This window comes from Pristiophorus japonicus, unplaced genomic scaffold, assembly GCF_044704955.1.
Source record: "Pristiophorus japonicus isolate sPriJap1 unplaced genomic scaffold, sPriJap1.hap1 HAP1_SCAFFOLD_446, whole genome shotgun sequence".
In the NCBI taxonomy this organism is placed as follows: domain Eukaryota; kingdom Metazoa; phylum Chordata; class Chondrichthyes; family Pristiophoridae; genus Pristiophorus; species Pristiophorus japonicus.
The window spans coordinates 266,954-339,042 of record NW_027254348.1 but is presented as its reverse complement, the minus strand read 5'-3'; the positions used below and the strand labels follow the sequence as shown (position 1 = coordinate 339,042).

Below are 72,089 nucleotides of genomic sequence, written 5' to 3'. Positions count from 1 at the left end.
CCTGGGGCAGGGTATCAAGATCAGTGCCTTCACCCTCCTGAGGTCACTGACCTATAACTTGTGGGATAGACCTGGGGCAGAGTATCAGGATCAGTGCCTTCACCCTCCTGAGGTCACTGACCTATAACTTGTGGGGACACGTGGGGCAGGGTATCAGAATCAGTGCCTTCACCCTCCTGAGGTCACTGACCTATAACTTGTAGGATAGACCTGGGGCAGGGTATCAGGATCAGTGTCTTCACCCTCCTGAGGTCACTGACCTATAACTTGTGGGGACACCTGGGGCAGGGTATCAGGATCAATGCCTTCACCCTCCTGAGGTCACTGACCTATAACTTGTGGGGAAACCTGGGGCAGGGTATCAGGATCAGTGTCTTCACCCTCCTGAGGTCACTGACCTATAACTTGTGGGATAGACCTGGGGCAGGGTATCAGGATCAGTGCCTTCACCCTCCTGAGGTCACTGACCTATAACTTGTGGGATAGACCTGGGGCAGTGTATCAGGATCAGTGCCTTCACCCTCCTGAGGTCACTGACCTATAACTTGTGGGGACACCTGGGGCAGGGTATCAGGATCAGTGCCTTCACCCTCCGGAGGTCACTGACCTATAACTTGTGGGGACACCTGGGGCAGGGTATCAGGATCAGTGCCTTCACCCTCCTGAGGTCGCTGACCTATAACTTGTGGGATAGACCTGGGGCAGGGTATCAGGATCAGTGTCTTCACCCTCCTGAGGTCACTGACCTATAACTTGTGGGATAGACCTGGGGCAGAGTATCAGGATCAGTGCCTTCACCCTCCTGAGGTCACTGACTTATAACTTGTGGGATAGACCTGGGGCATGGTATCAAGATCAGTGCCTTCACCCTCCTGAGGACACTGACCTATAACTTGTGGGATAGACCTGGGGCAGGGTATCAGGATCAGTGCCTTCACCCTCCTGAGGTCACTGACCTATAACTTGTGGGATAGACCTGAGGCAGGGTATCAGAATCAGTGCCTTCACCCTCCTGAGGTCACTGACCTATAACTTGTGGGGACACCTGGGGCAGGGTATCAGGATCAGTGCCTTCACCCTCCTGAGGTCACTGACCTATAACTTGTGGGATAGACCTGGGGCAGGGTATCAGGATCAGTGTCTTCACCCTCCTGAGGTCACTGACCTATAACTTGTGGGGACACCTGGGGCAGGGTATCAGGATCAGTGCCTTCACCCTCCTGAGGTCACTGACCTATGACTTGTGGGATAGACCTGGGGCAGGGTATCAGGATCAGTGCCTTCACCCTCCTGAGGTCACTGACCTATAACTTGTGGGATAGACCTGGGGCAGTGAATCAGGATCAGTGCCTTCACCCTCCTGAATTTGCTCGCTTGCTATTTTTGGGGACACTCTATTCCCGACATCTCGCAACAACATTTTGATCACAACCTTAATCGGTTCATTACATTGATTGCCATGCATACAATGTCTCTTTAAGTTCAGTTGGTTGCACGTCTCCTTTAAGAGAACCCTGCTGGCTTTACCCCAATCAGACCCTTTGTTAGACACCACGTGTTGGTCCCTCAGTGTTGCACCTCGTGGTCTGGCTGCAGACATCTGTTTTTCCAGCCTCGCTGCCCCTCGCTGCAGCAGGGACTCCATCTTGCCTCTGTCCTCGAGGTCGACTGCCTTGATCCTTCTCTCCCGCGCTTCTGCCACAAACGCTGGAAGAGTGCCTGTGAATTCGATCTTCCTCCCCAGGAGTCCTGCCACTGGAGCCGGGAAGGTACTTTTAGGTCGTTCCGGTCGGATCATTGCCACGCAGTCGATGAACGGTCTGTGCCTCAGGTGCTGCGCTGGTCTGTTCTCTGGTGCCTGGCCCAAGTGAAGGTGAGGTTTTACTCTGCCTCTGAGCACGGGGGGACATCGATTGCTGGAGTGAAGAGGTCTTCCCATTTCCACTGGATCTTCCCCATCCACCTTCTTCCGAGTAGTGTTGGACCATCACCTGCAACAATCCACAGAGGTAACTTGTGCACCACGCCATTATGGATTACACTTACATCCGCACTACCGAGGACTGGGATCAGCTCCTTGGTGTGGGTGTGCAACTTTTCCTGCACTGGAACCAGCTCGGGTCGTTTTTCATTCCATAGCCTCTCGAAGGCATCCTGGCTCATCACTGACTGGCTCGCTCCCGTGTCCACTTCCATGAAGACTGGAACGCCGTTTATCTCGACTTCCATCTTCACTGGAGGACAATCGGTGGTGCAGGTAAACACTCCATACACTTCTTTGGGCTGAGCTGCCTCTCTGGCCAAATCATCATACTCCCCGCTGGATTCAAAGTCATCTCCCGACTCCTCTGCTAGACGGTGAGTCGTATTTGTTTTACACATACGCTGGAGGTGTCCCTTCGTGTTACAGGCTTTGCATACATACTCAGCAAACTGACACTGGTGAGCCCTATGGTTTCCTCCACAACACCAGCATGGTGCTCCTCGATTAGCACCCCTCGGCGGACTCTGAGTTCTGGAACCCTGAGGTCTGTGCTCTCTGCCCTGGACAGAGCCACGTTCTACAGCCTTGCCTGTGAAAGGCACCATTCTGTGTACAGTACTTGTCGGGTTTGAGCCCACAGGATGAATAATTTGCTTGGTGCTACAGGTCGGGGTCATGAACACTGACTGATGCTGATGGCCTTCTGCAGGTTGATTGTGGTGTCAGCAGCTAATAGCCTGTGAAGGAGACCCTCGTGGCCAATTCCCATAACGAAGATGTCCCACAATGCTTCGCTGAGATGCGTGCCGAAATCACACAGTGCCGCAAGTCTCCTGAGGTCGACAATGTTATGAATGCAACATCTTGTAACCAGCGTTCTACCACCACCAGAGGGCGCATCTGTTGGAGTCCCAAGGTATCCCAGCATACCTTGGGAGCACTGCTTATAAGCCGGCCTCCCATGCTGTGCCGGCACTCTGGAGTCAGAATAAAGAGACTAAGGTCACACTTACTCAAGTCTACAGTACTCAGTCACATTGCTTTGAGACATAACAACTGGCGACGAGTAATAGATAACGAACCATCACATGAAAATGCAGAGAACTGTTGGTATCCTGGAGAAATTCTCAGAAGGTGATGATTAGGAAGCCTTCGTGGAGCGATACGACCAATACTTCGTGGCCAACGAGCTGGAAGGGAGTGTGAACACTGCCAAACGGAGGGCGATCCTCCTCACCGTCTGCGGGGCAACAACCTATGGCCTCATGAAGAATCTTCTAGCTCCAGTGAAACCAACAACCAAATCGTATGAAGAACTGTGTACACTGGTCCGGGAGCACCTAAATCTGAAGGAGAGCGTTCTGATGGCAAGGTATGGATTTTATACATGTCAACGGTCTGAAGGCCAGGAAGTGGTGAGCTATGTCACTGAACTAAGGCGCCTTACAGGACATTGCAAATTCAGTGTATTCCTGGAGCAAATGCTAAGAGACCTTTTTGTGCTTGGCATGGGTCATGAGGTTATCCTTCACAAACGATTGATTGTTGAAACACCGAACCTGAGCAAAGCCATAACAATAGCCCAGGCATTTATATCCACCAGCGATAACACCAAACTAATTTCACAGCATAAAGAGGTTTCAGCAAGTACTGTACACAAAGTAACGTCGTTTTCAGGCAGGAATGCATATGGCAGAATGTACACACCTGCAGCTGCACGACCTCAGGTGACCCAGAGTCTGCCATCAAGCGTTAATATGAGGCAGTTAACACCTTGTTGGTGCTGCGGAGGTGATCATCGAGACCATCAATGCTGCTTCAAACACTATGTGTGCAAAGGCTGTGGAACAATGGGACACCTCCAGCGAATGTGCAGACGAGCTGCAAACCCTGCAAACCACCACGTTGCAGAGGAAGACCGATCCATGGTGGATCAAACTGAACTAGAGACTCGAACCGAGGAGGCAGAGGTGTACGGGGTACACACCTTCACCACGAAATGTTCACCGATCATGTTAAAAGTTGAACTGAACGCAATTCCAGTATCCATGGAATTGGACACGGGTGTGAGTCAGTCTATCATGAGCAAAAAGGCCTTCGACAGGCTGTGGTGCAACAAGGCACACAGGACCAAGCTTGGCCCTATTCATACCAAGCTGAGAACTTACACTAAAGAGCTGATCCCTGTAATTGGCAGTGCAGCAGTAAAAGTCTCCTATGATGGAGCGGTGCACGAACTCCCATGATGGATTGTACCAGGAGATGGCCCCACACTGTTTGGCAGAAGCTGGCTGGGAAAAATCCACTGGAACTGGGACGACATCCGAGCGTTCTCGTCCGTCGACGATGCCTCATGTGCCCAGGTTCTGAGCAAGTTCCCATCGTTGTTTGAGCCAGGCATCGGAAGTTTCTCTCGGGCAAAGGTGCAGGTCCACTTGATTCCCGGCACACGACCCATCCACCACAAGGCACGGGCGGTGCCATACATGATGTGAGAGAAAGTGGAGTTCGAGCTGGACAGGTTGCAACGAGAGAGCATCATCGTGCCGGTTGAGTTCAACGAGTGGACCAGTCCGATTGTTCCGGTCAAGAGCGATGGCACGGGCAGAATTTGTGGGGACTATAAAGTAACGATTAATCATTTTTCGCTGCAGGACCAGTACCCACTACTCAAGGCAGACGACCTATTTGCAACACTGGCAGGAGGGAAGACATTCACCAAGTTGGACCTGACCTCGGCCTACATGACGCAGGAGCTGGTGGAATCTTCGAAAGGCCTCACCTGCAGCAACACACAAAGGTCTGTTCATCTACAATAGATGCCCATTTGGGATTCGATCAGCCGTGGCTATTTTTCAAAGGAACATGGAGAGTCTGCTAAAGTCGGTTCCACGTATCGTGGTTTTCCAGGACGACATATTGATCACAGGTTGGGACACCATCGAACACTTGCAGAACCTGGAAGAGGTTTTTAGTCGGCTAGATCGTGTGGGACTCAGGTTGAAATGCTCGAAGTGTGTTTTCCTGGCGCCAGAGGTCAAGTTCTTCGGGAGAAGAATCGCGGCAGACGGCATCAGACCCATGCCAAGACAGAGGCCATCAAAAACGCGCCGAGACCACAGAACGTGACAGAGCTGCTGTTGTTCCTGGGACTCCTCAATTATTTTGATAATTTCATACCCGGGTTAAGCACCTTGCTAGAACCTCTACATGTGTTGCTACGCAAGGGAGATGACTGGGTGTGGGGGAAATCACAAGAGACTGCTTTTGAGAAAACCAGAAATCTGTTATGTTCCAACAAACTGCTTGTTCTCTATAACCCATGTAAACATTTAGTGCTAGCTTGTGATGCGTCTTCGTAAGGGGTCAGGTGTGTGTTACAACAAGCTAACGAATCGGGGACATTGCAACCGGTCGCCTCTGCATCCAGGAGTTTGTCCAAGTCCGAAAGTGCCGACAGCATGATTGAAAAAGAAGCTCTGACATGTGTTTACAGGGTGATAAAATGCACCAGTATCTGTTTGGGCCTAAGTTTGAGTTAGAAACTGACCATAAGCCGCTCATATCGCTGGTCTCAGAGAGCAAAGGGATTAATACCAATGCCTCTGCTCACATCCAAAGATGGACGCTCACACTGTCTACATGTAACGATGTCACTCTCCACAGACCAGGCACAGAGAACTGCGCTGATGCCACCATTGCCCACCAGCGGGGTGGAAATGGCACAGCCTGCACACTTGCTCTTCGTGATGGATGCATTTGAAAACTGTAAAAAAAACTGTGTCCTCCATGGGAGCTGGTCCAGCGTGAAGAGATCAAGCCGTTCCAGTGGTGCAAACAGGAAATGTCCATACAGGCGGGCTGTCTTTTGTGGGGTAATCACGTGGTTTTGCCTAAGAAAGGCAGGAAAAGGTTCATACGTGACCTACACAGTACCCACCCAGGCATAGTAATGATGAAAGCTATAGCCAGATCCCATGTGTGGTGGCCTGGCATCGACTCTTGCATGGAGTTTTGTGTGCTCCAATGCAACACTTGCTCTCAACTGAGCAATGAACACAAGGGAGGCATCGCTAAGTTTGTGGTCATGGAACTCCAAACCACGGTCTAGGATCCACGGTGACTTCGCTGACCTGTTTCTAGGCAAAATGTTTCTGGTTGTTGTGGATGCTTATTCAAAATGGATAGTGTGTGTAATAATGTCTGTAAGCTCATCCACTGCCACCATCGAAAGCCTACGAGCCATGTTTGCCACGCACGGCCTGGCCTGATGTCCTTGTCAGCGACAATGGGCCGTGCTTCACCAGTGCTGAATTCAAGGAATTCATGACCCGCAACGGGATCAAACACATCACATCTGCCCCGTTCAAGCCCGCATCCAATGGCCAGGCAGAACGGGTAGTCCAAACCATTAAACAAAGCTTGAAATGTGTGTCGGAAGGCTCCCTGCAGACCAGCCTGTCCCGAGTCCTGCTCAGCTACCGCACAAGATCCCAGTCGCTCACCGAGGTTCCCCCAGCCGAACTGCTCATGCAAAGGGCGCTCAAAACAAGGCTCTCTCTCGTCCATCCTGATCTCCAGGATCATGTCGAGGGCAGGCGGTATCAACAAAGCATGTACCATGATCGCGCAAATTTGTCACGTGATACTGAAGTCAATGACTCTGTATTTGTATTCAACTATGGACATGGTCCCAAATGGCTTGCTGGCACTGTCGTAGCCAAAGAAGGGAGTAGGGTGTTCGATGTCAAACTTGTAAATGGACTAACTTGCAGAAAGCATTTGGACCGAACCAAACTGCGATTCACAGACAGCTACGAGCAACCTGAAGAGGACACCACCAACTTCGACCCTCCGATACACACACAAGTGGCAAGCGACATCACGGTTGACCATGAAGCTGAACTCATCATCCCCAGCAGCCCAGCGAAGACCAGCTGCACAGCAGCCCAGCGAAGGCCCAACCAACTCACCTGCACCTGTGTTTGTACCGAGATGATCGACTAGGGAGCGAAAGCCCCAGATCGTCTCACCCTGTAAATAAGTGAACTATTGACTTTGCGGGGGGACTAATGTTATGTATGCAACACTTTGTAACCAGCATTCTACCGCCACCAGAGGGCGCATCTGTTGGAGTCCCAAGGGATCCCAGCATCCCTTGGGAGCACTGTATATAAGCCGACCTCCCATGCTGTGCCGGCACTCTGTAGTCAGAATAAAGAGACTAAGGTCACACTTACTCAAGTCTACAGTACTCAGTCACATTGCTTTATTTGAGACATAACAGGCAGCATATTACCAATCTCCTAGCCCTCAGGTCTGCGGTGAGTGTAAAACCTGTGCCTGGCCGTGAGGATGCTCTGCTTTGGTTTTAGTTGTAAGTTAGTTCAGTCAGCTCATCGTATGTCTTATCCTTGGCCTTCATGGGTGCCAGCAAGTCCCTGATGAGGTGATAGACCTCGGGCCCACAACTGGTCAGCAGTATTGCCTTGTGCTTCTCCACCAATGCCAGGTCGTTTGCCACAAAATATTGCTCCAGTCTTTCTGTGTAGGAATCCCAATCATCACCCTCTGTAAAGTCTTTTAGTGTACCAAAGGTAACCATAATCGCATGAAAGTCCGTATTCTCGTCGCCAGTTGTTATGTGTGTAATGCACTTATGAAAGACTCCACGAGGCAACGTGTTGTACTCAAACTGTAGAGATCTTGGTCCTTTATTCATAATTCCAGAGTGAGGCACAAGCGTGATGGGCAGCCTTTTATACTGGGCCCTGCACACCTATGCAGATGGCCCTCAGATCTCCCACCACAGTGCCCTCTGGTGGACAGCCTCTGCCTCAGGGGCAGGAAACCCCGGCCTCCACCAGTTGCACCTTCTAGTGGTGCCAGCATAGTATATACACAGTGTAAACTTTACTGATAGTACACCAGTTAACAGGTCTCCATCTTATGTAACTATACAGCGACTACACAGAGAGTATATCTATAGTATGCATATATAACAGGTAACAAACCTATCGTGATGTCAGTGATCACGTGATGTACAGGGTAGGGTCAGGCTTGCCCTGTGATGTCACGGTTTGACCCGTCCAGTGAAAGGGCCTCACCTTGATGTAACTGTGTTTGGCCAGAATCCCCTGGGCTTTCGATTACAAAGACTAGATGCACTAGAATACAATAACAGCTTTACACTTGGTTATAACCCAGAGAAGAGGGTGCTCGGGCGATGGACAATGATAAACTTGGTTGCCTTCTCCGTGCCCACATCTCTGGGTGGAGGATGACTCTAACACTCCAATGTCCTTCTGAAACAGCGTTTATGTTTCTTGGGTTTGGAGTGCTGGATGCTCAGATCAACGGTGGTGCAGCAGTCATAAGAACATAAGACCATAAGAAATAGGAGCAGGAGTAGGCCATTTGGCCCCTCGAGCCTGCTCCACCATTTAATACGATCATTGCTGATTCGATCATGGACTCAGGTCCATTTCCCTGCCCGCTCCCCATAACCCCTTAATCCCTTATCAGTTAAGAAACTGTCTATCTCTGTCTTAAATCCATTCAATGTCCCAGCATCCAAAGACTCTGAGGCAGTGAATTCCACAGATTTACAACCCTCTGAGAGAAGAAATTCCTCCTCATCTCAGTTTAAAATGGGTGGCCCCTTATTCTAAGATTATGCCCCTAGTTCTAGCTGCAATAAACAAACCTTCTACAGCAACACCCTTCCGACTGTCAGCTGCTTAGCGATGATTCCATTGTTCACGCTCCCTTCACCAGGCCTTCTAGCCGGCCACATTCACCCCTAGAGAGATCAGCCAGTTAGTCACAGTCAGTACAGCTCCCTTTCCTTCACTGAAACTGCTTGTGCAGCCTCTCTGCCTCATGTTGTCCCTGTTTACAAACCTATCGTGATGTCAGTGATCACGTGATGCTCAGGGTAGGGTCAGGCTTGCCCTGTGATGTCACAGTTTGACCCGTCCAGTGAAAGGGCCTCACCTTGATGCAATGGCCTTGGGCCTTAGGATGGATGTGCTGGAATACAATAACAGCTTTGCACTTGGTTATGACCCAGAGAGTCGGGTGTGTGGGCAATGGGCAGTGATGGGATTGTTTGCCTTCTCCGTGCCCCCTTCTCTCAGTGGGGCCCAGTTACATGTGTGACTGTTGTTCACCCTGCAGACTGTCCCGAGCAATGCCCGGGAGATCTACCAATGATAAGTAGTTGTCTCCATTTACAGAACACGGAGTCAGCACCAAACTCAAGGGCTGGGAGGGTCTGGTCAGTGAGGGAGCTGAGAGTGGGACTCAGTAACCATCTGTGAGCAGGCTACAGGCTCCAGACTAACTACTAACAACCCCAAAGTAGATCGAATAACAACAAAATGAACTGTTCCAACAAGCTACTGTGCACCAGTATTACTGTATCTATTAAACTCGTTATGTTGCTCATTCTGACTTTCACAAATGATGATACAAGATCAATAGGTTAATACCAACCTTTCAAAGCTCACAACCTTCTCTCTAATCTGCTGGTTGATGATGTTTTCATCGTGTTCTCTTCATAAAGCAAAGATGGTGTGATATTGTATCCGGCCACAGTCACTGCTGGAGAGATCAGCCAGTTAGTCCCAGTCAGTGCTTTCCTTCACTGAAACTGCTTGTGTCTCAGGTAGCCCCAGGTTACAAACCTATTGTGATGCCTGATCTCACTGTGATGTACAGGGTAGGGTCAGGCTTGCCCTGTGATGTCACGGTTTGTCCCGTCCAGTGAAAGGTCCTCACCTTGATGTAACTGTGTTTGGCCAGAATCCCCTGAGCTTTAGATTACAAAGACTAGATGCACTAGAATACAATAACAGCTTTACACTTGGTTATGACCCAGAGAAGAGGATGCTCGGGCGATGGACAATGATAAACTTGTTTGCCTTCTCCGTGCCCACATCTCTGGGTGGAGGATGACTCTAACACTCCAATGTCCTTCTGAAACAGCGTTTGTGTTTCTTGGGTTTAGAGTGCTGGATGCTCAGATCAACGGTGGTGCAGCAGTCATAAGAACATAAGATCATAAGAAATAGGAGCAGGAGTCGGCCATTCGGCCCCTCGAGCCTGCTCCACCATTTAATACGATCATTGCTGATCCGATCATGGACTCAGGTCCACTTCCCTGCCCGCTCCCTTAATCCCTTATCAGTTAAGAGACTGTCTATTTCTGTCTTAAATTTATTCAATGTCCCAGCCTCCACAGCTCTCTGCGGCAGTGAATTCCACAGATTTACAACCCTCTGAGAGAAGAAATTCCTCCTCATCTCAGTTTTAAATGGGCGGCCCCTTATTCTAAGACCTTGCCCCCTAGTTCTAGTCTCCCCCATCAGTGGAAACATCCTCTCTGCATCCACCTTGTCAAGCCCCCTCATAATCTTAAACGCTTTGATAAGTTCCCCTCTCATTCTTCTCAATTCCAATGAGTAGATGCCCAACATACTCAACCTTTCCTCATAAGTCAACTCCCTCATCCCCAGAATCAACCGAGTGAACGTTCTCTGAACTGCCTCCAAAGCAAGTATATCCTTTCGTAAATATGGAAGCCAAAATGCACGCAGTACTCCAGGTGTGACCTCACCAATACCCTGTATAACTGTAGCAAGACTTTCCTGCTTTTATACTCCATCCCCTTTGCAATAAAGGCCAAGATACCATTGGCCTTCCTGATCACTAGCTGTACCTACATACTAACCTTTTGTGTTTCATGCACAAGTACCCCCAGGTCCTGCAGCATTTTGCAATCTTTCCCCATTTAAATAATAACTTGCTCTTTGATTTTTTTTCTGCCAAAGTGCATGACCTCACACTTTCCAACATTATACTTCATCGGCCAAATTTTTGCCCACTCACTTAGCCTTTTGCAGATTTTTTGTGTCCTCCTCACACATTGTTTTACCTCTCATCTTTGTATCATAGCAAACTTGGCTACGTTACACTCAGTCCTTTCTTCCAAGTCGTTAATATAGATTGTAAATAGTTGAGGTCCCAGCACTGATCCCTGTGGCACACCACTAGTTACTGTTTGCCAACCAGAAAACGAACCATTTACCCCGACTCTCTGTTTTCCATTAGTTAGCCAATCCTCTATCTATGCTAATATATTACCCCCAACCCCGTGAACTTTTATCTTGTGCAGTAACCTTTTATGTGGCACCTTGTCAAATGCCTTCTGGAAATCCAAATACACCACATCCACTGGTTCCCCTTTATCTACCCTGTTCATTACATCCTCAAAAAATTCCAGCAAATTTATCAAACGTGACTTCCCCTTCATAAACCCATGCTGACTCTGCCTGACTGCATTATGTTTTTCCAAATGTCCTGCTACTGCTTCTTTAACAACATTTTCCCAACCCTGTCCTTTAACCAATCCTCAATCCATGCTAGTATATTACCCCTAATCCCATCAACCCTCATTTTGTTTAATAATCTCTGGTGTGGCACCTTATCGAATGCCTTCTGAATATCCAAACAGACAACATCCACTGATTCCCCCGATCTATTCTGCTAGTTACCACCTCAAAAAACTCAAAACAGATTTGTCAAACACGTTTTCCCTTTCATAAATCGATGTTGACTCTGCCCAATCCTATTGTTATTTTCTCAGTGCCCTTAATAATAGATTCTAGCATTTTCCCTACTACTGATGTCAGGCGAACTGGTGTGTAGTTCCCCGTTTTCTCTCTCCCTCCTTTCTTAAATAGAGGTTTAACATTAGCAACATTCCAGTCCACGGGAACCGTTCTAGAATCTATGGGACTAGACTTTCGGCACATCATCAGTAAATGCAATTATCCAGGCAGCATCCATGGTGCGCACATCTTGCGTGAGAGCACTGTCTCTGACCTGTTTAAGAGTCAGCCACAAGGTCACGGTTGGATGCTGGGGGATAAAGGATATGACCTTGCCAGGTGGCTCATGACCCCCCTGCGTAAGCTCCAGACAGAAGCCGAGAAGTGCTACAATGAAAGCCATATAGCGACATGCAATGTCGTTAGAAAGACAATTGGAGTGCTTAAACAGTGCTTCAGATACCTGGAGCACTCAGGAGGTAACCTACAATACCACCCTGAGCAGGTCGCTGCGTTTATTGTGGTGTGCTGCATGTTGTAGAACCTAGCTATCAGGAGAGGACAACAATTGCAAATGGGATCGCCGGTCCACCTCAGGAGAGAGGGGAATCGGAAGAGGAGGATGAGGAGGAGGATGAGGAGGACCTCGGGGAGGACAATCAGCCTGGCGATGAACCCATGCTCCCCCCACAAGACTGGAAAAGCCCCATGGTAGTTACGTGGCTGTAAAACCCTTGTGTCAACAGCTGATAAATGAAGACTTTGTGTGAGCTTACATTGGTGACAGTTACAGTTGTGTTGTGTTCCATCCTTGCCCGGCCTGGGCTGACCATGGCCATTGTGTCCAACCCTTGTACTGATGTTTCACCGTACGTTATTAGAAGGCACGTCAGGACAATTGTAAAGTTAAATAAAAATATTTAATAGTTAAATTCACATCTGAGAATTTTTACAACAAACATATATAACACCCCCTCACCCCCACCCCAAACATTCAACAATATTTTTAACACAACAATAACATAACAGTGAACATTTAACAAAAATGTATTTTGAACAAGAAGTAGCAACAATATACAACACCCCCCCTCCCTACCTGCGGCCACTCTTCCCTCCTGAACCTTGACCCCCCCCTTCTAATAAGCCCCCGTTTCAATCCCCGAGTAACGGGACCAATACGTCTTGCAGCAGGGGACCTCAAGGCCTGCTGCTGTGGGGGGCAGTGGCTGGAGGAGAAGACGTTTTGGAAGAAACATTTTCCGAGTCAGAAGGAAGATCTGTCCGTCGCAGCGCGTGCCCAGCTCGCTGACTCAACCTCCGTGGGGTTGGCCTGGGCACTATACACCTTGGAGTGGCCTGCTGTAAGCCGCTTGGCCCGCTACTTCATCCGCCCATGAAGACCGCAGGTACAACAGATGGCAATTGGTCATCTTCCTCCTCCTCAGTAGTCCCCTCTGGACCCGTGGTGATGACCACCTGCAATGGCACAGGTGTCCGTGGAGGGGCCTCCCTTCACACCTCGGGAGTCTCGGGACCTGCAAATCATCATTGAGGTTATTAGAACAGAAGGGTAGACAGGAGAATGCTTGCACTGTGCTGGTATATGTACGAGGAGCAACATTACTGCAATAAATGTGAACGAGAGACGTTAAATATGATTACATCATATGGTTGTAAGCGATGGAATTCTCTGCCCCAGAGAGCTGTGGAGGCTGGGTCATTGAATATAGTTAAGGTGGAGATAGACAGATTTTTGAGTGATAAGGGAGTAAAGGGTTATGGGGAGCGGGCAGGGAAGTGGAGCTGAGTCCGTGATCGGATCGAGGGGTGTATGGCCTACTCCTGCTCCTATTTCTTCTGTTCTTATGTTCTTGACCTGATAGTATTACAGAAGCTGCATGCATAACATGGCACCATTATTATATTATAATGAAATGCCATTAGATGACTTTAAATGACTCTGGTTTACCACTGCTTTACACATTAGTCACACGGTACAACAACGGGACCTGCACCACCGCCGGTGGCAGAGCGACTGTGACTGCCCACTGGTGCTACAGCACATTGTGCCAAGTCAGTCAGGGTCTGTATATCAGCAGGGCCTCCTCCGGTGTGCCTCTGGTCCACCTGATTCTTGGATATCTTCCTCTGCAAACGTGACAAGAGCATGGCATAAATTAATTGACTCGGTACTATTACAGAAAGGCAACGGACGTTGTATGCTAATACGGTTTGTATCCACAATGGATGCATGGTTATAACATCTACGTTCAGAGAAAATATTTGGACTTTCAAAAGGCTTTTGACAAGGTCCCACACAAGAGATTGGTGCAAAATTAAAGCACATGGTATTGGGGGTAATGTACTGACGTGGATAGAGAACTGGTTGGCAGACAGGAAGCAGAGAGTCGGATAAACGGGTCCTTTTCAGAATGGCAGGCAGTGACCAGTGGGGTGAAAGGTCAAAATTCACTGGAACCCCACCTCACCCGCAACCTCCCCCCCCCGCCCCCCGCTCCCCCCACCTCACCCGCACCCCCCCCCAACCCCCGCCCCCCCCACCCCGCCAGTGTTTGGGCTCAGTGGAAAGGACATTTAATTTGGGACTATCTACCGGAAAGTTTGAAATCCTAAAGTACTTAAGGAAGAAACTACGAACTTTAATTGAATTTTGGACTTTTACAGGACAAATTCAAGTCTGTGGGTGGGCCTAAAGGAACTGCAGGAGCCAACGTGATTATTGGAACTGTCTGGGTGTTGGGGCTAAGGTAAAGTGTCTGGAGAAATGGATATTTGAAAACCCTTCTCCACAAGAGACATTAATATTACAACATTAACTCAGAGATGGCCAGCCATCCAACCGGACCGAGAAAAACCATCTTCAGCACGAATAAAAACAAAAGGGCCCACTACAGCCTGTATGTAAAAACCAAGCACAAAAGGACATTTCGATTACCAAGCTGATATTTTCCATCAGGAAACAGATTTAGAAGGAGCAACCCACCCAAGACATATTAACTTTTATCGAGCCCGCCAAAATATTACAAAGTAATGTCAAGCCTGCCAAATTTAAACAACGAATTCTGGACTGATTTGGCACAAAGAATAGGACAGCTCAAACCGTATAACTGGCCCCTGTTTTAACAGAGGCTAGGTTGCTACAACCTCAGGAGACACTGGGGATGCTATGCTTGTATGCCATACTAGACTATGTATCAAGAAGGGAGAGAGACCAACGCGACAGTTGAAAACTAACTTCTCCAGCCTCGAAGTCCTGAAGTCCTAAAGGGAAGGAAGAAGATCACCATCGTGGCAGCAACTGATCACAGCCAACGTGGTACCACCAAAATCCACCGCCATCGACCAAACTCCAAACAAAACTCCAACGGAAAGAAACCGAAGAATCGAAAGTTTCCAGCCTACAAGCTGTTCCTGAGCTACCAACAGGTAAAACATTACCTAAAGTACTGTAAAAACCTACTTCTAACGAAATAAAACGGGTACTTACCCCACAAATCCAAAACGCGCCTTTCCGCATCAGCGGACTCAACCCAACTGAAGATTGTGCAGTAAGAAGTCCTCTCCGATGTTTAGGGTATGGCAAGCAGAACCTACAGAAGTCAATGAACCCTGAAATCGCGAACTACTGCTAACTGACCAGAAAGGATTGGTGAGCATAGTCCCTACCTGCCCTGGAGTCTAACCTAGCTAGGATTAGGTACTGGGAGGTGGGAGGTGTAACTTTTACTGTAACCCCCTTTGAATGTGTAATGTATTGTTCTTTATTAGAGTGATTATAAGGCTGACCTTGTACTTTCTTGTCTGTAATAAAAACAAAGTTCTTTTGCACCAAACCAGTGTCCTTTGCACTTTGTCACATCCCCCAAATAAACCCAGAGTCCAGAACCCAAGGGAGTGGGAGCCATTCGAACCGCTCAAGTAGGTCAGAGGTGAACCTGAAGCCCGGGACCACCCCTTACAAATGGTGACCGCGGCAGGACTCTGGTCCAAGGGGTGTGATGCGGAGAGTGCTGGTTTGGGGGAAGAGAGGATTTCCTCCGATGTGTACAAGCAAGTGAATGTCACTGAGGAATGGGTGCTTGGTCTGTTGTGCGCTAAGCGTCCAGCCGATGCTGCAGCCCAGTGGACAGCAAGCAAGGGTCACAAAGAATCAGTAGAGAAGGCAATCTGGTCAGTCTGTCTACAGCAACAGGTCCAACTCCTCGACAAAACCAATGAGACACTACAGGCAGAGTTATGGGAATGTGCAGAGACCTATCAGGAAAGGGCTGTGGCAGAAGAAAGATTATCGGGAGAACTCCGTAAGCTAAAACAGGAAAGGACCCAAATAATGGAAAGGTTTAAAAACAGTCAGGACTATTTTCACTGTCAGGTTACCGAGGCCAAAAGTAATGAAAAGTCACTGAGGGAGGAAAGCACTCTCCTCACCCTACAAGTAAAAGAGCTCCAGGAAAGATTAAAATATATGCAGGCAGTGTATAAAGTAACTAGCACTGATGGGTTTGAATCGGGAGACCACGGTCTCTGCCAGCAACAAATTAAAAGTTTAAACCTTGCTCTGTCCAAGGCAAAAGGCATGTTATGTTTAATAAGCCGGGTACTCCCCAGGTAAACCTGGAAGAGAAGGAAGGAACCACCTGGCCACTACCTGTGGTACCGGTGACTACACCGGTGAAGCAGCAGGAGGTGGGATCGAGTTGTGGGGTGGACAGGGATAGTGAACCACTACCTGTGGTACCGGTGACTACACCGGTGAAGCAGCAGGAGGGGGGATCGAGTTGTGGGACGGACGGGGATGGTGAACCATTACCTGTGGTACCGGTGACTACACCGGTGAAGCAGCAGGAGGGGGGATCGAGTTGTGGGGTGGACAGGGATAGTGAACCACCACCACCTGTGGTACTGAGTTTCAGCTCGGCTTGGCCGCAGGGAGGAGAGGGAGGGGAGCCAGAACAGGGAGAGCCAGAACCAGGGCCAATGTGCCCAGTCCGGCAACAGAGCTTTGGCCCACCCACCAGTGGCGGGGGTCCAGGGCCCCTGGAAAGTCAGTTTGTGGTCCCCCACACTCCCCACCAGCTTAGGGCTATGATAATCCACCTGGGAAAGCTCACTCCAAAGGGAGACCCCCCGGTTCACTTTGTGGAGGTGGAACAGGTCGGGGATATTAATGGGTGCGATGATGCAGAAATGGCAAAGATGCTTCTCCTATCCCTCGACAGCAAACTGTACCAGTCCCTCTCTACTGAGAGCAAAAGAGGACAGAAAACACTTGCTGCCACCCAGACAGACATTTAGAAACTATGGGCTGCAATGACGGAGTCCCTTCTCTAGAGTAAACGGTGCAGCTCACAGGAGAAACCCCACAGGCTTTCTCAGACCGACTGTGGCCTGTGTACCAGAGCGCCTGTAGTGGGGACATAGACAGAGATCACTGAAACCCGGCCGAGTTAGCCCACTGGCTCCGAAGCCTAGTCACTGACAGTTTACCCAGAATAAGAACCAGGGCTGAGGCCTGGTTCGACCCCAGAGAGCCCCAGGCCACAGAACAGGGATTGTTTAGGCAACTGACCCGAGCTTACAGAAACAGCAGAGGGACAGAAGAGCCCCCACAAAAGGGAAGGGTTCACGAAATCCGACCTAACCAAGACAAGAGGGAATGGCACCATGAGGGGGGTAACCCCCCCAATACAAAGCATACCTGCTTCGGGTACGGAAAGAGTGGGCAATGGAGAAAGGATTGTGGAAATCCTTGGGAGAATAGCGCAGGAAAGAATTCTCCAACCCCGGCCCAAAAGACCGGGACAGATAAGCCAGTCCCTCCCCACTCGTTTGAGACCGATTTACCTGCGCTCCGAGCCATGTTAGATGGCCCTGGGAGGGTAGCCACTGCCACCGGTACAGAGATCCCACCTGCCCTCTCCCAACCAAAACCGTGACTGGGACAGGCACAGCCCGTCCACCTGTGGGCCCTCGAGTATGATGTGTGGGGGAGACTGACCGTACAGATGGAAGTGGAAAAGGTGAAAGGGACTTACCTGCTGGACACCGGTCCCTCAAGCTCCCTTGTCTATACAGCGAACCCCACCACCTCACCTCTGTCTAACGGGGTCCCCTACAGCTTGGTGGGATTCACAGGCACTGAACAGACTGGCTCATTCTCCGTTCCGCTCTCCATTCATTTCGGTACACTCCACACCAAGTGGACTTGTGTCCTGATGAAGTGGGAGCAGGAAGGGAGAGGGATCCCAGGCCACGGGATCCTAGTGGATTTAAGAAACCACTGTCTTTGGGGGTCAGTCTGTACGGGACAGGAGAGTGAGGTGATGGTTATCCCAGGAAAACAGGGAAAAGGGACAGTGTGCACCATGAAACCAAAGGATGGTTACGACCTTGAATCACTGGTCAGTAACACCCCTGTAGAATATCAAGCGTATGTGAGGGAAAACCTTGCAGCTTTTGCTACTCACAAACACGACTGCGGGAGAATAAATGGGGTCGAGGTTAGCATAGATGGTGACCCCATGACCTGACCACAGAAACAGTACAACTTCCCCAGGGAGGTGGAGACAGACATGGAAACAGCCTTGGGTTCTCTGGTTAAACAGGGGGTATTGAGACCAATAGCTACCCATGTGAACTCTCCATTGTGGCCGGTTAAGAAACCAGACAACTCCTGGAGAGCCACGGTGGACTATCGAGTACTCGACCGTAACATCCCCGCCTGTGCACCCACGGTTGCTGCTGTCGCTGACCTCACTGGAAGTATCCCAGCCTCCGCGACCACCTTCATGGTGCTGGATATTTCCAACGGGTTCTGGTCCATACCTTTAAGAAGGGAAGATCAGAACAAGTTTGCTTTTACCTTTAAAGGGCAGCAATACACTTGGAACTGTCTCCCTCGGAGTTTCCACAACAGCCCCAGTGTTTTCCACCAGTGTATGGCCAACTGTTTAAAGGGCTTTAGCAGACCCCAGCAGTTGGTGCAGTATGTGGATGACCTGCTCCTGTTCACCGATCAGGGGGAGGAACATGGCCCACTGCTGGCTGAGCTACTGGAGCTGCTGAAAGAAGAGGGATTTAAAGTAAACCCCAAGAAGGCACAGATCGGCCTGAAGGAAGTCAAATTCCTGGGACTGTGAGTGCGCTGGGGAGAGAGCCATTGACAAGGCTAGAAGGGAAGCAGTGCAGAAGTTACCCGCCCCCAACACAGTGACAGGAGTAAGATCTTTTCTCGGGCTAACCGGGTACTGCAGAGATTACATTGAGGATTATGCAGCCACTGCACCCCCTCTGCTCCGACTCCTACACAAGGGAGTGGAGTGGGAATGGGACAAAGGTTGTGAGGCAGCATTTATCCAGCTCAAGAAAGACCTACAGACCGTGCCAGCTCTAGGGGCCATCGATGGGGGTAAAGAGTTTTTCCTGGAGGAAGCAGCCAGTGGGGACAGTCTGATTGCAGTACTGCTCCAAGAGCGGCATGGCTGGCTGAGACCAGTGGTCTACTCCTCCAGGATACTCACGGACATGGAGAAGGGATACTCCAACTGTGAGCGGCACCTCCTAGCCACTCACTGGGCTGTGAAAAGATCACTGATAACATAGAAACATAGAAAATAGGTGCAGGAGTAGGCCATTCGGCCCTTCGAGCCTGCACCACCATTCAATAAGATCATGACTGATCATTCCCTCAGTACCCCTTTCCTGCTTTCTCTCCATACCCCTTGATCCCTTTAGCCGTAAGGGCCACATCTAACTCCCTCTTGAATATATCCAATGAACTGGCATCAACAACTTTCTGCGGCAGGGAATTCCACAGGTTAACAACTCTCTGAGTGAAGAAGTTTCTCCTCATCTCCGTCCTAAATGGCTTACCCCTTATCCTCAGACTGTGTCCCCTGGTTCTCAACTTCCCCAACATCGGGAACATTCTACCCGCATCTAACCTGTCCAGTTCCGTCAGAATCTTATATGTTTCTATGAGATCCCCTCTCATCCTTCTAAACTCCAATGTATAAAGGCCCAGTTGATCCAGTCTCTCCTCATATGACAGTCCAGCCATCCCTGGAATCAGTCTGGTGAACCTTCGCTGCACTCCCTCAATAGCAAGAATGTCCTTCCTCAGATTAGGAGACCAAACTGAACACAATACTCCAGGTGTGGCCTCACCAAGGCCCTGTACAACTGCAGTAAGACCTCCCAGCTCCTATACTCAAATCCCCTAGCTATGAAGGCCAACATACCATTTGCCTTCTTTACCGCCTGCTGTACCTGTATGCCCACTTTCAGTGACTGATGAACCCTGACACCCAGGTCTCGTTGCACCTCCCCTTTTCCTAATCTGCTGCCATTGAAATAATATTCTGCCTTCGTGTTTTTGCCCCCAAAGTGGATAACCTCACATTTATCTACATTATACTGCATCTGCCATGCATTTGCCCATTCACCTAACCTGTCCAAGTCACCCTGCAGCCTCTTAGCATCCTCCTCACAGCTCACACCGCCACCCAGCTTAGTGTCATCTGCAAACTTGAGAGGAGGGTCCCCTATCACACTCCTTACCCACCATACTCCCACCCAAATGTTCCTGGACGGGAGAATCAAGGACGGGACAGTGAGCAGTGCCCACATTGCTCGCTGGACCCTGCTCCTCTCCCAAATGGACCTAAGGGTAAAGGGTCTCTGCGAGCCAAGACTCACAGCCAACATGATTTATCCAGGGACAGCCCACTGGTGTTCTGTAGAAGGGGTATGGGAAATTAACATAGGCTTTCGGGCTGGGTTACACCCCACAGGCCGAGAGATCTATGTGGACGGTTCAAGCACAGAATCTGCGGGTGAACGACTCACAGGCTGCGGAGTTTATGACCCCGAGGCAGCTATTGCCCTGGTGATTAAACTCCCCAGTACTATGAGCGCCCAGCACGCTGAACTGTCTGTGGTGGTCTATGTAGTCTGTAAGGGGTTTTCACAGGGTTGTTGTGCCTTGGGTGTCTCTCTCTGGCCTTCTGCCCTCACAGCTTATGCCTGGCCGGTGAGGTGCCCTGAGTGCTGCAAGAGCACCCCTGGAGAGACTGTGTCCACAGCTTATGCCTGGCCGGTGAGGTACCCTGAGTGCTGCAAGAGCACCCCTGGAGAGACTGTGTCCACAGTTTATGAAGGGGGTTTTGAGACTCGTACGTCCCCACAGCTTATGCCTAGCCTGTGAGGCACCTGTGAGTGTCAAACACTCCTAACCCCTTCTTCCCGAGCCTGTGACACACAGTTGAGCGTTTTCAAGGCGCTCTTAGCTTCCCTTACACGGTTCTGACATACGACTCACGATCAGGAGATGTAATACAATAGAACTGAGACAAGGTGATTCCAAGAGGAACTTCAGCTTCCAATTTATTTGACAAGGTGTAACTCAACAAACAGCAATACACCAACAAAACAATCCCCCTAAATCCCACTAAACGGACACAACGAAAATCTTTACACCAGTTTAGCAGTACAATGCCCAACCTCCCACCTTTCCTGGCCTAACTGAGTTGGGAGTTCCGGGGACCAGAGGTTATACTCACTACTGTGCCTTCTGCAGTCTGGTGGTTTGTTTCTTCTATCTTCGGTGTCTTCAGACACTGGTTTTCCTTCAGTGTCGAGAGGCTTGTGGTTGTTGAATCACGAGGGCAGGGGAAATCATCACTTCTTTCTCACTATGTCAGAAACCCCTTTTTATAGCCAGATTATCCAGTCCGCCTCTCCTGCTGAAGTCGATTCTTCTCATTGGTGGACTTTTTGATTTTGAAAAATGCAGCAGTTTTAGATTGACGGTTTTTTTTCCACTGATCTTAACCTACTCAAGGTTTGAGTGGGTGTTGATTGCATTGGCCTCCTGTAGCCATTGTGCTAGTCTGGCCTGAGCCAGATATTTCTATGCCTGATGAAAAAGGTGTTGGAATATGTATGTGGCATTGTTTAAATGCTAATGTTTTCAAGGGGCAAGTTTCGAGGGTATACAGTTCCCAGACAATTTGATTAGTTCCAATGTCCAAACTGGCCCTTTTGATATTCACAGCACAGACTGATCCAACAGTCCTTTTCCTTCTGGGTAAAATGAGGGGGTTTTTGTCCTCCCCTACATAATCCCCCATCTGACACAGTCAGACACCACTCGAGTGTGTCAAAGTTCAGGGTGGTGAGAAAACCCTCGGTCTCCCAAATTGCCCAACTTTCCCCAGTTTAACTCTAAACTGATCCCGTCGATATATATCGTAATTCCTTTTAACGCGGTACTAAACACAGAAATCCAACAGGTTACAATACACGACAGCAACATACATATATGTACTTAAGGTTACAGCAGTAATTGTACATTGAGTCTCATTTCAGTCTTAACCGTAAAACAAAGAAACCTGCCCTGCAAACTCCCCAGGAGCCATGTATGAAAAACGCAGTCATCCCTGGGAATAACAAAACCGCCTAAGTGTCGCGGTCAAGCTTTGTTTACACACCTTGAGTGTTTAGCAATGGCTCTCCTGGCTGTGTAGTAGCCTGAGGAACTGCGTTCTTTTTCTTTTTCTCCTGAGCTTACAGCTTGTAACCAGCAGATAAGCTACAATCAGGAGTTGGCCGATCACCAAGGCATGCGATCCCACCCGGATCCATGCAGGTATGTCTGCCCGTATCCCCAAATCCCACCATGCTGGGGGTTTAATCTGGGCAATCTCCCCTGCTAGAATTTCAGTTTTCTGCTCCATGGTGTAAAACTGTTTTTGAGACAAATCCACTGCCTGGAGGAGGGCTGTAAGTTTCTCAGGTAGTGGGGCAATGGGATAGCCAAACTGGGCGACATATTGTTGTAGATGGCTGAGGTTGTTTTGTACCGTGAGGTGAATCGTGGAAGGTTCAGGGATGGGTATGATTCTGGTGTGTGCCACTTGAACCTCTGCCCTGGGTTTAAAGCAAAAGCTGCTGTACGGAATTGGACACCACCTTCCCGGTCCGTGTTCATACCGTTGGGCACTTGTGGTGACACAATATGTCCCACTGCCTACATATGCTACCTGTGGAGGCATGTGGTTAGGGGCCATTACCTCCATTGTGCAATTGATAGACTCTGCCCCAGCAGTGCTGAACCCGCATTGTGGCCTTGCAAAAGCGTTCAAGTGCTGGGGGCACAGGATTACCTGTGCTCCCCTGCTCCGACAACCCGAGAGGTCTGCACCTGTCACAGTGTGCTCCCACATTGTGACATCAGGTGGGACCTCTTGGAATCGAACATGCACCCCTCCACGAATGACTCCCACATTCTCCACTCGGTACAGGGGTGCTGGTCGTGGGGACGCCCCCATCACGGGCATCCTGACCACCACACCCATGGTGGTATGGTTTGACTTTCCACAGTCCACTGGTACCGGGTAGGCTTCCGACGCTACACGAAGTTGGCAAGGACTCAAAACATTATCATAAGGGTGCAGTGCTGCTAAGTGCTGGTTGCTGATCCAGGAGGGGACCTGTCCCTGTCTCAGATCCTCGAGGTTACTCCGTCCCTCTCCCAGCAACCAGGCCCCATAGAGCACGCAAAGCTCATTTTGGGCGGCTTGATGGGAGGCGTTTCTATCCTCCCGAATCAAAGCGTTTACAGCCCTGGCCTGCGCCTCCAATTGAGAGATAATCTCCTTTAAGTGAACTGTCATTGCCACCTCTTGGTGGAGCGCGGATCCCACGACGGTATTCTCGTCCCCCAGGACTTTGTGCAGCTGATTCTTTAACCCATTTATCTGGAGGGCCAGCTGCATGTTATCCAAACTGTTTATGGCGGACGCCCCGGTGTTAAACCCCGTAAGAATGTCATTTAAAGTGCCACGCCTCTGCCTGCCCGGTTCAGCCCTATCCCACTGTTTATACAAGTCTGTCACACTGACATCCCCGAAGTCCAGTTCATAGACCTTCCGGAACATCTCCCGCAGCAGAGCCTGGTCTAACAGCTCGGTTTCCCGGGGACACCACGTGGGTAGGTGGACTTCTGTCAGATTTAGCACCACTGATGTCACCGTGCAGTGTACCCCCTGATAAAGTCGTTTCTCGGTAGGGACCAACACTAAACCATTCCCCGGCCCCCTGGTTGTTGTCGGGCCCTCGTGTGGGGCGGTGGGCTTGGCCGTGGGTGGGGGCTTCCTTTCCCGAACTACAAGTTCGGTGGCATTTACTGGTACCCGGGGATTGGGGGTCACACACGCCTCCCCGCTGCGATCCCATCCCACCCAATCCCCGACATCCTGCCCCCACCTATAGAAAGCAATGGAGACCCCCTCTGAACACACGCGAGTGGATCCCCACATACACAAATAAATTCCTTGGTCGTACGCCCACCATTTCTCCCAGCACACTGTGACCCTGCCAGATGACCCCATGATGGTTCGGGAGGTATCATTATCCAGACGTTCCCAGTCCGAGTGTCAGTCTCCCACTTCCCTCTAGAGCTTTCTGAGCCACCACCACCGTCCCAGAGGTATGTCCCCTTGGCAAGTTAGGCATACCTTCCTGCCTTCAGTCACTCTCACTCTTGAAGTGACCACAGTGATCTCCGGGCAGGGGATGGAGGCCTCTCCGTAGGTAAAGTCCTTATGGTTGGAGTACTTGGTGGAGTTCGATCCCAACCACCCAGGCCATCTCCCCTCGTGGGAGTAGGTGACCCGGCCATCCGCCACCGGAGTCCCTTCTCCTGTGGTCACTGTCGGCGCTCTGCCCCCAGAGCATCCGAAAACCAGGGAGTCCTCGGTGTCCCCTCGGTGCCCGGTGCAGATCCTTAGCGATACCAGCATCACTAACGTCCAGTAGGGAGGTGTTGACATCTGAAAGGCAAGAAGAACATGGCCTTACCTTGAGAGACCTCTCCAGGCTTGGCCCACGTAACATGTTCCGAACATAAAATGCTGTACCCAACCATCACTGCCTTACCTAAACACATATACACACAACACAAAGTAACAAAACAGGAAGGGAAAATATACACACCGCCACCCGTCCCCGGGTGGCCAGGCTATATCCTGTCACTGTACAGGCGTCGTCGACCACTCGGCTGACCGTACCCTGGGGACCAGGATGTCCTCCGCTGAGGGGCTCATATAGTCCCCCTTAATGAGTCTTGTGCTGCCCTCCAAGGCCCTCCCGAGCCCCGGATAATCGGTGGGAGACCCTTGCTAGTACAACAGAGCACCCTCCCTGTTGTCTTTCGCCTTCTCGGTCTGGGGCGGGGAGCTCAGTAAACAGGGGACCACGGTGCCCTGGGCTGTGGCACTCTGTTACTCCTCCTTACTGTCGGTGCAGAGTCCCACGTTATGGGCTGCAATACCATCTCCTCCACCTCTTGGGCTAGCCCCAGCTGATCCACCATGGGAGGTTCAGCTTCCCCTTGGACCTTGCTAATGGTAGAGCCTTTCTCCCTACTTCTGTTAGTGGGCTGGGAACCTCTACCCAGTGGTGGGATAGCCTTACAGGAGCAGTGAACCAGCCCCGGCTGTAGAGTTTCGGGGCCCGCTGCCTCCTCCGGAGCCTCCAAATCCACCGGGGCCTGTTCCTCCCCCAGTGCCCGATTCCCTTCCCTCGCTCATCCCCTCTGTTTTTTACCTCTTTTGGGGTCAAACAATTTACACTGATTAATGTGATACCACTTCACCCGGCGAGGTAATCGAACCGCATAGACCATAGGGCTAGCCTTGTCCACAATGTTGTATGGTCCCATATACAGTGGTTCAAATACCCCGACCCGAGCATAGTTCCTCACCATGGCCTGGTCCCCTATCTCCCATTCGTGGTGTTTGCTGGGTTCTAGCAGCAATCGGTTACTCTGATGCTGTCTGCCCATGTTACTAGCAGCCTGCCAGTGAATCTGTTCAAACAGGTTCCTGACAAACCGGTCCCGGTTCACCTCTCGGAGCTGCCCTTCGGTGAGAACCGGCACCAACACATGCACTGGGGATCTCATGATCCGGCCCGTCATCAGCTCATGGGGTGAGTACCCTGTGCTCTTTGACTGACTGGCCCGGATTCCCATGAGGACCAACGGTAAGACCTCCACCCACTTGTTCGGTGAGTCTCCCGTCTCCTTGCGCAGCCTTTCCTTTAGGGTCTGGTTCAGGCGTTCTACGGGGCCTGAGGACTGAGGGTTGTAGGCGACATGCCATTTGGCTCTTATCCCCAGTACCTTTAGGGTGGCCTGCATCACCTGGCCGGTGAAATGGCTTCCCCGGTCGGACTCTACGATTTGAGGTAGACCCCACCGAGAGAACACCTCCCTCACCAGGATTTTTGCAGTCCCCACCGCGGTAGCTGTTCGGCAAGGGAAGGCTTCCACCCACTTGGAAAACACATCCACCAGGACGAGGCAGTATTTATAACCTCCCTGGGCGGCCGGTAGGGGTCCGATGTAGTCGATCTGGATCGACTGCCATGGTCCCTCTACCCGCCTACGAAACGAATTTAAGGAGCTAGGAGCTAAATTAAAAAGTAGGACCTCAAAAGTAGTAATCTCCGGATTGCTACCAGTGCCACGTGATAGTCAGAGTAGGAATCGCAGGATAGAGCAGATGAATACGTGGCTTGAGCAGTGGTGCAACAGGGAGGGATTCAAATTCCTGGGGCAATGGAACCCATTCTGGGGGAGGTGGGACCAGTACAAACCGGACGGTCTGCACCTGGGCAGGACCGGAACCAATGTCCTAGGGGGAGTGTTTGCTAGTGCTGTTGGGGAGGATTTAAACTGATATGGCAGGGGGATGGGAACCAATGCAGGGAGACAGAGGGAAACAAAAAGGAGGCAAAAGCAAAAGACAGAAAGGAGATGAGGAAAAGTGGAGGGCAGAGAAACCCAAGGCAAAGAACAAAAAGGGCCACTGTCCAGCAAAATTCTAAAAGGATAAAGGGTGTTAAAAGAACAAGCCTGAAGGCTTTGTGTCTTAATGCAAGGAGTATCCGCAATAAAGTGGATGAATTAACTGTGCAAATAGATGTTAACAAATATGATGTGATTGGGATTACGGAGACGTGACTCCAGGATGATCAGGGCTGGGAACTCAACATCCATGGGTATTCAACATTCAGGAAAGATAGAATAAAAGAAAAAGGAGGTGGGGTAGCATTGCTGGTTAAGGAGCAAATTAAGGCAATAGTTAGGAAGGACATTAGCTTGGATGATGTGGAATCTATATGGGTAGAGCTGCAGAATACCAAAGGACAAAAAACGTTAGTGGGAGTTGTGTACAGACCTCCAAACAGTAGTAGTGATGTTGGGGAGGGCATCAAACATGAAATTAGAGGTGCGTGCAATAAAGGTGCAGCAGTTATAATGGGTGACTTTAATATGCACATAGCTTGGGTTAACCAAACTGGAAGCAATACGGTAGAGGAGGATTTCCTGGAGTGCATAAGGGATGGTTTTTTAGACCAATATGTCGAGGAACCAACGAGGGGGGAGGCCATCTTAGACTGGGTGTTGTGTAATGAGAGAGGATTAATTAGCAATCTCGTTGTGCGAGGCCCCTTGGGGAAGAGTGACCATAATATGGTGGAATTCTGCATTAGGATGGAGAATGAAACAGTTAATTCAGAGACCATGGTCCAGAACTTAAAGAAGGGTAACTTTGAAGGTATGAGGCGTGAATTGGCTAGGATAGATTGGCGAATGATACTGAAGGGGTTGACTGTGGATGGGCAATGGCAGACATTTAGAGACCGCATGGATGAACTACAACAATTGTACATTCCTGTCTGTCGTAAAAATAAAAAAGGGAAGGTGGCTCAACCGTGGCTATCAAGGGAAATCAGGGATAGCATTAAAGCCAAGGAAGTGGCATACAAATTGGCCAGAAATAGCAGAGAACCCGGGGACTGGGAGAAATTTAGAACTCAGCAGAGGAGGACAAAGGGTTTGATTAGGGCAGGGAAAATGGAGTACGAGAAGAAGCTTGCAGGGAACATTAAGACGGATTGCAAAAGGTTCTATAGATATGTAAAGAGAAAAAGGTTAGTAAAGACAAACGTAGGTCCCCTGCAGTCAGAATCAGGGGAAGTCATAACGGGGAACAAAGAAATGGCGGACCAATTGAACAAGTACTTTGGTTCGGTATTCACTGAGGAGGACGCAAACAACCTTCCGGATATAAAAGGGGTCGGAGGGTCTAGTAAGGAGGAGGAACTGAGGGAAATCCTTATTAGTCGGGAAATTGTGTTGGGGAAATTGATGGGATTGAAGGCCGATAAATCCCCAGGGCCTGATGGACTGCATCCCAGAGTACTTAAGGAGGTGGCCTTGGAAATAGTGGATGCATTGACAGTCATTTTCCAACATTCCATTGACTCTGGATCAGTTCCTATGGAGTGGAGGGTAGCCAATGTAACCCCACTTTTTAAAAAAGGAGGGAGAGAGAAAACAGGGAATTACAGATCGGTCAGCCTGACATCGGTAGTGGGTAAAATGATGGAATCAATTATTAAGGATGTCATTGCAGTGCATTTGGAAAGAGGTAATATGATAGGTCCAAGTCAGCATGGATTTGTGAAAGGGAAATCATGCTTGACAAATCTTCTGGAATTTTTTGAGGATGTTTCCAGTAGAGTGGACAAGGGAGAACCAGTTGATGTGGTATATTTGGACTTTCAGAAGGCTTTCGACAAGGTCCCACACAAGAGATTAATGTGCAAAGTTAAAGCACATGGGATTGGGGGTAGTGTGCTGACATGGATTGAGAACTGGTTGTCAGACAGGAAGCAAAGAGTAGGAGTAAATGGGGACTTTTCAGAATGGCAGGCAGTGACTAGTGGGGTACCGCAAGGTTCTGTGCTGGGGCCCCAGCTGTTTACACTGTACATTAATGATTTAGACGAGGGGATGAAATGTAGTATCTCCAAATTTGCGGATGACACTAAGTTGGGTGGCAGTGTGAGCTGCAAGGAGGATTCTATGAGGCTGCAGAGCGACTTGGATAGGTTAGGTGAGTGGGCAAATGCATGGCAGATGAAGTATAATGTGGATAAATGTGAGGTTATCCACTTTGGTGGTAAAAACAGAGAAACAGACTATTATCTGAATGGTGACAGATTAGGAAAAGGGCAGGTGCAACGAGACCTGGGTGTCATGGTACATCAGTCATTGAAGGTTGGCATGCAGGTACAGCAGGCGGTTAAGAAAGCAAATGGCATGTTGGCCTTCATAGCGAGGGGATTTGAGTACAAGGGCAGGGAGGTGTTGCTACAATTGTACAGGGCCTTGGTGAGGCCACACCTGGAGTATTGTGCACAGTTTTGGTCTCCTAACCTGAGGAAGGACATTCTTGCTATTGAGGGAGTGCAGCGAAGGTTCACCAGACTGATTCCCGGGATGGCGGGACTGACCTATCAAGAAAGACTGGATCAACTGGGCTTGTATTCACTGGAGTTCAGAAGAATGAGAGGGGAACTCATAGAAACGTTTAAAATTCTGACGGGGTTAGACAGGTTAGATGCAGGAAGAATGTTCCCAATGTTGGGGAAGTCCAGAACCAGGGGACACAGTCTAAGGATAAGGGGGAAGCCATTTAGTACCGAGATGAGGAGCAATTTCTTCACCCAGAGAGTGGTGAACCTGTGGAATTCTCTACCACAGAAAGTTGTTGAGGCCAATTCACTAAATATATTCAAAAAGGAGTTAGATGAAGTCCTTACTACTCGGGGGATCAAGGGGTATGGTGAGAAAGCAGGAATGGGGTACTGAAGTTGCATGTTCAGCCATGAACTCATTGAATGGCGGTGCAGGCTAGAAGGGCCGAATGGCCTACTCCTGCACCTATTTTCTATGTTTCTATGTTTCTATGTCCCATAGACACCTTCCTTTTCTGAGGGTCTGGGTTGTTTGCAGCACAAACCAGACAGCCCGCACAGAAGTCGCGGACATCTTCCCGGAGGTCTGGCCACCACCCTGCCTTTACTACCCATTGCCAGGTAGATTCCGGCCCAGGGTGTCCCGCACCTGGACCCTCATGGGCCAGCTGAAGGAATTCCCTCCGGTATTGTGGCGGCACTACCCATTTGTCCCCTTTAAACAACATGCCTTCCCGCACAGCAATATCTACAGCACTGTATGGGCCCTCCGCCTTTTCCCCCCTTTTAATAGCAGCCAAGGCAGCCTTCAGGATCGGATCCTGCATCTGGACTACTTTAAGGTCCGGGGCCACAGCCACCCCTACGCTCCCTTGTGTCCCTGGCTTGCTTCTTGCTGCTGCTATCCTGCCTGCCTCGTATGGGTCCCATGGGCGACCTGTGCGAGCACCTTCCCTTGCCAGCAGGTCTGCCTGCTGGTTACCTTCCCCCCGTGGCTCAGTTTTGGAGTGGGCCTTTACCTTATGGATATATACATCCCCGGTTTCTCCCACTGCAGCCACGATCTTTTCTAGCAGGGGTTTGGTCACAAGGGGCTTCCCAGCCACAGAGGTGTACCCCCGGCGTGACCAAATCGCCAGATACTCTGCACACCAATTGTAAGTGAACATGCTGTCCGAGCAAATCGTGTATGGGGGAGGGAATTCCTCGGGGTGTGTGACCACATACATCACCGCCGAGAGTTCCGCCTGCTGGGCGCTCAGGGTGCATGGGAGTTTAAGAGCCAAGGCAATTCCTGCCTTGGGATCCCAAACTCCGCAGCCCGTGAGTCTTGTACCCGCGGACACTGAACTGGAGCCATTAACGTAGATCTCGTGGCCTGTGGGGTGTATCCCTGCCCGAAATCCAAAGTTAATGTCCCACACTCCCTCCACAGAGCATCGATGTGGCTGCCCTGGATAGATTAAATTTGCTGAGAGCCTGGGCTCGCAGAGGCCCTTGACCTTTAAAGTCATTTGGGAGAGGAGGAGGGTCCAGCGAGTGATTCTAACACAGCTCACTCTCCCGTCCTTAATCCTCCCGTCCAACAGCATCTGTGTCGGGGTATGATGGGTGAGGAGTGTAATGGGGGATATTCCGCTAAAGATCTGAGCTCTCTTTACTGCCCAGTGGGTGGCAAGCAAGTGCCTCTCACAATTGGAGTATCCCTTTTCTACCTCCGTGAGGACCCTGGAGGAGTACACCACTGGTCTCAGCTGACCGTTTCACCCCTGGAGCAACACTGCACTTAAGCTGTCACCACTGGCTGCCACCTCCAGGAAGAATTCCTCCCCCCCATCAATTGCCCCGAGGGCTGGTGCTACCTGCAGGTCTCTCTTAAGACGGACAAATGCTGCCTCACAGCCCTTGTCCCATTCCCACTCGACCCCCTTATGTAGGAGTCTGAGCAGAGGGGCGGCAGTGGCTGCATAGTCCTCGATGAAGTCCCTACAGTAGCCGGTGATTCCCAGGAAAGACCTTACCCCCGACACATCCCTGGGGACAGGGAGTTCCTGCACTGCCTTTCTTCTAGCCTCATCAATGGCCCTTTCTCCTGCCCTTATCGTCAGGCCCAGGAATTTTACTTCTCCTAGACCTATCTGGGCTTTCTTGGGGTTAACTTTAAAACCCCCTTCCTTCAGTAAGACCAGCAGTTCGGCCAGCAGTGGACCGTGTTCCTCACTGCTGTCTGTGAACAACAACAGGTCGTCCACATACTGGACCAGCTGGTGTGGCTGGCTGAACCTGTTAAGCAGTTCGCCATGCATTGGTGAAAGGTGCTGGGACTATTATGAAAGCCCTGTGGGAGGCAGCTCCAGGTATACTGCTGTTCCCGGAAGGTGAAGGCAAACTTGTACTGGTCTTCCCTCCGTACAGGGATAGACCAGAACCCGTTGGATATGTCCAACACTGAACGTGGTTGTGGATGCAGGGATTTCCCCGATCAGATCCACAACCGCCGCTACTGTGGGGGCACAAGCTGGGATGTTTTTATTGAACACCCTATAATCCACCGTAGCCCTCCAAGAATTATCCGGTTTCCTAACCGGCCAAAGCGGGGAGTTAACATGGGTGGCTATGGGTCTCAAAACACCCTGCTCGACAAGCGAGCTTAAAGCTGTCTCCAAGTCTGCTTCTGCCTCTCGGGGAAAGCCATACTGCTTTTGCGGGCGGGACATGGGATCCCCATCTATTCTAACCTCCACTCCTGTGACTCTCCCACAGTCGTGTTTATGGGTGGCAAATGCTGCAAGATTTGCTTGTACATAGGCCCGGTACTCGGCCGGGGTGTTACTGACCAGAACCTCCAGGTCGTAACCCCCTTTTGGCTCCATTGTACACAGAGTCCCTTTTCCCTGTTTCTTATCAATAACCATGACTTCTCCCTCTGCTCCCGTGCCCACTGTGCCCCATAGACAGTGATTCCTCAAGTCTACTAGGATCTGGCGAGCGATGATAAAATCAGCCCCCAAGATCCCTTTTCCCACCTGATCCCAGTTCATCAGGACGCACTTCCATTGTGTTTGGAGTGCTCCGAAACGAACTGTGAGCGGGACTGAGAAAAACCCAGCCTTCTCATTACCTGTGAACCCAACTAGTTGATACGGCACCCCGTTTGATAGAGGTGAGGTTGTGGGGTCCTCTGAATGGACTATGGTGCTGGAAGCACCAGTGTCCAAAAGGTAAGTACCCAGTACACCCTCAACCTCCATCTTGACCCAGGGTCATCCCCAGGGGTCGTATTCTAGTGGACACAGGTATACAGGCTAGGTCTGGGCTAGTCACGGCCTCTGTACTGGCAGGGTTGCTGGTGCTTCCCTGCCTGTTGCCGTGGCTACCTTCCCAGTCCCCTCCAGCACTGTCCTCACTGCAGCTACTATCTGGTCAAGGGATGGTGAGGAGCTCGCTCCACTTCCCCCACTCTGGGCAGCTCCTGAAGGACTTCTCCCCCCATATCTCTTTACTGGGCTCCTGCAATCCCTTTTAAAATGCCCAGCTTTCCCGCACCCGTAGCACACTCCCTCCTCATCAGACAAGCGGCCACCCTCCTGGTCCCATTCCCTTTTGGGAATCGAGTTGGGCTTTACTTCATTTACCCGACCTTTGGAGGTTTTCTCCTCCTCCCCTCCTCCATTCCGTTGGACCAGTGCCAGTTGCCTGACCACTGCTTCCTCGGTGAGGTTGGGGTCCCGGGAATCGAACCACAGTTCTGCCCTGGCCTTGAGCCGGGGCAAGCAGTTTGCCCCCAGCATCCTCAGCCAGCGGCCAGTCTGTACCGCGGAAAGATTCGCCCGGTCGAGGAGCTCCCCACAGGCTGCGTGGTATACCACCCACAGCCTGTCCACAAACGCCTGCGGGGTTTCCCCTGCGAGCTGCCTTGTCCTTTCGACCCGTTCGAAAGGACTGCCGTCATCGAAGCCCATCGTCTCAAGGACGGCCCTCTGGACCTCAGTAAATGTACGCTGTCCCCTCCGGCATTCTGCCGGTAGGGCCTGGTACAATTTGGTGTCCAGAGAGAAGAGCAGCAGCTTGGCTGTCTCTTCCTCGTCGCACCCATTAATTTCCCCGGCCTGCATCACCTCCATGAAGTGGATAGACGGGTTCCCACTGCGAGTGAGTTTGGCCAAATGGGCCACCATGGCCCTGAGTGATTGAACTCCATGGGGAATAATAAAGTCTCTCTCCAGCGCTCCCTGACCTTGGCCACCTCCCTGTGGAGGACCGTACTTGTGCTGCCTGACCGGGCACATCCGCCCTGGTTCAGGATCTTTCTGTGCTGGTCCCTCTACCTCCGGCTGTCCCACCATACCCGGTGCAGCAGACAGTGCCTGGTCTCCTGATCCAGCCCTTAACTGACCCTCGGCTGGAGCCTCACATCCCTGCTGCCGAGCGGGACACATTGGTCCTGCCCCCAGCCCTGGGTATGCTACTACCTGCGTGCCCCACTCCTCCTGGTACCCCACCGGACAAACCACCGGTGCCTCAGGAGGTGGTCGGGCGTCTCTTGCCTTTGGATTCTCCTCTACCTCCCAATACTCTCCTTTGTCCCCTGTGGACCCTCCGGGTCCTATCAGGGCGACCATCCCCTTTGCCTGGGATAGAGTGTGGCTGAGAGTTATAATCCTCTCCTGGCAGGGACCATGATCTGCAAACTCACTGCGACTGGCCACTTTATAGGCTGCCTGTACGTCTTTTAATTTATTCTCCAGTTCCCACATTTTCTGGGTGTACCGAGAGTTCTGTTCCCGGAGGGACCCCTCACTACCCTTGGCCTCAGTGACCTGACACTGAAGATAGTCCCGGCTATTTCGGAAGGTCTCCTCCAACTGCCGGTTCCTTAGCTGCTCCCCAGCTAATTCGGTCAGCAGGTTGTCCCCAACCACAGCCCGGACAGCAGAGAGCTCCTCTGATTTCTGAAGACTCTGTTCCAAGTCCTTCACCTACTGGTCGAGCTTTCGGACTTGGCGGGTGAGGCAGATAAGCCAGATGGCCTTTTCCACCCTGTGGTTGTGGTCCTTCCCTGCTGTCCACTGAGCAGCAGCATCCACTGGGCGCTCTGCCCGAGTGAGGGCTTGTACCCAAGGTTTGGTGAGGTTCACCTTGCCACAAATGTATGAGGAAATTCTCTCCTCCATTTTAGTTTCCTCTCTTATCACCTCATCTGTTATATTAACATCTCCTGTTTGCTTATGTCCCTTCGTGGTCGCCATGGTCTGTAAGGGGTTTTCACAGGGTTGTTGTTGTGCCTTGGGTGTCTCTCTCTGGCCTTCTGCCCTCACAGCTTATGCCTGGCCTGTGAGGTACCCTGAGTGCTGCAAGAGCACCCCTGGAGAGACTGTGTCCACAGCTTATGCCTGGCCTGTGAGGTACCCTGAGTGCTGCAAGAGCACCCCTGGAGAGACTGTGTCCACAGCTTATGCCTGGCCTGTGAGGTACACTGGGTGCTGCAAGAGCACCCCTGGAGAGACTGTGTCCACAGCTTATGAAGGGGGTTTTGAGACTCGTGCGTCCCCACAGCTTATACCTAGCCTGTGAGGCACCTGTGAGTGTCAAACACTCCTAACCCCTTCTTCCCGAGCCTGTGACACACAGTTGAGCGTTTCCAAGGCGCTCCTAGCTTCCCTTACACGGTTCTGACATAAGACTCACGATCAGGAGATGTAATACAATAGAACTGAGACAAGGTGATTCCAAGAGAAACTTTAGCTTCCAATTTATTTGACAAGGTGTAACTTAACAAACAGCAATACACCAACAAAACAATCCCCCGAAATCCCACTAAACGGACCCAACGAAAATCTTTGCACCAGTTTAGCAGTACAATGCCCAACCTCCCAGCTTTCCTGGCCTAACTGAGTTGGGAGTTCCGGGGACCAGAGGTTATACTCACTACTGTGCCTTCTGCAGTCTGGTGGTTTGTTGCTTCTATCTTCAGTGTCTTCGGACACTGGTTTTCCTTCAGTGTCGAGGGGCTTGTGGTTGTTGAATCACGAGGGCAGGGAACCACACAATCTACGTCAGAAACCCCTTTTTATAGCCAGATTATCCAGTCCGCCTCTCCTGCTGAAATCGATTCTTCCCACTGGTGGGCTTTGTGATTTTGAAAAATGCAGCAGTTTTAGATAACTGTGGGTTTTTTCCACTGATGTTAACCTACTCAAGGTTTGAGTGGGTGTTGATTGCGTTGGCCTCCTGTAGCCATTGTATAGGCCCTTGGGTTGTTTTGGGTTCCCTGGTTTTCTGAAGGTCTGCATAATTTCCCTCCATAGTGTAAACATGGGGAAGACAATAGTCCGATAATGGCTGTGGGTCAGTCCCACAGTTTGAGCAAGTGCTCTCCCATTGGCTTGAGAGCCCCATGCTTCGAGCTGACTCTGTCTCACCATTGGCCCTCCAGTGTCCTCCCCCGTCCAATCACTGCTCTGCCAAGGTCAAACTGTATCGGTTTCAATTAACAGCACAGACTGATCCCACAGCCCTTTTCCTTCTGGGTAAAATGAGGGGGTTTTAATCCTCCCCTACAACTGACTGGTGTCTCTCAGTCCATCTTCTTCAGGGAAATATCTGTACACTGACTGGTGTCTCTCAGTCCCTCTCCCTCAGAGAGATATCTGTACACTGACTGGTGTCTCTCAGTCCTTCTCCCTCAGGGAGATATCTGTACACTGACTGGTGTCTCTCAGTCCCCTCTCCCTCAGGGAGATATCTGTACACTGACTGGTGTCTCTCAGTCCCTCTTCCTCAGGGAAATATCTGTACACTGACTGGTGTCTCTCAATCCCTCTCCCTCAGGGAAATATCTGTACACTGACTGCTGTCTCTCAGTCCCCTCTCCCTCAGGGAGATATCGGTACACTGACTGGTGTCACTCAGTCCCTCTCCCTCAGGGAGATATCTGTACACTGACTTGTGTCTCTCAGTCCCTCTCCCTCAGGGAGATATCTGCACACTGACTGGTGTCTCTCAGTCCATCTTCCTCAGGGAGATATCTGTACACTGACTGGTGTCTCTCAGTCCCTCTCCCTCAGGGAGATATCTGCACACTGACTGGTGTCTCTCAGTCCATCTTCCTCAGGGAAATATCTGTACACTGACTGGTGTCTCTCAGTCCCCTCTCCCTCAGGGAAATATCTGTACACTGACTGGTGTCTCTCAGTACCCTCTCCCTCAGGGAAATATCTGTACACCGACTGGTGTCTCTCAGTCCCTTCTCCCTCAGGGAAATATCTATACACTGACTGGTGTCTCTCAGTCCCTCTCCCTCAGGGAGATATCTGTACACTGACTGGTGTCTCTCAGTCCCCTGTTCCTCAGGGAGATATCTGTACACTGACTGATATCTCTCAGTCGCTCTCCCTCAGGGAGATATCTGTACACTGACTGGTGTCTCCTAGTCCCTCTGCCTCAGGGAGATATCTGTGCAGTGACACTGTCTCTCAGTCCCTCTCCCTCAGGGGAATCTGTACACTGACTGGTATCTCTCAGTCCCTCCCCCTCAGGGAGATATCTGTACACTGACTGGTTTTTCTGAGTCACCTCTCACTCAGGGAGATATCTGTACACTGACTGGTGTCTCTCAGTCCCCTCTCCCTCAGGGAGATATCTGTACACAGACTGGTGTCTCTCAGTCCCCTCTCCCTCAGGGAGATATCTGTACACTGACTGGTGTCTCTCAGTCCCCTCTCCCTCAGGGAGATATCTGTGCAGTGACACTGTCTCTCAGTCCCTCTCCCTCAGGGAAATCTGTACACTGACTGGTATCTCTCAGTGCCACTCACTCAGGGAGATATCTGTGCACTGACTGGTGTTTCTGAGTCCCCTCTCACTCAGGGAGATATCTGTACACTGACTGGTGTTTCTGAGTCCCCTCTCACTCAGGGAGATATCTGCACACTGACTGGTGTCTCTCAGTCCCCTCTGCCTCAGGGAGATATCTGTACACTGACTGGTATGTCTCAGTCCCTCCCCCTCAGGGAGATATCTGCACACTGACTGGTGTTTCTGAGTCCCCTCTCACTCAGAGAGATATCTGTACACTGACTGGTATCTCTCAGTCCCTCTCCTTCGGGGAGATATCTTTACATTTACTGCTGTCTCTCAGTCCCTCTCCCTCGGGGAGATATCTGTGCACTGACTGCTGTCTCTCAGTCTCCTCTCCCTCAGGGAGATATCTGTACACTGACTGGTATCTCTCAGTTCCTCTCCCTCAGGGATATATCTGTACACTGACTGGTATCTCTCAGTCCCCTCTCCCTCAGGGAGATATCTGTACACTGACTGTTGTCTCTCAGTCCCTCTCTCTCAGGGAGATACCTGTACACTGACTGGTGTCTCTCAGTTCCTCTCTCTCAGGGAGATACCTGTACACGGACTGGTGTCTCTCAGTCCCTCTCCCTCAGGGAGATACCTGTACACTGACTGTTGTCTCTCAGTCCCTCTCTCTCAGGGAGATACCTGTACACTGACTGGTGTCTCTCAGTCCCTCTTCCTCAGGGAAATATCTGTACACTGACTGGTGCCTCTCAATCCCTCTCCCTCAGGGAAATATCTGTACACTGACTGGTGTCTCTCAGTCCCCTCTCCCTCAGGGAAATATCTGTACACTGACTGGTGTCTCTCAGTCCCTCTCCCTCAGGGAGATATCTGTACACTGACTGGTGTCTCTCAGTCCCCTCTCCCTCAGGGAAATATCTGCACACTGACTGGTGTCTCTCAGTCCCTTCTCCCTCAGGGAAATATCTGTACACTGACTGGTGTCACTCAGTCCCTCTCCCTTAGGGAGATATCTGTACACTGACTGTTGTCTCTCAGTCCCTCTCCCTCAGGGAGATATCTGGACACTGACTTGTGTCTCTCAGTCCCTCTCCCTCAGGGAGATATCTGTACAATGACTGGTGTCTCTCAGTCCCTCTCCCTCAGGGAGATATCTGCACACTGACTGGTGTCTCCTAGTCCCTCTCCCTCCGGGAGATATCTGTGCAGTGACACTGTCTCTCAGTCCCTCTCCCTCAGGGAAATCTGTACACTGACTGGTATCTCTCAGTCCCTCCCCCTCAGGGAGATATCTGTACACTGACTGGTTTTTCTGAGTCACCTCTCACTCAGGGAGATATCTGTACACTGACTGGTGTCTCTCAGTCCCCTCTCCCTCAGGGAGATATCTGTACACAGACTGGTGTCTCTCAGTCCCCTCTCCCTCAGGGAGATATCTGTACACTGACTGGTGTCTCTCAGTCCCCTCTCCCTCAGGGAGATATCTGTGCAGTGACACTGTCTCTCAGTCCCTCTCCCTCAGGGAAATCTGTACACTGACTGGTATCTCTCAGTGCCACTCACTCAGGGAGATATCTGTGCACTGACTGGTGTTTCTGAGTCCCCTCTCACTCAGGGAGATATCTGTACACTGACTGGTGTTTCTGAGTCCCCTCTCACTCAGGGAGATATCTGTACACTGACTGGTGTCTCTCAGTCCCCTGTGCCTCAGGGAGATATCTGTACACTGACTGGTATCTCTCAGTCCCTCCCCCTCAGGGAGATATCTGTACACTGACTGGTGTTTCTGAGTCCCCTCTCACTCAGAGAGATACCTGTACACTGACTGGTATCTCTCAGTCCCTCTCCCTCAGGGAGATACCTGCACACTGACTGCTGTCTCTCAGTCCCTCTTCCTCAGGGAGATATCTGTACACTGACTGGTGTCTCTCAGTCCCTCTCCCTCAGGGAGATACCTGTACACTGAATGGTATCTCTCAGTCCCTCCCCCTCAGGGAGATATCTGTACACTGACTGGTGTCTCTCACTCCCTCTCCCTCAGGGAAATCTGTACACTGACTGGTATCTCTCAGTGCCACTCACTCAGGGAGATATCTGTACACTGACTGCTGTCTCTCAGTCCCTCTCCTTCGGGGAGATATCTTTACATTGACTGCTGTCTCTCAGTCCCTCTCCCTCGGGGAGATATCTGTGCACTGACTGCTGTCTCTCAGTCTCCTCTCCCTCAGGGAGATATCTGTACACTGACTGGTATCTCTCCGTCCCTATCCCTCAGGGAGATATCTGTACACTGACTGGTGTCTTTAAGTCCCTCTCCCTCAGGGAGATATCTGTACACTGACTGGTATCTCTCAGTCCCTCTCTCTCAGGGAGATACCTGTACACTGACTGGTGTCTCTCAGTTCCTCTCTCTCAGGGAGATACCTGTACACGGACTGGTGTCTCTCAGTCCCTCTCCCTCAGGGAGATACCTGTACACTGACTGTTGTCTCTCAGTCCCTCTCTCTCAGTGAGATACCTGTACACTGACTGGTGTCTCTCAGTCCCTCTTCCTCAGGGAAATATCTGTACACTGACTGGTGTCTCTCAATCCCTCTCCCTCAGGGAAATATCTGTACACTGACTGGTGTCTCTCAGTCCCCTCTCCCTCAGGGAAATATCTGTACACTGACTGGTGTCTCTCAGTCCCTCTCCCTCAGGGAGATATCTGTACACTGACTTGTGTCTCTCAGTCCCTCTCCCTCAGGGAGATATCTGTACACTGACTGGTGTCTCTCAGTCCCTCTCCCTCAGGGAGATATCTGCACACTGACTGGTGTCTCTCAGTCCATCTTCCTCAGGGAAATATCTGTACACTGACTGGTGTCTCTCAGTCCCCTCTCCCTCAGGGAAATATCTGTACACTGACTGGTGTCTCTCAGTCCCCTCTCCCTCAGGGAAATATCTATACACTGACTGGTGTCTCTCAGTCCCTCTCCCTCAGGGAGATATCTGTACACTGACTGGTGTCTCTCAGTCCCTTCTCCCTCAGGGAAATATCTATACACTGACTGGTGTCTCTCAGTCCCTCTCCCTCAGGGAGATATCTGTACACTGACTGGTGTCTCTCAGTCCCCTCTTCCTCAGGGAGATATCTGTACACTGGTGTCTCTCAGTCCCTCTCCCTCAGGGAGATATCTGTACACTGACTGATATCTCTCAGTCGCTCTCCCTCAGGGAGATATCTGTACACTGACTGGTGTCTCCTAGTCCCTCTCCCTCAGGGAGATATCTGTGCAGTGACACTGTCTCTCAGTCCCTCTCCCTCAGGGAAATCTGTACACTGACTGGTATCTCTCAGTCCCTCCCCCTCAGGGAGATATCTGTACACTGACTGGTTTTTCTGAGTCACCTCTCATTCAGGGAGATATCTGTACACTGACTGGTGTCTCTCAGTCCCCTCTCCCTCAGGGAGATATCTGTACACTGACTGGTCTCTCTCAGTCCCCTCTCCCTCATGGAGATATTTGTACACTGACTGGTATCTCTCAGTCCCTCTCCCTCAGGGAGATATCTGTACACTGACTGGTATCTCTCAGTGCCACTCACTCAGGGAGATATCTGTACACTGACTGGTGTTTCTGAGTCCCCTCTCACTCAGAGAGATATCTGTACACTGACTGGTATCGCTCAGTCCCTCTCCCTCAGGGAGATACCTGTACACTGACTGCTGTCTCTCAGTCCCTCTCCCTCAGGGAGATATCTGTACACTGACTGGTGTCTCTCAGTCCCTCTCCCTCAGGGAGATACCTGTACACTGAATGGTATCTCTCAGTCCCTCTCCCTCAGGGAGATATCTGTACACTGACTGGTGTCTCTCAGTCCCTCTCCCTCTGGGAGATATCTGTACACTGATTGGTGTCTCTCAGTCCCTCTCCCTCAGGGAGATATCTGTACACTGACTGGTATCTCTCAGTGCCACTCACTCAGGGAGATATCTGTACACTGACTGCTGTCTCTCAGTCCCTCTCCTTTGGGGAGATATCTTTACATTGACTGCTGTCTCTCAGTCCCTCTCCCTCGGGGAGATATCTGTGCACTGACTGCTGTCTCTCAGTCTCCTCTCCCTCAGGGAGATATCTGTACACTGACTGGTATCTCTCCGTCCCTCTCCCTCAGGGAGATATCTGTACACTGACTGGTGTCTTTCAGTCCCTCTCCCTCAGGGAGATATCTGTACACTGACTGGTATCTCTCAGTCCCTCTCCCTCAGGGAGATATCTGTACACTGACTGGTATCTCTCAGTCCCCTCTCCCTCAGGGAGATATCTGTACACTGACTGTTGTCTCTCAGTCCCTCTCTCTCAGGGAGATACCTGTACACTGACTGGTGTCTCTCAGTTCCTCTCTCTCAGGGAGATACCTGTACACGGACTGGTGTCTCTCAGTCCCTCTCCCTCAGGGAGATACCTGTACACTGACTGTTGTCTCTCAGTCCCTCTCTCTCAGGGAGATACCTGTACACTGACTGGTGTCTCTCAGTTCCTCTCTCTCAGGGAGATACCTGTACACTGGCTGCTGTCTCTCAATCCCCTCTCCCTCAGGGAGATACCTGTACACTGACTGGTGTCTCTCAGTCCCCTCTCCCTCAGGGAGATATCTGTACACTGGCTGCTGTCTCTCAGTCCCCTCTCCCTCAGGGAGATACCTGTACACTGACTGTTATCTCTCAGTCCCTTCTCCCTCAGGGAAATATCTATACACTGACTGGTGTCTCTCAGTCCCTCTCCCTCAGGGAGATATCTGTACACTGACTGGTGTCTCTCAGTCCCCTCTTCCTCAGGGAGATATCTGTACACTGGTGTCTCTCAGTCCCTCTCCCTCAGGGAGATATCTGTACACTGACTGATATCTCTCAGTCGCTCTCCCTCAGGGAGATATCTGTACACTGACTGGTGTCTCCTAGTCCCTCTCCCTCAGGGAGATATCTGTGCAGTGACACTGTCTCTCAGTCCCTCTCCCTCAGGGAAATCTGTACACTGACTGGTATCTCTCAGTCCCTCCCCCTCAGGGAGATATCTGTACACTGACTGGTTTTTCTGAGTCACCTCTCATTCAGGGAGATATCTGTACACTGACTGGTGTCTCTCAGTCCCCTCTCCCTCAGGGAGATATCTGTACACTGACTGGTCTCTCTCAGTCCCCTCTCCCTCATGGAGATATTTGTACACTGACTGGTATCTCTCAGTCCCTCTCCCTCAGGGAGATATCTGTACACTGACTGGTATCTCTCAGTGCCACTCACTCAGGGAGATATCTGTACACTGACTGGTGTTTCTGAGTCCCCTCTCACTCAGGGAGATATCTGTACACTGACTGGTGTCTCTCAGTCCCCTCTGCCTCAGGGAGATATCTGTACACTGACTGGTATCTCTCAGTCCCTCCCCCTCAGGGAGATATCTGTACACTGACTGGTGTTTCTGAGTCCCCTCTCACTCAGAGAGATATCTGTACACTGACTGGTATCGCTCAGTCCCTCTCCCTCAGGGAGATACCTGTACACTGACTGCTGTCTCTCAGTCCCTCTCCCTCAGGGAGATATCTGTACACTGACTGGTGTCTCTCAGTCCCTCTCCCTCAGGGAGATACCTGTACACTGAATGGTATCTCTCAGTCCCTCTCCCTCAGGGAGATATCTGTACACTGACTGGTGTCTCTCAGTCCCTCTCCCTCTGGGAGATATCTGTACACTGATTGGTGTCTCTCAGTCCCTCTCCCTCAGGGAGATATCTGTACACTGACTGGTATCTCTCAGTGCCACTCACTCAGGGAGATATCTGTACACTGACTGCTGTCTCTCAGTCCCTCTCCTTTGGGGAGATATCTTTACATTGACTGCTGTCTCTCAGTCCCTCTCCCTCGGGGAGATATCTGTGCACTGACTGCTGTCTCTCAGTCTCCTCTCCCTCAGGGAGATATCTGTACACTGACTGGTATCTCTCCGTCCCTCTCCCTCAGGGAGATATCTGTACACTGACTGGTGTCTTTCAGTCCCTCTCCCTCAGGGAGATATCTGTACACTGACTGGTATCTCTCAGTCCCTCTCCCTCAGGGAGATATCTGTACACTGACTGGTATCTCTCAGTCCCCTCTCCCTCAGGGAGATATCTGTACACTGACTGTTGTCTCTCAGTCCCTCTCTCTCAGGGAGATACCTGTACACTGACTGGTGTCTCTCAGTTCCTCTCTCTCAGGGAGATACCTGTACACGGACTGGTGTCTCTCAGTCCCTCTCCCTCAGGGAGATACCTGTACACTGACTGTTGTCTCTCAGTCCCTCTCTCTCAGGGAGATACCTGTACACTGACTGGTGTCTCTCAGTTCCTCTCTCTCAGGGAGATACCTGTACACTGGCTGCTGTCTCTCAATCCCCTCTCCCTCAGGGAGATACCTGTACACTGACTGGTGTCTCTCAGTCCCCTCTCCCTCAGGGAGATATCTGTACACTGGCTGCTGTCTCTCAGTCCCCTCTCCCTCAGGGAGATACCTGTACACTGACTGTTGTCTCTCAGTCCCCTCTCCCTCAGGGAGATATCTGTACACTGACTGCTGTCTCTCAGTCCCCTCTCCCTCAGGGAGATATCTGTACACTGACTGGTATCTCTCAGTCCCTCTCCCTCAGGGAGATATCTGTACACTGACTGGTATCTCTCAGTCCCTCTCCCTCAGGGAGATATCTGTACACTGACTGGTATCTCTCAGTCCCTCTCAGTCAGGGAGATATCTGTACACTGACTGGTATCTCTCCGTCCCTCTCCCTCAGGGAGATACCTGTACACTGACTACTGTCTCTCAGTCCCTCTCTCTCGGGGACATAGAAACATAGAAACATAGAAAATAGGTGCAGGTTTCGGACATTCGGCCCTTCGATCCTGCACCACCATTCAATATGATCATGGCTGATCTTTCATCTTCAGTACCCCATTCCTGCATTCTCAGCATCCCCCTCGATCCCTTTAGCCATTAGGGCCACATCCACCTCCCTTTTGAATATATCTAATGAACTGACCTCACCAACATTCTGTGGTAGAGAACTGAGTGAAAAAGGGATTTCGGTTTACGGAGACGTGGCTCCAGGATGATCAGGGCTGGGAACTCAACATCCAGGGGTATTTAACATTCAACATTCAGGAAGGATAGAATAAAAGGAAAAGGAGGTGGGGTAGCATTGCTGGTTAAGGAGGAGATTAATGCAATAGTTAGGAAAGACATCAGCTTGGATGATGTGGAATCTATATGGGTAGAGCTGCAGAATACCAAAGGGCAAAAAACGATAGTGGGAGTTGTGTACAGACCTCCAAACAGTAGTAGGGATGTTGGGGAGGGCATCAAACAGGAAATTAGGGGTGCATGCAATAAAGGTGTAGCAGTTATAATAGGTGACTTTAATATGCACATAGATTGGGCTAGCCAAACTGGAAGCAATACGGTGGAGGAGGATTTCCTGGAGTGCATAAGGGATGGTTTTCTAGACCAATATGTTGAGGAACCAACTAGGGGGGAGGCCATCTTAGACTGGGTGTTGTGTAATGAGAGAGGATTAATTAGCAATCTCATTGTGCGAGGCCTCTTGGGGAAGAGTGACCATAATATGGTGGAATTCTGCATTAGGATGGAGAATGAAACAGTTAATTCAGAGACCATGGTCCAGAACTTAAAGAAGGCTAACTTTGAAGGTATGAGGTGTGAATTGGCTAGGATAGATTTACGAATGATATTTAGGGGGTTGACTGTGGATGGGCAATGGCAGACATTTAGAGACCGCATGGATGAACTACAACAATTGTACATTCCTGTCTGGCGTAAAAATAAAAAAGGAAAAGTGGCTCAACCGTGGCTATATAGGGAAATCAGGGATAGTATTAAAGCCAAGGAAGTGGCATACAAATTGGCCAGAAATAGCAGTGAACCCGGGGACTGGGAGAAATTTAGAACTCAGCAGAGGAGGACAAAGGGTTTGATTAGGGCAGGAAAAATGGAGTACGAGAAGAAGCTTGCAGGGAACATTAAGACGGATTGCAAAAGCTTCTATAGATATGTAAAGAGAAAAAGGTTAGTAAAGACAAACGTAGGTCCCCTGCAGTCAGAATCAGGGGAAGTCATAACGGGGAACAAAGAAATGGCAGACCAATTGAACAAGTACTTTGGTTCGGTATTCACTGAGGAGGACACAAACAACCTTCCGGATTCAAAAGGGGTCAGAGGGTCTAGTAAGGAGGAGGAACTGAGGGAAATCTTTATTAGTCGGGAAATTGTGTTGGGGAAATTGATGGGATTGAAGGCCGATAAATCCCCAGGGCCTGATGGACTGCATCCCAGAGTACTTAAGGAGGTGGCCTTGGAAATAGTGGATGCATTGACAGTCATTTTCCAACATTCCATTTACTCCGGAGCAGTTCCTATGGAGTGGAGGGTAGCCAATGTAACCCCACTTTTTAAAAAAGGAGGGAGAGAGAAAACAGGGAATTATAGACCGGTCAGCCTGACCTCAGTAGTGGGTAAAATGATGGAATCAATCATTAAGGATTTCATAGCAGCGCATTTGGAAAATGGTGACATGATAGGTCCAAGTCAGCATGGATTTGTGAAAGGGAAATCATGCTTGACAAATCTTCTGGAATTTTTTGAGGATGGTTCCAGTAAAGTGGACAAAGGAGAACCAGTTGATGTGGTATATTTGGACTTTCAGAAGGCTTTCGACAAGGTCCCACACAAGAGATTAATGTGCAAAGTTAAAGCACATGGGATTGGGGGTAGTGTGCTGACGTGGATTGAGAACTGGTTGTCAGACAGGAAGCAAAGAGTAGGAGTAAATGGGGACTTTTCAGAATGGCAGGCAGTGACTAGTGGGGTATCGCAAGGTTCTGTGCTGGGGCCCCAGCTGTTTACACTGTACATTAATGATTTAGACGAGGGGATTAAATGTAGTATCTCCAAATTTGCGGATGACACTAAGTTGGGTGGCAGTGTGAGCTGCGAGGAGGATGCTATGAGGCTGCAGAGTGACTTGGATATGTTAGGTGAGTGGGCAAATGCATGGCAGATGAAGTATAATGTGGATAAATGTGAGGTTATCCACTTTGGTGGTAAAAACAGAGAGACAGACTATTATCTGAATGGTGACAGATTAGGAAAAGGGGAGGTGCAACGAGACCTGGGTGTCATGGTACATCAGTCATTGAAGGTTGGCATGCAGGTACAGCAGGCGGTTAAGAAAGCAAATGGCATGTTGGCCTTCATAGCGAGGGGATTTGAGTACAGGGGCAGGGAGGTGTTGCTACAGTTGTACAGGGCCTTGGTGAGGTCACACCTGGAGTATTGTGTACAGTTTTGGTCTCCTAACTTGAGGAAGGACATTCTTGCTATTGAGGGAGTGCAGCGAAGATTCACCAGACTGATTCCCGGGATGGCAGGACTGACCTATCAAGAAAGACTGGATCAACTGGGCTTGTATTCACTGGAGTTCAGAAGAATGAGAGGGGACCTCATGGAAACGTTTAAAATTCTGACAGGTTTAGACAGGTTCGATGCAGGAAGAATGTTCCCAATGTTGGGGAAGTCCAGAACCAGGGGTCACAGTCTAAGGATAAGGGGTAAGCCATTTAGGACCGAGATGAGGAGAAACTTCTTCACCCAGAGACTGGTGAACTTGTGGAATTCTCTACCACAGAAAGTAGTTGAGGCCAATTCACTAAATATATTCAAAAGGGAGTTAGATGAAGTCCTTACTACTCGGGGGATCAAGGTTTATGGCGAGAAAGCAGGAAGGGGGTACGGAAGTTTCATGTTCAGCCATGAACTCATTGAATGGCGGTGCAGGCTCGAAGGGCTGAATGGCCTACTCTTGCACCTATTTTCTATATTTCTATGTTTCTATGTGTCCTCATCTCGGTCCTACATGGCTTACCCCTTATCTCTAGACTGACCCCTGGTTCCCTAAAATCAGGAACATTTTTTCTGCATCTAACCCATCAGAATTTTATGTTTGTATGAGATCCCCTCTCATCCTTCTAAACTCCAGTGAATACAGGCCCAATCGATCCAGTCTCTCCTCATATGTCAGTCCTGCCATCCCGGGAATTTGTCTGGTGAACCTTCGCTGCTCTCGCTCATTGACAGTCATTTTCCAACATTCCACTGACTCTGGATCAGTTCCTATGGAGTGGAGGGAAGCCAATGTAACCCCACTTTTTAAAAAAGGAGGGACATAGAAAGCAGGGAATTATCGACGGGTCAGCCTGACATCAGTAGTGGGTAAAATGATGGTATCAATTATTAAGGATGTCATAGCAGCGCATTTGGAAAGAGGTGACATGCTAGGTCCAAGTCAGCATGGATTTGTGAAAGGGAAATCATGCTTGACAAATCTTCTGGAATTTTTTGAGGATGTTTCCAGCACAGTAGACAAGGGAGAACCAGTTGATGTGGTGTATTTGGACTTTCAAAAGGCTTTCGACAAGGTCCCACACAAGAGATTAATGTGCAAAGTTAAAGCACATGGGATTGGGGGTAGTGTGCTGACGTGGATTGAGAACTGGTTGTCAGACAGGAAGCAAAGAGTAGGAATAAATGGGTACTTTTCAGAATGGCAGGCAGTGACTAGTGGGGTACCGCAAGGTTCTGTGCTGGGCCCCCAGCTGTTTACACTGTACATTAATGATTTAGACGAGAGGATTAAATGTAGTATCTCCAAATTTGCAGATTACACTAAGTTGGGTGGCAGTGTGAGCTGCGAGGAGGATGCTATGAGGCTGCAGAGTGACTTGGATAGGTTAGGTGAGTGGGCAAATGCATGGCAGAAGAAGTATAATGTGGATGCATGTGAGGTTATCCACGTTGGTGGTAAAAACAGAGAGACAGACTATTATCTGAATGGTGACAGATTAGGAAAAGGGCAGGTGCAATGAGACCTGGGTGTCATGGTACATCAGTCATTGAAGGTTGGCATGCAGGTACAGCAGGCGGTTAAGAAAGCAAATGGCATGTTGACCTTCATAATGAGGGGATTTGAGTACATGGGCAGAGAGGTGTTGCTACAGTTGTACAGGGCCTTGGTGAGGCCACACCTGGAGTATTGTGTGCAGTTTTGGTCTCCTATCTTGAGGAAGGACATTCTTGCTATTGAGGGAGTGCAGCGAAGGTTCACCAGACTGATTCCCGGGATGGCGGGACTGACCTATCAAGAAAGACTGGATCAGCTGGGCTTGTATTCACTGGAGTTAAGAAGAATGAGAGTGGATCTCATAGCAATATTTAAAATTCTGACGGGTTTAGACAGGTTAGATGCAGGAAGAATGTTCCCAATGTTGGGGAAGTCCAGAACCAGGGGTCACAGTCTAAGGATAAGGGGTAAGCCATTTAGGACCGAGATGAGGAGAAACTTCTTCACCCAGAGAGTGGTGAACCTGTGGAATTCTCTATAAAGAAAGTTGTTGAGGCCAATTCACTAAATATATTCAAAAAGGAGTTAAATGTAGTCCTTACTACTAGGGGGATCAAGAGGTATGGCGAGAAAGCAGGAAGGGGGTACTGAAGTTGCATGTTCAGCGATGAACTCATTGAATGGTGGTGCAGGCTCGAAGGGCCGAATGGCCTACTCCTGCACCTATTTTCTATGTTTCGATGTTTCTAATAGCAAGCATGTCCTTCCTCAGATTAGGAGAGCAAAGCTGTGCACAGTATTCAAGATGAGGCCTCACCAAGGTTCTGTACAACTGCAGTATGACCGCCCTGATCCTATACTCAAATCCTCTCGCTATGAAGGCCAATATGCCAATGAGCCTTCTTCACAGCCTGCTGTACCTGCATGCCAACTTTCAATGACTGATGTACCATGACACCCAGGTCTCGTTGCACCTCCACTTTTCCTAATCTGTCAACTTGAGATAATATTCTGCCTTCCTGTTTTTGCAAACAAAGTGGATAACCTCACATTTATCAACAAAATAGTGCATCTGTACACTGACTGGTGTCTCGAAGACCCATCTCACTCAGAGTATCTGTGAAACGACAGAGGGCTATGGGGAGAGAGCAGGGCAGTGGGATTAGTTTGGGATTGATACAGGGCTATGGGGAGAGAGTGGGGCAGTGAGATTAGTTTGGGATTAATACAGGGCTATGGGGAGAGAGCGGGGCAGTGGGATTAGTTTGGGATTGATACAGGGCTATGGGGAGAGAGCAGGGCAGTGGGATTAGTTTGGGATTGATACAGGGCTATGGGGAGAGGGTGGGGCAGTGGGATTGGTTGGGATTGATACAGGGCTATGGGGAGAGAGCAGGGCAGTGGGATTAGTTTGGGATTGATACAGGGCTATGGGGAAAGAGCAGGGCTGTGGGATTAGTTTGGGATTGATACAGGGCTATGGGGAGAGGGTGGGGCAGTGGGATTAGTTTGCGATTGATACAGGGCTATGGGGAGAGAGCAGGGCAGTGGGATTAGTTTGGGATTGATACAGGGCTATGGGGAGAGAGCAGGGCAATGGGATTAGTTTGGGATTGATACAGGGCTATGGGGAAAGAGCAGGGAAGATGATTAGTTTGGGATTGATACAGGGCTATGGGGAGAGGGTGGGGCAGTGGGATTAGTTTGGGATTGATACAGGGCTATGGGGAGAGAGCAGGGCAGTGGGATTAGTTTGGGATTGATACAGGGCCATGGGGAGAGAGCAGGGCAGTGGGATTAGTTTGGTATTGATACAGGGCTATGGGCAGAGAGCAGGGCAATGGGATTAGTTTGGGATTGATACAGGGCTATGGGCAAAGAGCAGGGAAGATGATTAGTTTGGGATTGATACAGGGCTATGGGGAGAGGGTGGGGCAGTGGGATTAGTTTGGGATTGATACAGGGCTATGGGGAGAGAGCAGGGCAGTGGGATTAGTTTGGGATTGATACAGGGCCATGGGAAGAGAGCAGGGCAGTGGGATTAGTTTGGGATTGATACAGGGCTATGGGCAGAGAGTGGGGCAGTGGGATTAGTTTGGGATTGATACAGGGCTATGGGCAGAGAGTGGGGCAGTGGGATTAGTTTGGGATTGATACAGGGCTATGGGGAGAGAGCAGGGCAGTGGGATTAGTTTGGGATTGATACAGGGCCATGGGGACAGAGCGGGGCAGTGGGATTAGTTTGGGATTGATACAGGGCTATGGAGAGAGGGTGGGGCAGTGGGATTAGTTTGGGATTGATGCACGGCTATGGGGAGAGAGCAGGGCAGTGGGATTAGTTTGGGATTGATACAGGGCTATGGGGAGAGAGCGGGGCAGTGGGATTAGTTTGGGATTGATGCACGGCTATGGGGAGAGAGCAGGGCAGTGGGATTAGTTTGGGATTGATACAGGGCTATGGGGAGAGAGCGGGGCAATGGGATTAGTTTGGGATTGATACAGGGCTATGGGGAGAGAGTGGGGGGGGCAGTGGAATTAGTTTGGGATTGATACAGGGCTATGGGGAGAGAGCAGGGCAGTGAGATTAGTTTGGGATTGATACAGGGCTTTGGGGAGAGAGTGGGGCAGTGGGAATAGTTTGGGATTGATACAAGGCTAAGGGGAGAGAGCAGGGCAGTGGGATTAGTTTGGGGATTGATACAGAGTTATGGGGAGAGAGTGGGGCAGTGCGATTCGTTGGGGATTGATACAGGGCTATGGGGAGAGAGCGGAGCAATGGGAATAGTTTGGGTTTGATACAGGGCGATGGGGAGAGGTTAGGGCTGTGGGATTAGTTTGGGATTGATACAGGGCTGTGGGGAGAGAGCGGGGCAGTGGGATTAGTTTGGGATTAATACAGGGCTATGGGGAGAGGGTGGGGCAGTGGGATTAGTTTGGGATTGATACAGGGCTGTGTGGAGAGAGCGGGGCAGTGGGTTTAGTTTGGGATTGATACAGGGCTATGGGGAGAGAGCGGGGCAGTGGGATTAGTTTGAGATTGATACAGGGCTATGGGGAACGAGTGGGGCAGTGGAATTAGTTTGGGATTGATACAGGTCTATGGGGAACGAGTGGGGCAGTGGAATTAGTTTGGGATTGATACAGGGTTATGGGGAGAGTGTGGGGCAGTGGGATTAGTTTGGGGATTGATACAGGGCTATGTGGAGAGAGCAGGGCAGTGGGATGAGGGTTGTACCAGGGGTAACAGCAAGCATTGGAGATAGTATTATTTTTAATAGGGACTAGGGAATGAAAGGTGGTGTTGAGGGTCTGGTTGAGCAGATCGGTGACTGCAGAAATGCCATTGTTAAAAGAGGGCGAAAGGTTGGACCGTTTTGAGTTGATAAGTGCAGTTGTAAGAGAGTTTGGGGAGAGTTTTATTCCAGGGGCAGATACAGAAAGGAGTAGGTTTGTCTTGGGGAAAGGGGCATGTGGGTCTAGAGCGATACAAGGAAATGGTCAGAGATGGTCCCATCTGTAATTGACACTGTTGGAGTAACAAGGCAACGAGAGATTGCAAGGCCAATGAGGTGTCTGTGAATATGGGTGGAGGAATTTACATGGAGGGAGTGATTGAGGGAGGACAGGAGGGTCATGAACTCAGAGTGAGTGTGAGCTCATATGGTGAGTGTGGGCTCACTACAGACCTTTAAAAGGGGAAGTTGAAACGTTTCTGAGAGGACATTGCCAGTTACAGGGAGTGAGTGGACACTTTAGATTGTGATGTTACCGGAGCAACAGTGCTCTCCCTGGAGCCTCAGGCAGTTGGAGAGCAATTGCCCGGAGGCTTTTCCTGAATTGACCACGTTTCTTTGTATGTTCCGAGAGATAGTGTTACTGGGAGGTGGGACAGGAACATGCCAGGTTATTCTGTCTGACAGACTTTATCTACTGACAGTCTTGGTGTACATTTGTATGTGCAGACTGGGGATTGTCTCTGGGACCTGCCTGGTGTGTGGCTCAGAGACTTCACCCAGTCAATAGCTGAGTCCAACGACAATCCCCAGTCAGAAGCTGGCAAGATGGTTCGCTTTATTGACTGGATCTGGCGCTGGCTCCCATGGGTATCATTCACTTTGATCAATTTGTCCTGGGAGCCAGAGAGTCTGTTCCCTTGCAGGGTCCACCCTTCTCACCCTAAATTCCATAGCAACATAGAAACATAGAAATTTACAGCACAGAAGGAGGCCATTCCATCCCATCGTGTCCTCACCGGCCGACAAAGAGCCACACGGCCCTCGGTCAGCAGTCCTGAAGGTTATATATAAACCTTTGAACAATGACGGAAAGGCAAAGAGCACCCAGCCCAACCAGTCCGCCTCACACAACTGTGACACCCCTTATACTGAAACATTCTACACTGCACCCCAACCGGAGTCATGTGATCTCCTGGGAGGCGCAAAAACCAGATAAAAACCCAGGCCAATTTAGGGAGAAAAAATCTGGGAAAATTCCTCTCCGACACATCCAGGCGATCGACACTAGTCCAGGAGATCACCCTGGCCGGATTCTATTCCCTGCAGTACTTACCATTATATCTGCTCAGTCCAACAAAAGGTCATCCAGTCTAATCCCAATTACCAGCTCTAGGTCCGTAACCCTGCAGGTTACTGCACTTTAAGTGACCATCCAACCATCTCTTAAAAGTGGTGAGGGTTTCTGCATCCACCAATCTTCCAGGCAGCGAGTTCCAGATCTCCACAACCCTCTGCGTAAAGAAGCCCCCCCCCCTCAAATCCCCTCTAAACCTTCCACCTACCACCTTAAAACTATGCCCCCTTGTAATAGACCCTTCCACCAATGGAAATAGATCCTTACTATCCACTATGTCCAGGCCCCTAAATATTTTGTTGACATCGATGAGGTCTCCTCTCAACCTCCTCCGTTCCAATGAGAACAAACCCAGCCTATCCAATCGGTCCTCATAACTAAGATCCTCCATTCCAGGTAGCATCCTAGTAAATCTCCTCTGCACCCTCTCAGGTACAATCAAATCCTTCCTGCAATATGGCAACCAGAACTGCACGCAGTACTCCAGCTGTGGCCTAACCAAAGTATTATACAATTTAAGCATAACCTCCCTGCTCTTATATTCTATGTCTCGGCCAATAAAGGCAAGCATTCCGTATGCCTTCTTAACCACCTTATCCACCTGGCCTGCTACTTTCAGGGATCTGTAGACAAGCACTCCAAGGTCCCTTTGTTCATCTACACTATTAAGTGGCCTACCACTTAATGTGTTTACCCTTTCCTTATTAGCATTCACAAAATGCATCAAAGGGGATAGAAAGGTGTTTCTGCGGTTGCCACCGAGACTCGAGGATGGTATGTTGCCTCCCTGGTGCAAGGGTCAAGGATGTCTCGGAGCAGCTGTAGGGCATACTGGAGGGGGAGTGTGAACAGCCAGTTGTCGTGGTACATACAGGTACCAACGATAAAGGTAAAAAGCGGGATGAGGTACTATAAGCTGAATTTAGGGAGCCAGGAGTTAAATTAAAAAGTAGGACCTCAAAGGTGGTAATCTCAGGATTGCTACCAGTGCCACGTGCTAGTCAGAGTAGGAATCGCAGGATAGCTCAGATGAATACGTGGCTTGAGCAGTGGTGCAGCAGGGAGGGATTCAAATTCCTGGGACTTTGGAACAGGTTCTGGGGGAGGTGGGACCAGTACAAACCGGACGGTCTGCACCTGGGCAGGACCGGAACCAATATCCGAGGGGGAGTGTTGGCTGGTGCTGTTGGGGAGGAGTTAAACTAATATGGCAGGGGGATGGGAACCAATGCAGCGAGACAGAGGGAAATAAAATGGGGGCAGAAGCAAAAGATGGAAAGGAGAATAGTAAAAGTGGAGGGTAGAGAAACCCAAGGCAAAAATCTAAAGCAGCGACATTGCAGAAATAGTCTAAAGGGACAAAGGGTGTTAAAATGAGAAGCCTGAAGGCTCTGTGCCTCAATGCGAGGAGTATTCGTAATAAGGTGGATGAATTAACTGCACAGGCAGCTATTAACGATTATGATATAATTGGGATTACGGAGACATGGCTCCAGGGTCACCAAGGCTGGGAACTCAACATCCAGGGGTATTCATCAATCAGGAAGGTTAGACAGAAAGGAAAAGGAGGCAGGGTAGCGTTGCTGGTTAAAGAGGAAATTAACGCAATAGTAAGAAGGGACATTAGCCTGGATGATGTGGAATCTGTATGGGTAGAGCTGTGGAATACCAAAGGGCAGAAAATGCTCGTGGCAGTTATGTACAGATCACCAAACAGTAGTAGTGAGTTTGGGGATGGCATCAACCAGGAAATTAGGGATGCATGCAATAAATGTACAACAGTTATCATGCGACTTTAATCTACATATAGATTGAGCTAACTAAACTGGTAGCAATGCAATGGAGGAGGATTTCCTGGAGTGTATTAGGGATGGTTTTCTAGAACAATATGTCGAGGAACCAACGAGAGAGCTGGCCATCCTAGACTGGGTGATGTGTAATGAGAGAGGATTAATTAGCAATCTTGTTGTGCGAGGCCTATTGGGGAAGAGTGACCATAATATGGTAGAATTCTTTATTAAGATGGAGAGTGACATAGCTAATTCAGAGACTAAGGTCCTGAACTTAAGGAAAGGTAACTTCGATGATTGGCTTGGATAGACTGGCAAATTATTCTTAAAGGGTTGACAGTGGACAGGCAATGCCAGACATTTATAGAGTACATGGATGAACTTCAACAATTGCACATCCCTGTCTGGAGTAAAAATAAAACAGGGAAGGTAGCTCAACCGTGGCTAACAAGGGAAATTAGCGACAGTGTTAATCTCCAAGGAAGAGGTTTATAAATTGGCCAGAAAAAGTAGTAAACCTGAGGACTGGGAGAAATTTAGAATTCAGCAGAGGAGGACAAATTGTCTAATTAGGAGGGGGAAAATAGAGTATGAGAGGAAGCTTGCAGGGAGCATAAAAACTGACTTCAAAAGCTTATTTAGATATGTGAAGAGATAAAGATTAGTGAAAACCAACATAGGTTCTTTGCAGTCAGAATCAGGTGAATTTATAATGGGGAACAAAGAAATGGCAGACCAATTGAACAAATACTTTGGATCTGTCTTCACTAAGGAAGATATATAACCTTCTGGAAATACTCGGGGTTCGAGGGTCTAGTGAAAAGGAGGAACTGAAGGAAATCCTTATTAGCCAGGAAATTGTGTTCGGGAAATTGATGGGATTGAGGCTGCAGAGCGACTTGGATAGGTTAGGTGAGTGGGCAAATGCATGGCAGATGAAGTATAATGTGGATAAATGTGAGGTTATCCACTTTGGTGGTAAAAACAGAGAGACAGACTATTATCTGAATGGTGACAGATTAGGAAAGGGCAGGTGCAAAGAGACCTGGGTGTCATGGTACATCAGTCATTGAAGGTTGGCATGCAGGTACAGCAGGCGGTTAAGAAAGCAAATGGCATGTTGGCCTTCAAAGCGAGGGGATTTGAGTAAAAGGGCAGGGAGGTGTTGCTACAATTGTACAGGGCCTTGGTGAGGCCACACGTGGAGTATTGTGTACAGTTTTGGTCTCCTAACCTGAGGAAGGACATTCTTGCTATTGAGGGAGTGCAGCGAAGGTTCACCAGACTGATTCCCGGGATGGTGGGACTGACCTATCAAGAAAGACTGGATCAACTGGGCTTGTATTCACTGGAGTTCAGAAGAATGAGAGGGGACCTCATAGAAACATTTAAAATTCTGACGGGGTTAGACAGGTTAGATGCAGGAAGAATGTTCCCAATGTTGGGGAAGTCCAGAACCAGGGGACACAGTCTAAGGATAAGGGGGAAGCCATTTAGGACCGAGATGAGGAGGAATTTCTTCACCCAGAGAGTGGTGAACCTGTGGAATTCTCTACCACAGAAAGTTGTTGAGGCCAATTCACTAAATATATTCAAAAAGGAGTTAGATGAAGTCCTTACTACTCGGGGGATCAAGAGGTATGGTAAGAAAGCAGGAATGGGGTACTGAAGTTGCATGTTCAGCCATGAACTCATTGAATGGCGGTGCAGGCTAGAAGGGCCGAATGGCCTACTCCTGCACCTATTTTCTATGTTTCTATGTTTCTATGAAGGCCGATAATTCCCCAGGGCCTGACAGGCTGCATCGCAGAGTACTTAAGGAAGTGGCCCTAGAATTAGTAGGTGCATTGGTGATCATTTCCCAACATTCTATTAACTCTGGTTTAGTTACTATGGACTGGGGGGAGAGAGAAAACTGGTAATTATAAACCGGTTAGCCTGACATCGGTGGTGGGGTAAATGTTGGAATTAATTATTAAAAATGAAATAGCAGCCCATTTGGAAAGCAGTGATAGGATTGGTCCAAGTCAGCATGGATTTATGAAAGGGAGATCATGCTTGACAAATCTTCTAGAATTTTTTGAGAATGTAACTAGTCGAGTGGACAAGGGAGAACCAGTGGATGTGGTGTATTTGGTCTTTCAAAAGGCTTTTGACAAGTCCCACACAAGAGATTAGTGTGCAAAATTAAAGCACATGATATTGGGGACAATGTACTGACGTGGATAGAGAACTGGTTGGCAGACAGGAAGCAGAGAGTCGGGATAAAAAGGTCCTTTTCAGAATGGCAGGCAGTGATTAGTGGATTGCCACAGGGCTCAGTGCTGGGACCCCAGCTATTTACAAAATACATTAATGATTTAGATGGAGGAATTGAGTGTAATATCTCCAAGATTGCAGATGACACTAAGCTGGGTGGCAGTGTGAGCTGTGACGAGGATGCTAAGAGGCTGCAGGTTGACTTGGACAGGTTAGGTGAGTGGGCAAATGCATGGCAGGTGCAGTATAATGTGGATAAATGTGAGGTTATCCATTTTGGGGGCAAAAACTGGAAGGCAGAATATTAATCTGAATGGTGACAGATTAGGAAAAGGGGAGGTGCAACGAGACCTGGGTGTCATGGTTCATCAGTCACTGAAGGTTGGCATGCAGGTACAGCAGGCGGTGAAGAAGGCAAATGGCATGTTGGCTTCATAGTTAGAGGATTTGTGTATAGGAGCAGGGAGGTCTGACTGCAGTTGTACAGAACATTGGTGAGGCCACACCTGGAATATTGTGTTCAGTTTTGGTCTCCTGATCTGAGGAAAGATGTTCTTGCTATTGAACGAGTACAGCAAAGGTTCATCAGACTGATTCCTGGGATGGCAGGACTGACATATGTGGAGAGACTGGATCAATTGGGCTTGTATCCTCTGGAGTTTAGAAGAATGAGAGGGGATCTCATAGAAACATATAAAATTCTGACGAGATTAGACAGGTTAGATGCAGGAAGAATGTTCCCATTGCTGGGGAGTTCCAGAACCAGTGGTCACAGTCTAAGAATAAGGGGTAAGCCATTTAGGACCGAGATGAGGAGAAACTTCTTCACTCAGAGAGTGGTGAATCTGTGGAATTCTCTACCGCAGAAAGTTGTTGAAGTCAGTTCGTTCGATATATTCAAAAGGGAGTTGGATGGGGACCTTACGGCCAAAGGGAGCAAGGGGTATGGAGAGAAAGCAGGGATGGGTTACTGAGGGAATGATCAGCCATGATCTTATTGAATGGCGGTGTAGGCTCGAAGGGCCGAATGGCCTACTCCTGCAACTAATTTCGATGTTTCCACCTTTCTCACACTTCTCTGAACTAAATTCCATTTGCCACTGCTCTGCCCAGCTGACCAGTAGATTGATCTCCTCCTGCAGCCCATGACTTTCCTCTTCATTATCAAACACACAGCCAATTTTAGCATTGTCTGCAAACCTCTTAATCCTACTCCCTATATTCAAATCTAAATCATTGATATATGCCACAAAAAGCAAGGGAACCAGTACTGAGCCTTGCGGAACCCAACTGGAAACATCCTTACAGTCACAAAAACATCCATCAACCATTACCCTTTGCTTCCTACCTCCAAGCCAATTTTGGAGCCAACTTGCCACTTTGCCCTGTATCCCATGGGCTTTAATCTTCATGACCAGTCTACCATGTGGGACCTATCAAAAGCCTTGCTAAAGTCCATATGTATTACATCGTACGCTCTACCCTCATCGACCCTCTTGGTTACTGCCTCAAAAAAGTCAATCAGTTTAGTCAAACAGGATCTTCCCTTAACAAATCCGTGCTGACTGTCCCGAATCAATCCTTGTCTATCCAAATGCAGATTTATCCTGTCTTTTAGCATTTTTTCCAATAGTTTTTCCAACTCTGACATTAGGCTGACAGGCCTGTAAATGGGTGGAGCTGCGGAATACCAAGGGGCAGAAAACGTTAGTGGGAGTTGTGTACAGACCACCAAACAGTAGTAGTGATGTTGGGGACAGCATCAAACAAGAAATTAGGGATGCATGCAATAAAGGTACAGCAGTTATCATGGGTGACTTTAATCTACATATTGATTGGGTTAACCAAACTGGTAGCAATGCGGTGGAGGAGGATTTCCTGGAGTGTATTAGGGATGGTTTTCTAGACCAATATGTCGAGGAACCAACCAAGGAGCTGGCCATCCTAGACTGGGTGATGTGTAATGAAAAGGACTAATTAGCTGTCTTGTTGTGCGAGACCTCTTGGGGAATAGTGACCATAATATGGTAGAATTCTTTATTAGGATGGAGAGTGACACAGTTAATTCAGAGACTAGGGTGCTGAACTTAAGGAAAGGTAACTTCGATGGTTTGAGGCGTGAATTGGCGAGAATAGACTGGCAAATGATGCTTAAAGGGTTGACAGTGGATAGACAATAGCAAACATTTAAAGGTCACATGGATGAACTTCTGCAATTGTACAACACTGTCTGGAGTAAAAATAAAACGGGGAAAGTGGCTCAACCGTGGCTAACAAGGGAAATTAAGGATAGTGTTAAATCTAAGGAAGAGGCATAGAAATTGGCCAGAAAAAGCAGCAAACCTGAAGACTGGGAGAAATTTAGGATTCAGCAGAGGAGGACAAAGGGTTTAATTAAGAGGGATGAAAATAGAGTACGAGAAGAGGCTTGCCGGGAACATAAAATCTGACTGCAAAAGCTTCTATAGATATGTGAAGAGAAAAACATTAGTGAAGACAAACGTAGGTCCCTTGCGATCGGAGTCAGGTGAATTTATAATTGCAAGTTGGCTCCAAAATTGGCTTGGAGGTAGGAAGCAAAGGGTAATGATTGATGGATGTTTTTGTGACTGGAAGGATGTTTCCAGTGGGGTTCCGCAGGGCTCAGTACTGGATCCCTTGCTTTTTGCGGTATATATCAACAATTTAGATTTGAATATAGGGAGTTATGATTAATGCTTTTGTTCTGCATCCTTTTTTAAATAGGGGCGTTACATTTGCGGTTTTGCAATCCACTGCGACCGCCTCAGAATGCAGGGAATTTTGGTCGATTACAACCAAAGCATCCACTTTTGCTGCCGCTACTTCCCCGAAGATGTAGGCGTCAGGTCCACGGTGTAGTGTCCCTGCACCTTACTACAAACTCACACATGGCATGGATATATCAGACACGGTCACTCTGTGACCTTCACCTTTAACCCAGGACCAAGGAGTGTTGACCCTGGGTGGGACCTCCCCTTTTATACCTGGAAACCCAGGTGAGGAGTGTCTCCCGCAAGTTCACCCCCCTGTGGTCAGGGTGTGCATTTCTAGGGTACAGGTACAGGGTGCATGAGTTACAGTTACATGACTATGTCATTGCAAGATGGTGAAATACATGACATCACCTCCCCCCTTGAGACTTTTAGTTTCAGAGGTTAAGTCTATCGGGTGGTCTGTGCTCTCTCGTGGAGCGCTGCAGTTGTGGCTCTGGTGGCTGAGCCTCAGCACGTGTCTGTGTCACTTGAGGTGATTCCGGCCTGTCCGGGCTGGCCACAGGGACTGTGCATGCTGAGGGCTGTCTTTGTTGCTCGTACGCTGGCAGTGGTGTGGGTGCTATCTCATCATGCTCTTCATCCGATTCCTCCGTGTCTGCACTGAACCTTGTCTTTACTTGGTCCAAGTGTTTGCGGCATAGCTGCCCATTGTTTAGTCTGACCACCATGACCCTATTTCCTTCTTTGCCAATTACGCTGCCCTCAAGCCACTTGGGTCCCAAAGCATGGTTAAGAACAAATACTGGGTCATCTATTTCTATACACCTCCCCCTTGAGCCTCGATCATGGAGATCGGTTTGGGACTGGCGCTTGCCCTCAACAATGTTTGCCAGGGCTGGGTGAATGAGGGACAGCTGCGTCTTGAGCGTGCGTTTCATGAGGAGTTCCGCAGGCGGGACTCCCGTGAGCGAGTGTGGCCGGGACCTGTTGGCCAGCAGGAGGCGCGATAGTCGGTACTGAAGGGTGGGACCTTGGATTCGTAGCATGTCCTGCTTTATGACTTGGACCACGCGTTCCGCCTGGCTATTGGAGGCCGGCTTGAACGGCGCTGTCTGGACGTGCTTGATCCCATTGCCCGACATAAACTCCTGAAATTCATGGCTGGTAAAACATGGGCCATTGTCGCTGACCAGGATATCCGGCAAACCGTGGGTCGCGAAAACCATACGCAGACTCTCCACGGTGGTGGATGTCGTGCACGAGTTTAATATGATGCACTCGATCCACTTCGAGTACGCATCGACAACGATCAGGAACATTTTCCCCATGAACGGGCCCACGTAGTCTATGTGAATACGTGACCATGGGCTGGTGGGCCAGGGCCACGGGCTGAGTGGGGCCTTCCTGGGGGCATTGCCCAGCTGAGCACACGTCGTGCATCTGTGAACCCAGTGTTCCAGGTCTGAGTCAATCCCTGGCCACCATACATGTGACCGGGCAATGGCCTTCATTAACACGATGCCAGGGTGCTCGCTGTGGAGTTCCCTGATGAACGCTTCCTTTCCTTTCTGGGGCATGACTACCTGGCTGCCCCATAGCAGGCAGTCGGCTTGGATGGGGAGCTCATCCATCCGTCTCTGAAACGGTCTGACCTCCTCGCGGCACGCTCCGTGTGCGGGCACCCAGTCTCCAGTCAGGACACATTTCTTTATCATGGATAGGAGGGGGTCCCTGTTGGTCCAGAGTTTGATCTGGCGGGCTGTGATGTGGGAGCCCGCAGTGTGAAAAGTCTCAACGGCCATGACCATCTCAGCGCTCTGCTCCGACGTCTCCTCGGTGGTGGCCAGTGGGAGCCTGCTGAGTGCGTCAGCGCAGTTTTCGGTGCCTGGCCGGTGCTGTATGAGGTAGTTATACGCAGCCAGCGTGAGGGCCCAGCGCTGTATGTGAGCTGATGCATTAGCATTGACAGCCTTGCTGTCGGACAACAAGGATGTTAACGGCTTGTGGTCCGTCTCTAGCTCGAACCGTCTACCGAAGAGGTACTGGTGCATCTTTTTCACACCGTACACACACGCGAGTGCCTCCTTCTCGACCGCGCTGTATCCACGCTCTGCCTGGGAGAGCGACCTGGAGGCGTAAGCCACTGGTTGGAGTTGGCCGTCATCGTTACCCTGCAACACACACCCAACCCCGTAGGATGACGCCTCGCATGTTAAAACCAGTTTTTTACAGGCGTCATACAAAGTCAACAGTTTGTTGGAACACAGCAGTTCCTCGCCTTATTGAAAGCCCGTTCTTGACAGTCCCCACAAAACCATTCACAACCTTTACGCAGGAACATGTGTAACGGCTCCAACAATGTGCTTCAGTTCGGCAGAAAGTTCCCGAAATAGTTCAAAAGTCCCAGGAATGATCACAGCTCCGACGTGTTTCCAGGCCTGGGTGCCCGGTGAATCACCTCAGTTTTTGATTCAGTGGGCCGGATCCCGTGTACAGCAACCCTCCTGCCCAAAAACTCGACCTCTGGGGTCAAAAACACACACTTGGCCTTTTTCAGCCGCAAGCCTACCCGATCCAATCGGCGTAGCATCTCCTCCAGGTTGTGGAGGTGTTCCTCGGTGTCTCGACCCGTTATGGGAATGTCGTCTTGGAACACAATCGTTCCAGGGGTGGACTTGAGCAAACTTTCCATGTTTCTCTGAAAGATAGCTGCTGCCGAACGAATGCCAAACGGACACCTGTTGTAGATAAATAATCCCTTGTGTGTCGTGATGATGGTCAGAAGCTTGGGTTCTTCAGTCTGTTCCTGAGTCATGTCGGTCAAAGTGAGGTCCGGCTTCGTGAACAGCTTACCACCTGCCAGTGTGGCAAAAAGGTCCTCCGCTCTCGGGAGCGGGTATTGGTCTTGCAGTGACACTCGGTTGATGGTGGCTTTGTAGTCGCCACAAATCCTGACTGAGCCGTCTGCTTTAACGACAGGAACGATGGGACTGGCCCAGTCGCTGAATTCAACGGCCGAAATTATGCCCTCTCTGAGCCTGTCCAATTCACAATCAATATTTTTATGCATCACATACGGCACTGCTCTGGCCTTGTGGTGCACTGGTCTGGTGCCCGGAGTGATGTGTATCACTACTTTAGTGCCCTTGAACGTTCCGACACCGGGTTGAAACAGTGACCCGAATTTTTGCAGGACCTGTGAGCATGAACTTTGCTCCATGGATGAAATGACGTGCACATCCCCCCATTTCCATTTCATCCCAGCTAGCCAACTCCTCCCCAAAAGCGCGGGGCCATTTCCCGGGACGACCCAGAGTGGCAGCCGGTTCTGTGATCCATTATATGTTACCACCAAGTTTGCACTGCCCAGCACTGGGATGATCTCTTTGGTGTAAGTCCGTAGCTGCGTCTCAATGCGTTCCAGTTTGGGCCTGCTAGCTCTGTGTGGCCATAGTCTCTTAAATTGTTGGGCACTCATGAGTGACTGGCTCACTCCCGTATCCAGCTCCATGTGCACCGGGATGCCATTCAGTAAGACTTTCATCATCATGGGTGGCGATTTAGTGTATGAGCTGTGGACGACAGCCACGTGAACCCGCTGAACTTCAGCATCCATGGCTTTACCCCAGGCATCATCCTGCATTGCAGATCCCTCGTCTGGTTCCTCTGTCTCGCAGATTAGCCTCGCTACTGCCTTTTTGCACATCCTGGCCAAGAGTCCACTGACATTACAAATCCTATTGCTGGAACCTGCAGCTTCTTGCAGTGTGTCTACCCCCCGCACCTCCAGCATGAGCTGAGATTGAGATTGCGGTTAACAAAGGGACTATTACCCGGCATTCCCCTCTGATTGCCCATTTGGCTGTTTCTAAGTACTCTGATGGTGGGTGTTCATGGTCCTATCGCGGGACGCATTGTTCCTCGAGATGGCGTGAATTGCCAATCCCCTCTCCATTGTCCTTGTTGCAGGCCCACCCTAGAACCTGTTGCTGCCTGGACGGTTTCGAAATGCCCTTGCCTGCCTGCGGGGTCCTGAGCAGTTTTCACCATGTTAACTCCCTGGTCCATCGCCACGTTGGGACCAGGGTTGTGGGCGTAAATTAGCTTGGTCTCCTCTTCCCCTGCCATAAAGGTCTGAGCTTTCAACGCCGCCCCTTCTAAGGTCAAGTTCTTGGTCTCTATGAGCTTCCTGGAAATGCTGGCATGATAAATGCCCTCGATGGCAAAAGTCCCTTAATATCTCCCCCTGCAGGCATCAGAGAACTTACAGAAATTGGCCAAGCACCGCAGTTCAGCCACGAAGTCCGAGACATTTTGTCCCTCCCGGTGCCGGTGAGAGTAGAACCGGTGCCGGGCCATGTGTACACTACTTGCCGGCTTGAGATGCTCACTGATCAGTTGGCTGAGCTCTTCAAAAGACTTGTCCGCTGGCTTTTGGGGTGCGAGCAGATCTTTCATCAGTGCATACGTCTGTGGACCACAGCTGGTTAGTGGATGCATACGTCTGTGGACCACAGCTGGTCAGTAGATGCATACGTCTGTGGACCACAGCTGGTCAGTAGATGCATACGTCTGTGGACCACAGCTGGTCAGTAGATGCATACGTCTGTGGACCACAGCTGGTCAGTAGATGCATACGTCTGTGGACCACAGCTGGTCAGTAGATGCATACGTCTGTGGACCACAGCTGGTCAGTAGATGCATACGTCTGTGGACCACAGCTGGTCAGTAGATGCGCCCTCCGCTTGTCAGACGCTGCCTCTTCCAGCCAGTCCTTTGTGGCAAAGCTCTGCTGGAGTCTTTCCATGAAGTCATCCCAGTCCTCACCCACACAGTAACGTTCCTCTGTGCCACCGGTGGCCATCCTCGTGGTTTGGTGATTCCCGTTTCTCGTCGCCAAATGTAGTGTCCCTGCACCTTACTACAAACTCACATGAGGCATGGATATATCAGACACGGTCACTCTGTGACCTTCACCTTTATTGCCAGGACCAAGGAGTACTGACCCTGGGTGGGACCTGCCCTTTTATACCTGGAAACCCAGGTGAGGAGTGTCTCCCGCAAGTTGACCCCCTGTGGTCAGGGTGTGCATTTCTAGGGTACAGGTACAGTGTGCATGAGTTACAGTTGCATGACCAAATCATTACAAGATGGTTAAATACATGACACAGGGGACTTGTACGCCTTTAGTCCCATTATTTTACTGAGTACTACTTCATTAGCGATAGTGATTGTATGAAGTTCCAACCTCCCTACAGCCCCTTGCTTATCCACTATTGGGGTGTTTCAGTGGCTTCTACAGTGAAGACGGATACAATATATTTGTTGAATGTCTCTACCATTCCCCAGTCTCATCCTCCAGGGGAGGAATATTTACTTTAGCCACTCTTTTCCTTGTTATGTACCTGTAGAAACTCTTACTGTGTTTTTATATTTCGTGCTTGTTTACTTTCATACTCTATCTTCCCTCTCTTTGTCAATTTTGTATTTGTTCTTTGCTGGCTTTTAAACGTTTCCCAATCCTCTGGTCTCCCACTGATCTTGGCCCATTGCAGGCCCTTGTTTTCAATGTGATGCCATCCCTTATTTCCTCAGTTAGGCACGGATGGTTGTCCCTTCTCTTACAGTCTTTCCATCTCATTGCGATATATTTTAGTTGCGAGTTAAGAAATATCACCTTAAATGTCTACCACTGATCATCAACCGTCCCGTACTTTAATCTATTTTCCCAGTCCACTTGAGCCAACTCTGCCCTCATACCTTTGTTTTCTCAATAATTTAAGCTTAGGTCACTGGTTTGAGAAGTATCTTACTCACCGCCCAAAAGAATTTCAAATTGAACCATGTTATGGTCATTCATTTCACTGTACCAGATCTAAGATAGCCTGCTCGCTGGTTGGATCCGCAATATGCTGTTCAAGGAAACCATCCAGGATACACTCTATGAACTCTTCCTCGGTGCTACGCTGGCCAATTTGCTTTGTCCAATCAATATGTAGGTTAAAATCGCCCAGGATTCTTTCGGTGCATTTATTACAAGCCTCCACCTGCCACGATCTTGCATGGCAGAGCAGGCTCGAGGGGATCAATGGACTAATCGTGCTCCTATTTACTGCAAAAGCTTCCACAGATATGTGAAGAGAAAACGATTAGTGAAGACAGACGTAGGTCTCTTGCAGTCAGATTCAGGCCCTGATGTAAAGCCTGGCCGACAGGAGCTGCCATCGTACCTGGTGTTGGAACTCCTCCTTACCATGCTGGGTTGTGGGGATTGGTGCAGGGCCGGGCCGAGTGGCTCCCCCTAGCCACTCACTCACTGCTTTGGTGAACAAACCTCTATCTGCTGCTGACCTCGACTCTCGCTGTAACTCACCTGGCCTCACTTCTGGGAAGGGGAAGGTCAGTGACATCAACCAGCCAATGGGAATAGATCCTGCCGCCAGCTTTGTGCTGGGTACCAGAGCTGTATATGCTGTGCCGAGCGCGAGTGAGGACATCCATATGTGAGGCAGGGAGGGGTCCTGAGGAACACTACCCCATTGTCTAGGCAACGGATGTCGCCACCTTAGTGCAGGCGGGAGACCAGCTACTCTAGGTGGTACTTTAGGGGGTGCCATCCTTTTGCAGGTCACTGCTGACCTTGCAGAGGATCCTGACAGATTGTCACTCCCCGCCCAGGGAGCCCTGTGTAGACAGTGTGTGAGTGAGTGTGATAATATTCACCATGAGGGAGAGTGGCTCGGACACAATGGGCCTTAAATTCCGGCCTCACCAGGTCAGGCCCAAGTGTGCATGCCCCGGAAACCGGCTTTTCCGATCTGTCAAAGATTTCTCCATATGGATTCTCCACATCCCGGGGAGAAGACCATTTGTGTGGGTGAGATTGGGTCATTTGCCCAAATCATGCCCAGAGAATGTCCTTCAAACTCTTAAACCAGGTAAAAGCAGGTCGATACATTACTTTTACCAGTGTAAGAGTTCTAAAACATATCAAAAATAAACTGAAATACATATTTTTACAGTAAAAACCCTTTCCACCAAGGATCATTTATTTTAAACCTTATTGAAACATGTTAAAAAAATTCCAAAACATTTTTTTAACAAAACATTTAATTGACTTTAATTTCAATTAATTTTAAATATGTGATGTGTTTTTAATTTATTCTGTTGCTTTTCAATATTGAGGTGTTTATTCACATTGATAATAATGGGAACTCTGAAAAAGCGAGTTGCTATTATTATCACTGAGAATACTGCAGCGTGATTGGTGCTTCAGGCCCATGTGACTCCAGCTTTACTGTACGTATGGGGAAGGCCATTTCCCTAACGCTACACATGGAATGAAGGTCTCGGATGGGAATCGAAGGTTTACGTAAAATATCCTCCGGTCGGAGGCATTTGTCCGAAGGAAGCCCCCAACCGGGATTTCCCCCCCATTATCTGGTGGCATTGAGTTCTGAGGCTGTAAAGTCTCTGCTGCTTCTTATCGTTTAATGCATTTTACAATTACAACAAAGGGATATTTCAGCACATTCTTCCACTGCTCCCGGAACTTAGTCTGTGTCACGGCGTAAATCCCAGTGTTTGTACAGCAACTCAGCTGCTGCAGCATGAATCCTAGTTCATTTACTAACGTAGGTATAAATACAAGATGTGAAATCCAAACAAGCCGGTTTGCCACAAGAACCACCATATACATTGCCCATAGCAGGATGAAATTCCCCGAGATAACAAACAATAAAATCATGGATTTCCTGCGACTCTCCATCTCGGGGTCTCTGGGACTCTCCCCACTGCTGTGACCCCGGAGTCTCCTGCGAGCTCTGCTGGCCAGTAAAATGTGTCTGACAGTGAGAGCATTGAGCAGCAGGATCAGAATAAATGGGACACACGGGGTTAGAATATAATGAAGTAGTTCGAATGCTCCCCAGCCCAGTGATGCATAATTAGTGTAATACAGATCACAAAACCAGGGGTTGTTACCAAGCAAATACCTACTTCTGAACATAAAATACCAGGGTATGTTCTTTAAACAGCTCAGCACAGTCACTGTTCCCAGAACCACAGCCGCCGTTCTCTCGGTGCTATATTTAGTTTTCAGCTTCTGGCAACAAATGGCCACAAATCGATCGAAGGTGAAAGTGATGGTGAACCAGACAGAACAGTCTGTGGCTGCATAGAGCAGGACGGCGTGGATATTACACAGGGGGATGGAATACACGAAAATAAACTGTTCCTCATAACGAATTGGAATGTGCCTCAGTATCAGATCCAGGATCACGACCAGTAGATCCGCTGTTGCCATGGCCACCAGGTAACGAGTGACACATTTGGAGAGTCCACACTTTCCCCGGGACAGGATCATTATCGTCACTAAGTTCACTGTGAGGAAAGGAAATAACCAGTTAAATTAAACATCAGGCTGGGAGCAAGAGCAGAAGATTGATGGGATTCGGTCTGCAATCTGCAAATCATTAGTGACATGAAATGATATAATCTAATTCTCGTACCTGAGGAAATGAATGCAGTGTTTATTGCAAAAATAATAAGGAATCAATAAATGAAATGGGGATAAAGACAACATGAAATGAACAGATGTTTGATCAATGAGACATTAAATGATAGATCTACCTTTAGCTCAGCAGGCAACAACACTGCCCAAGGTAACAGGGACACACGGGTCAAGAACCTCTCAGGAAGCCTTCGTGTCCCGGGATCAGTCAGCACCGAGAGCGGTGAGATTCACTTCTGTGCCGCTGTGTTGGTGGGAGGGGGCGGTGATAGGGGGAGAGGGAGGGAGACCCTCATTGTATTCTTGCTCCTGCTGAGGATATGGATTCTAATTCGAACTGAAAGTGAGTGTAACAGAAATAAACATCGACTGCAATTGTGGCGTGCAATAATTACAGGTGGTTCTACTTAAAATGTATGAAGGTAATATGACGATGTTAGGTTATTAAATACAAATGTACAGCAGTTAGAAAGATAACTGGGCTGCAGGAAGTGTATTGAACAATGAGCTTTACACCTTTTTGTTGAAATTGTCGCTCATTGAAAGAAAGAATTTCCGAATAACATGGCAAAGAATGGACTCTGAATAAAATAAATGGTTATCATTGACCAGGGAATGTCCAACTAAATGCTTTGTTTTAGCATCGAAATCGGACGACTTATTCCACAGGTAAAGTGCTGCCCAATGTTTCTGTAAAGTATCTGAACACAAATGGATATGAGTTATTCTTGTTTTCTTTCACATGCTGGTTTCCAACTTGTGCATCGTATATTGGATGGAAAAATATCAAAGGATTGTTTGATCATTAATACTTTAGTTACAATCAGCTGACATTCTTTATGCTGAATGAAAGCAGGGTACAACAGAGAATTACTCCGATTCTCACTGAGAGACCCACTGAGCTGTGGCAGACATACATGAGAGTCAATTGTAAACTCTAAACAAAGATTGCAAATAAATGTCTGGAAATCTGACTGAATGAGCATTTAGTGAGAATGAAAATGACCCGGATAAATCTGTTCCAACCATCAGAAGCAGTGGCAGTAATGCAGAACTGGAGAATGTGGAAAATGAGGCACTGGCTGCAACTGAATGATTCGAAACATAGAAACATAGAAAATAGGACCAGGAGTGGGCCATTCGGCCCTGCGAGTCTGCACCACCATTCAATATGATCAAGGCTGATCCTCTATCTCAACACCATACCCCGCTTTTCCCTCATACCCCTGGATAACCTTTATAGAAATATAGAAAATAGGAGAAACATAGGAAATAGGAGATATTTCAGTGATTTAAGAAGGTGTGTATGATCTGTCAGGATTTGTTCTTCGCACTGTGTGTAAGTAAACATGGCGAGCATTCGGTGAACACAACAGTAAAATACTGTGGATGATGAACGTCTGAAATAAAAATAGAAAATCCGAGAGATAATCAACAGGTCAGGCAGCATCAGAGGAGAGAGAAACACAGTGACTGTTTCAGGTCAATCACCTGTCGTCATTTGGTGACAAGTTCCCGAAACTTAGAAAACCTGCTCCTGATCCGATACAAATGTGCAGTGTAGCGAGGATTCTCAAATTCAGGAAATAAAGTGTCTCTTCCAATATCTTTGCTTGAGTTCAATACAGAACATTTGAATCTTGATGGAGCAATATCATTTAAAGAATCAATAGCCGACAGCACGGTGAGGTACCAGATACACTAACAGCGAGGTACCAGATACACTAACAGCGAGGTACCAGATACACTAACAGTGAGGTACCAGATACACTAACAGCGAGGTACCAGATACACTAACAGCGAGGTACCAGATACACTAACAGTGAGGTACCAGATACACTAACAGCGAGGTACCAGATACACTAACAGCGAGGTACCAGATACACTAACAGCGAGGTACCAGATACACTAACAGTGAGGTACCAGATACACTAACAGTGAGGTACCAGATACACTAACAGCGAGGTACCAGATACACTAACAGTGAGGTACCAGATACACTAACAGTGAGGTACCAGATACACTAACAGTGAGGTACCAGGGACACGAAGAGTGAGGTACCAGATACACTAACAGTGAGGTACCAGGGACACTAACAGTGAGGTACCAGATACACTAACAGCGAGGTACCAGATACACTAACAGTGATGTACCAGATACACAAACAGTGAGGTACCAGATACACAAACAGTGAGGTACCAGATACACTAACAGCGAGGTACCAGATACACTAACAGTGAGGTACCAGATACACTAACAGCGAGGTACCAGATACACTAACAGCGAGGTACCAGATACACTAACAGCGAGGTACCAGATACACTAACAGTGAGGTACCAGATACACTAACAGTGAGGTACCAGATACACTAACAGTGAGGTACCAGATACACTAACAGTGAGGTACCAGATACACTAACAGTGAGGTACCAGGGACACTAACAGCGAGGTACCAGATACACTAACAGTGAGGTACCAGATACACTAACAGTGAGGTACCAGATACACTAACAGTGAGGTACCAGATACAGTAATAGTGAGGTACCAGATACACTAACAGCGAGGTACCAGGTACACTAACAGTGAGGTACCAGGGACACTAACAGTGAGGTACCAGATACACTAACAGTGAGGTACCAGATACACTAACAGTGAGGTACCAGATACACTAACAGTGAGGTACCAGATACACTAATAGTGAGGTACCAGATACACTAACAGCGAGGTACCAGATACACTAACAGCGAGGTACTAGATACACTAACAGCGAGGTACCAGATACACTAACAGTGAGGTACCAGATACACTAACAGTGAGGTACCAGATACACTAACAGCGAGGTACCAGATACACTAACAGCGAGGTACCAGATACACTAACAGTGAGGTACCAGATACACTAACAGCGAGGTACCAAATACACTAACAGTGAGGTACCAGATACACTAACAGTGACGTACCAGATAAACTAACAGAGAGGTACCAGATACACTAACAGCGAGGTACCAGATACACTAACAGTGAGGTACCAGATACACTAACAGCGAGGTACCAGATACACTAACAGCGAGGTACCAGATACACTAACCGTGAGGTACCAGATACACTAACAGTGAGGTACCAAATACACTAACAGTGAGGTACCAGATACACTAACAGCGAGGTACCAGATACACTAACAGCGAGGTACCAGATACACTAACAGTGAGGTACCAGATACACTAACAGTGAGGTACCAGATACACTAACAGTGAGGTACCAGATACACTAGCAGTGAGGTACCAGATACACTAACAGCGAGGTACCAGATACACTAACAGCGAGGTACCAGATACACTAACAGTGAGGTACCAGATACACTAACAGTGAGGTACCAGATACACTAACAGCGAGGTACCAGATACACTAACAGCGAGGTACCAGATACACTAACCGTGAGGTACCAGATACACTAACCGTGAGGTACCAGATACACTAACCGTGAGGTACCAGATACACTAACAGTGAGGTACCAGATACACTAACCGTGAGGTACCAGATACACTGACCGTGAGGTACCAGATACACTAACAGTGAGGTACCAGGGACACTAACAGTGAGGTACCAGGGACACTAACAGTGAGGTACCAGATACACTAACAGTGAGGTACCAGATACACTTACAGCGAGGTACCAGATACACTTACAGCGAGGTACCAGATACACTAACAGTGAGGTACCAGATACACTAACAGTGTGGTACCAGATACACTAACAGCGAGGTACCAGATACACTAACAGCAGTGAGGATGTCCCATTATTTTTAAACAACAAAACGTGCATAAACAAAATGCAATAGAATACCATTAATAACTGATTATCCCTTGGTACAGAGCAAGAATGATATTACAGTGAAACATGATTTATATATTTAATAACTGAACATAGATACTTACTCGGAACACCAAAAGCAGCGAGTAGAGGATAGTAAATATGTTGTATGTCGATCAATAATTTTCTTATCATGCCTTCTAGAGCCCATCTATCAATGATGGCTAGAAATTCATCAGTCATGGGAGGCGCTGGTGGGGCGGGAGGGACAACCATGACTTCCCTTCTGTGACTCACTTCTGGTGTCTGTGATGGAGGAGACCTGCTGATTGTGTGAGGTGAAACATTGAAGGGCGCTCCTTACATCGAGCAGAGGGAAAATCCCCGATGACATCATTAGGCATCACTGTAACTGACATTAATCACAGACATTGAACAAACAGACTCATTGAACCAATGTCATCACAAAATTTCACTGCAACTTAATCCAGCTCACCGTATTGTACACAGTTTTAAATTAAAAGTGAGATAATGTGCGATTTTTTATACACCTATAAAGTACCGAGGACAAAGATAACATAGTTTATATTCCTGTCTTGAATTAAAATTGAGAACAAAAGATGCGAAAGTGACAGAAACAAAGGAGGGATAAAAGATGAAAAGTCAGATTGCAGCAATCTTGTTCTCTGATGCATTGGATCCCAGGCCA

General features: G+C 49.2%; 1 protein-coding gene across 1 annotated transcript; it reads right to left on the bottom strand.

Moving 5' to 3' along the window:
• Positions 1-13,581: 13,581 nt before the first annotated feature.
• LOC139251818 (probable G-protein coupled receptor 139) lies at positions 13,582-71,579 on the bottom strand. Its single transcript, XM_070873309.1, has 3 exons — positions 71,506-71,579; positions 66,571-67,442; positions 13,582-13,746 (listed from the first exon to the last, which is right to left on the bottom strand). Exons 1-3 carry the CDS (start codon positions 71,573-71,575, stop codon positions 13,582-13,584), a joined length of 1,107 nt encoding a protein of 368 aa, XP_070729410.1. The 5' UTR covers positions 71,576-71,579.
• Between the last annotated feature and the right edge of the window lie 510 nt (positions 71,580-72,089).

What these genes read in the sequence shown, in the direction of transcription:
- LOC139251818 (XM_070873309.1), bottom strand. Translation starts at nt 71,575, where the DNA reads ATGATAAGAAAATTATTGATCGACATACAACATATTTACTATCCTCTA. An exon ending in CGCTGCTTTTGGTGTTCCGA is followed by an intron (nt 67,443 to 71,505) that starts GTAAGTATCTAT and finishes CTTTCCTCACAG; the next exon opens with TGAACTTAGTGACGATAATG. An exon ending in TGCTGAAATATCCCTTTGTT is followed by an intron (nt 13,747 to 66,570) that starts GTAATTGTAAAA and finishes TCACGTTTGCAG; the next exon opens with AGGAAGATATCCAAGAATCA.